Source organism: Jaculus jaculus, chromosome 23 (assembly GCF_020740685.1).
Source record: "Jaculus jaculus isolate mJacJac1 chromosome 23, mJacJac1.mat.Y.cur, whole genome shotgun sequence".
NCBI lineage: Eukaryota > Metazoa > Chordata > Mammalia > Rodentia > Dipodidae > Jaculus > Jaculus jaculus.
The window spans coordinates 10,806,959-10,879,047 of record NC_059124.1 but is presented as its reverse complement, the minus strand read 5'-3'; the positions used below and the strand labels follow the sequence as shown (position 1 = coordinate 10,879,047).

The window sequence follows — 72,089 nt, the reverse complement described above, 5'->3', positions numbered from 1 at the left end:
GGAATTTTTCTCCTTCTACTATGCCCTGAATTCTTATATTTGATCTTTTCATAGTGTCCTGAATATCTTGAAATTCCCACTCCTACTTTTCTATGTTTGTCTTTCTCTTTGTTGGCCTGTATTAGATCTGCCACCTGGTCTTCTAGCTTAGATATTCTGTCCTCTCCTTCATCCATTCTACTGGTGAGATTTTCTACAGAGTTTTTTATTTCATTAACTGTGTTCTTCATTGCTAGTAATTCTGACTGGTTTTTCTTTATTATTTCTATTTCCTTATTTATGTCTTGTATTGCCTTCTTTAGTTCATGAAATTGGTGTCCTGCATCTTCTTTGATTCCTTTGATTTCCTCTTTAAGTTCCTCTTTGACTCCTTCGATTTGTTCTCTTACTTCTTTGAACATATTTACAATCATTCTTTTGAAATCTTTCTCAGGAATTTCCTCTAATTCATTCTCACTGGAGGTCATTTCTGATGCATTAATACTTTTAGGTGGATTTATATCGTCTTGCTTTTTAGTGTTTCTTGTGTTATAATGTATATATTTTTGCATCTTGGATTAAGTTAATGCTTGGATTTTCTAGCTAGCTGGGTATTCTTAGTTGTATCAGTTGATGTTATATATTTTCAGGGTAGGAGCTTAAGGTGTTAGGTGTGGCTCTTAAGACTCTCAGAGTATCTACAAAGGTGCTCCTAGGGGTTGAGTTTCCCTGCTATGGGAGTATTCAAGTAGGCTGAGTAGAATAAAATACAGGTAGATTCTAAAAGTTAACTAAACACTGTACCCATTCAATCAAAAACAGCCCCAAGTATGTATGCCAGAGTAGTTATTATAACAACCAGATCCTCTATCAACACAGAGGTTAAGATTTCTAGTCTGTTGAGGGATCCAAGTCAGCTTGTGACCAAGTGAGACCCTTCCCTGGTGCAATCCCAGTTACCTTGGATGATTTTGGTCTCAGTCAAGTTGCTGCCTACTCGTTGGGCTGCTGTTCTGATTTCTGGAGCTGGGCACTGGCTTTTCCTGCAGGGCAAACCGAGCCTGGCAACTGTGGCCCTGCAGATCAGCACCCCTGCTGCTGGAACTGCTGCTGCTAAAGCTGCCGCAGCTGGGTCCATCAGCAGCTGAAGCTGCTGCTGCTGGGCCCACTGCTGCTGCTGCCTCTGAAGCTCCTGCTGCTGGGTCTGCCGCTGGTGCCGCTCCTGGGTCTGCTGCTGTTGGGGCCTCTGTTACCTGTGCCAGAGCCACTGGGTCCTGCTGTCAGCCCAAGTTGGTGTGGCCAGGTCCCGGGACCGCTGCTTTGTTAGCTGGAGCTGGGCTCAGGTGGTGGGGGATGGGAGGGAGCCCCAGCTGCTCTGGTTCTCTCACTGCTCCACGTGTTCTTCTACCTCGTGGTCTGCTCCTCCATTGCTTGCTGCCGCTCTCCCTTCACGTTTCCTGAGCTGCGGAGAGCGCGGTGTGAGGGGAAGCCCCCGCACCTGGCTTTTCCTGCGGCTGGAGCTGAGCCTGGTGGCTTTCTGGTGCGCTGCCACTGCCGCAGTTGGAAGAGCTGCCGGGGCCACTTTTGCCAGCCTGTGCGGGCTCCGGATGCTCTGGATCTCTTCTACTTCTCTGCTGCTGCTTCAATTTCCTATACACCTCACTTTTTAGTAAAAGTGTGTTTTTCTGGGGTCTTTTGGTCTTTTCTCCCCCCAGGTTGCTTTGGCGTGGTACCTACGCCACCATCTTAATGAAAACTCAGTAATGAGATGTTCAAGTCTGTGCTCTCTACTCTTATTGGACACATTACTGAACGTTAGAGAAAACAATTTGCTAAAATGAAGACATTAAATGAGTAAAAATAGTGTTAAGAATTAGTCATATTATACATATTTGTAGATTTTACTATCCTGTCTTGCCAGGCTCCTCCCTGGCATAGTGCTGAGGAGGAACCAGGTACGCTGGTTCTTCCCAAGGGGTTGAGGAGAAAGATGAGTGTCGGACGACTCAAAACCTCTCCTGGTCACCGGAGTAAAACCATACAGCTGGAAGTCTTGTGGAAGCAGGAACTCACAGAAACTCGCTTTACTGTTACAAGCAGTTGCCTATATAATGTTGAGGATGAAGGCGGGGATTTTAGGATGGGGGAAGAGGTAAGGGCCAATAATAAACTATGACTATTGAAATGATAATTCCAACTCCTGCGTGGAAGTGGCAGGCAAGAAGCCATTAGGCATCTTGCTGAGTCCTAGCTGGCCAGAGACAGGTTGCCAAACTTTAGCTAGGCTGAGGAAGTTCTACTAGGCCTCATGCCCAGGCCTCTTGAGCCCAACATCTCCCCCTTTTGTAAGAGCATTAGTCACCATGGCCCCTGTCTTAGATTGTCCCCCTCTGGGGATCTTACCCGTCACTGGGTACCATGTGTTTAGCTTGTTGAGAACCCATTCCATGTCCTGTCTTAGGTTGTCTCAGTCAGTCTGAGATCTTACCCATCATTGGTCACATGGAGGGCAGAGGAGGTGGCAGTGGGTCATCTGAGGAACTTAATTCCTGAGTTTCCAGCCTGTTGTAATGTATCTCAACCTGATGGAGTTTTATTGCCTCTAGCTACTGGTGAATGAATTGTGTAATTTTGTTAATTACACAAGGCCTGACAGTGAGGATAAGGAGGAGGGGAAGGAGGGGCCTAAGATAAGGGAGGAGGTAGGGTAAGAAGCCATGTAAGCCCATCCACAGTGGGCTGTCCTAGAGGTCCTGTCACCTCCTTTCCAAGTCTCCCTGGAGCCTCTTTTTTTTTTTTTTTTTTGTTTTTTGAGGTAGGGTCTCACTCTAGCCCAGGCTGACCTGGAATTCACTATGTAGTCTCAGGGTGGCCTCGAACTCACAGTGATCCTCCTACCTCTGCCTCCCAAGTGCTGGGATTAAAGGCGTGTGCCACCACGCCCGGCCCTTCCCTGGAGCCTCTTAATCTTGTCCTGGATGATTCCTGATTTATTGGCATAAAAGCAGCATTTTTCCTGTAAAAACAAGCATATGCCTCCCTTTTTGGCCGTTAGTAGGTCTAGCACCCTCCTGTTTTGTAGGACTACCTCAGCCAGGGAATCTAGCTTCCAGGAATGATATCTACATCTGGGATTAAGGTGGCTGGGGTACAAAGGCCCATCCAATTGGTGGGCAGAAAGTTATAGGCCATCTCGCCTCCACAAACATAAACCATTCCAGAAGGCGGGCAGCATTGAGCACTGGGCTCAGTTGTGTTAAAAGTACATAAGGAAGGATGAATGTACCCCACATCTATACTGGAATTATTAGGGGAAGGTGGGGCCCAAACGCCCAGAAGAAACATTGGGAAAAACTGGATGGGGCTGGGGAAGGTGGCTGAGCAATTTTTTAAGGTCATATGGGCAACTGTACTGCAAGCAGCTGGGGAGGCCCAGATATTTTAGGTCTCTCGCTGGTACCCAAATGGGTCTTTTTCTTTTTACAAAGTTTTCCCATGGACAAAAATTTTATGAGCTTCACATAAGTTTTTATCACAAAACTCCTTTTTGTTACAGAGTTTTTGCACTTCAATAACTTCTCAGTACAAAAGATTATCCCAAGGTTGAGAAACAAAACAAACCCTTTGATCCCAGCAATACAAACATAAATCTTAAGGAATGGCCAGCCCTTATTAGTAACATTGAATGTTTATAATCTTGCTTACATGTAGGTGCTAACGTCTTGCTGTCAAATGGCCCAGAGCTATGGAGACAATGCCAGCCAAATGGCTTCAGACAATTCCTTTCCTCTTATGTATGTATGTATGTATGTATGTATTTATTTATTTATGAACCAGGCCCTTCTGGGCCTTGGTGCAGAAAGACTGTGTCTGTCTTAGGTTGTCCTCTATGATATTTAGGCCTTACCCGTCATCAGTACATGAATTCCATCATTCATGCCCTGTCTTAGGTTGACCTAACTCAAGAGAATCTTACCCATCTTTGACTACCAGCCTCTGCAGGGGCTTTAATATAATGTCTCAGGAAGCCGGGACCAGGTCCGTAACTGTACCCCATGTACTTTTGCATGGATATCTATAATGGATCTCAAAAGGCATTTAATGAGTATGGGCAGCAGATACAGAATGAACAAACGACAAACACCTGTAGCAGCAAAGCTTCCTATCCAAGAAGTGAGAGAATTCCATCCAGGAAAGGCAAACTTAAAAGCAGATATTAAGTCATAAGCAGCATTAGCTGCATCAAAAGTAAGATGATTATTTTGCAAAGACAAAATCTGAATTCAACTGAATCAGATCCAAGGAAATATTATCATTATGCCAAATACCTATTAAATGCATTTTCCCAACACTGTTTTAGAAGTAACACAAATCCATTGAAAATCTACATGACACTCCAAACGAGTTCTAGCTTTCAACCTTAGTATATGGAGCATCTAACAGGTGAAACTGTATCTAAGGTAAAGCCCAAGATCTTAAAGGGAGGTACAGTTTGAACTTTCTCAGGAGTTGCTTCAAAGCTGTGAGTATGAAGGATAGTTAGACATTAAAAGTACAAGCCTAAAGCCAAATGGATCTTTTTTTTTTTTTTAATCTTGAGGGAAGACACATTTAAATCCTCTCCCTGCTATGAAGAGTGGGTCTGGTCCTCTCCAGGCCCCAGTCAATGAGTCCCTCCATCTTACCCAGATAGAACTGTAGGTAACAAATGAGGACCAATGTTTTTGAAAAGGCAATAATTGTTTATCTTCTTTAGAAAAATTTAAAATATTTAGGGTAAATAATGCCTTTTTTAGTTGGTCATGTGAAGGTAAGGATTCCTCCTTTTGTTATTGTAATTGAAACTTGAGAGTCTGATTCTATCTTTCAATGATAACTTGGCCCCAGGGGTTGTATGGGATGCCTGTGAGATTTTCCAGGTCTGGAGAAAATTGATAAAGGCCTTGCTTATGAAGCAGGGGCCATTATCTGTTTTAATTTGATTAGGCAGCCCAAGAGTGGCAAAACATTGAAGCATATGGCTAAATGCATGTTTAGATTTTTCCCCAGCATGTGTCGATGCCCAGCAGGTTCAGGAAAAGGTATTGACTGAAAGAAAAATATCAGTGAGCCCAGTCACCAGGAGAGGGCAGACTTTTTCCCTGTCCCCACCTGGGTCAGTCCAAGGGAGCCACATGGCAGTCTCCCAGGAGGTGGATTACCTGCCAACTCCCACTCTTGCTGAGTCCTAGCTGGCCAGAGACAGGTCGCCAAACTTTAGCTAGGCTCAGGAAGTTCCACTAGGGCTCATGCCTGGGCCTCTCAAGGCCCAACAGTGCCTGAAAAAAAAAAAAAAAAAAACTACACAAGAAAATCTTTAGATTGGAAAAAGTCTTCAATTAGTATAGGATGACATGAAATAAACCTACAAAAAGCAACTGTGTGCAAGTGTGTAACCACTTTCTCCACATTGTAACTTCCACATGTGTCTCAAGGCTGCTCATTCTTCTATAGCAAATTTCCCCCACATTGAAAGGTGTAAACAACTATTGCCAGCTTTATCTCAAGCAGGTGGGTCGATTCATGAGAGAAGGCCTAGGACAGTCATCTGGTCCCTCTGACCTGAATTCAAGTGCTCCCTGTGCCAGCTACATATAAGAAACGCACAAGGTCTCAAGATTTCAGCAGTCAGATCAAATTCTTAGTAAAAGATAAAGGAATAATGAGCTCTACTGAGGCAATTTCTTTAGAGTCTGCATGTTCTGTAAGTTAACCTTCACCCAAAGGCTGAGGGAGGGGTATCAGTGGAGTAATCCAGACTTAGTGAGCCCCACTGAAGTGCTGCTTTGTGTTCTCATACTCCCGGACAGTGACAAGGAGCTTCTGGAAATGGCCATTGGGAAATCCTCATTCAGGATAGGGAGAGACTTCTAGGTGGTACAGCTGCTCAGGAGTCCTCATGCTCTGTAAGTAAGCCCTCATCCCTAGACTGAGGAAGGAGCAGTAAAGGAATATTCTTCAAAAAGGAGGTCTCATAAAATGTCTGCTTTGGGGTTCCATATTTTTACAAATAATCCTTTGCCATGCTCTGTGACCCCCCCCCCCCCAGTAAAATCACTGGTTCACTGAATTGGTATCAGTGTTTCCATCAGAGCCCTATTTGGGGTGAAGACAAATTTTCTTACCTCCCCAAGGGAAAAGAAACTCAAGAATCTCATGAAATCACCATGACCCAGGCACTTCACAAGACACAGGCTCAGATTATCATGAAACTTAGGAGACAAAAATCCCTTCCTCAATTTATAAAAGTAGAAAAATAATGGAATGGAGGACATTCTTCAGAAATGTAGAGGACAGAAATTTTTTGTGTGAAACTCCATTGACACATGTACTAAGAGCCATCAACCAGTTAATACAAGTCTTTCTGTTGGTACAGAGGCTTTAATCACTCATAATACTACAAACATACCTTCACCATATAACCCCAGTAAACTCATTCAATCACAAAGATGGACCTTGAGGGGATCCATAGAAATCTGTCATTATTCCTATGTTAGGTGAATATATACTTCCAAAGAAAGCTCATGCAAAAAAAAAAAAAAAAGCCACTTGCAAAGAGGACAGAAATTTATCTTTAATATATTTGTTTGAAAGAAGTTAAGTAATGGGTGAATAAACACAACTTAGGGCTACAGAGATGGTTTAATGGTTAAAAGTATTTGCTTGTAAAGCCTTGCAGGCCAGGTTTTATTTCACAGCAGGCACATAAAGCTAAATGAACCCTGTGGCACAAGTATCTGGTGTTCATTTACAGTGGTAAGAAGTTCTGTTTTGCCCATACTATGCTTCTGTCTCACTCTCTTTCTAGCTTTCCCTTTGCCTTTCTCTCTCTCTCTCTTTTGCACACACACATGTTTTTTTAGTAAATATAAACTTTTTATTTATTGTTTTCCAAAGAGAAAGATTTAATTTTAAGGTCAATAAACAAATGATCATTTTGGTCCTATTACTTGGCAGAAACAATAAAAATTATAAGCTATTTTAGAAAAAAAACTTTTATAAGGAATCTCTTTTAAGAGTTAAAAAAATAAACTGAGGCTGAATAAAATGGTAATCAATTACTCATGGCAATATATCTTTATATAGCTTTCAATGGCATTCTTATATGGTATTGAGTGATACATTATCTTTCTGTGTTTACATTTCTATGGACAATTCTGGGGAAAATAACTCATGAATAAAGGTGACATGTCTGAGGGTAGAGTGCATTCTGGTGTGTCATAGGGTCCCTATCTTCTTCATGGGTATTTAACAAGATTTCTCATTGATTAATATATTTGCTACAAGATAAATAAGATATCCTCAAATTGTTTGATGAACTAGAGAAAATATCACAGCCCCTGAATGTACTTCTTATGGGATATGATAATGAGAAAAATATTTAGGTGTTTTCCTTGCCATGAGTGACAATACAGGTGATGAGACAGAGTTTTCTGAACTTATAGAAATTGTCCATTCAAGGGAGGAGCTATAGCCCCAAAATTCATGATTGTGATATCCTTTTCACTGTTTCCTGGTTTGTCAAGAAAATTAGAAAAAGGTAAGATGATATTGCCAGTTCCTACAGCTGTTAGGACACAATGGAAGAACACATCGAAAGAAGGATACAGTGAGAAGACACACAACAAGATATGAGTAATGAAAAGAACCTATATATTTTGACATTTATTACAAAGGAAGGCAAAAGCATGATTCAGCATGAATATAGAAGGCTTAAATGGCAAATACATAAAACTATGTTGTTCAGGATTATTGCACTAATGAATTCTGGAATTGAAATACTTTTAAACAAGAAATGAAGGAGCCTTTCACCATCCAGACCATGAGGCCTCAGGCCAGACTGGATAAAAGTTAGTATCATGGAAGTAGAGAAATAGAGCACTATACCTATGGATCACTCGTGAGACAAAGGCTTCACAAACATGTGTAATGTGGGTGATCACAGTTCCTATTGGATGAGCTCATACAAGCCATTAGTGACACTTGGTTATTTCCAACTGAGGTCTGCATGAAGATAGCAGAGGAAGGACAGAAATCACCGAAGAAAGTGGATAAGAGATGTGTTTGAGCCCCACTTCACTAGTCTGGATAGAACTGGGTTCATAGGTGTGGTGCTTTAATTTTATTGTTTCCATAACCTCAGGTATTTTTGAACACCTTTAAGCTTCCAATTAAGTTTCTGGCAGGTAGCACCCTGATGAAGAAGGTGTGTCAATGGGAACAGAGCTGGAAGTGGTATTCAACCCTGAGGAGTGCTCTGAGACAGCTTGAACTCTGGTGATCTCTCTCTCTCTCTCACTGTCGCTCTCGCTCTCGCTCTTGGTCTTGCTATTGCTCTCTCTTGGATGTGTGATAAAGCTATCCAGCTTTATCTGCTATGATGAAGCTTCCCCTGGAATGTGTAAGCTTAAAATAAACCCTTTCATCATATAAGCTTCTTTTTCTTGGGTGTTTGTCTCAGCAACAAGAAGGTAACTGCAACAGTAGGAGATTTAAGAAAAAAATAATTCATCAGCAACCTCACAACTGATATGGTATGTGAGTGTCTTTCCTAAGTGCTATGTGAGATTTGACTTTTATGAGGTAGTAAAGGGCCTAACAGGTCTGAGTTGTTTAGGCTTATATGGAAATCGGAATTTTGATGTGCCTCAAACTCAGTATAGTTAAAATTATTTTATAATGGGACATCCCAACCACACTTCTAATGTGGCAGCCAAATTTGCCCATAGATGAGTAATACTTAGATCAAATGATAGCCTCATGTTGAATTGTATATTTTTCTGCATACATACTAACAATGTGCAGAATACATGGGGTTTAGTAGATTTTTATGCCCAGATGTGTTTTGGTCCATAGCAGTCCTTAGGCACACTAGAATCAATGGACAACAATGAAATATATAATGGTCCAGGCGAAAGAGATTAAACTTAATTGGTACATTAGGAAATATCCTTCCCACAAAGCATGTTATACACATTTTTCCCAGGCAAGAAAGAATTCTTAATGGATACATTTCACTCTTCCTTCCAGTAACAAATTACAGTTAATGCAGAAGACACTGTGCTCACCTACAGTGATGAGATTATAGAAAGGAAAATGAGTTGTTGCTCTCCATTCATGCTACCATGCATAAAAACCAGAAAGAAGTGATCTTTTATTTGATAACTTGTTATTTATTTTTCATTATCTGTTTGGCGGAAATCAATTAAACCAATTGGAAACTGCTTCTAGTGGATTACAATGAACTTTAACATATCTTAACTGGTCTCTCTAAAATGTTTCATTATGGGCTGGACAACAAAAAAATGTTCAATGCACTTGCTGGGAAATCCTGATGAGTCAGGTTCAATTCATCAATATGAATGCATTTGCAGTTCTGTTCATAGTGGCTAGAGGCCCTGGTGCTCTCTTTTACTCTCTCTCCTCACAAATAAATAAATAATTTTTTAAAAAAATGTTTCAGTATAAGCTATGTTTTTTGAGTCTTTCCTAATGCATTTTGTCTCTGTGCACATTTTTATGATAAATTTTTATCAAGATCTCTTCTTGAATATGAGCGCTGTGTGAATCAACATGCAAGGCAGGGTACTATCACTACTGTTACAGGCCAAGTCTCCTTTCTTATTGTCTTCATTCCATGAATAAAACAGACATGAATACTGCAAAGGAAGTACAACTGAAGACTTTATTACATTGGCATAGGATTCAACTAGATTATTTCAGCTTTGTGATTACATGGTCTCTGAGGCCTCTGTGACACACCACTGCTGTAGTGTGAAAATAGCCACAAGTGATACATAGTGGATGGATGTGACACTTTTTGAATAAATCTCTAATGGATATAGTATATCATTTGGATTTTAGAAGCATTCACATGCTATGAATTACTTGAATTTCAGGATTTTTGGCCTATGAATGTTTAGAATGGTACAATTGTAGTTGGAGATTTTAACTCAATAACCTGTTACTTATTTTATGAATAATTAAAATTAGAACATATAGCATTCAAAATTTATACACTTTGATAACCTTAATGTATACTGAAAACAGGTTAATGCATGTACTTTGTTTCTTCCAAAGGGAAATATACTTCTATCTCTTACTTATACCCTCACTGTATCTCTGAATAAACTGCAACCTTTTTAGTCAGGCTCAAAGATTTGCTTTGTTCAGCCATATTCTACATCAGACTTCCACTGAACAATCTGAAGAATGGATCAGATACATTTCATGTGATGAAGACTGATAGGAACACAATGCCATTTTTAAAAAGTATTTATTTGTTACTATAGTGTAAGAGTTTCTTCAGGATATGTATCAAATCAAGACATATGAGTTAAAATTTAAAAATCAATTGGTTGAACCATGTTTTCTTCTTAATACTCTGAGGAGAATTCCTACTGGGTCTTAATAAAATGATGTAGCACTTGTAGAAAAAGATTCAACCTAATAACCCAGCACTGGAGGCCAAGGTAGAGAAGACCGCCACTACTACCATGCCCTCCCCCTTGGTGCTATGGTAGACAGGGAGGAAGGTGACCCACACACTGCAGAACACCAGCATGCTGAAGGTCAGGAACTTGGCTTCATTGAATGTATCAGGCAGGTTTCTGGCCAGGAAAGCCACAGTGAAGCTCCCTACAGCCAGAGATACCAGGTATCCCAGGACATAGTAGAAAGCAGTGACTGAGCCTTTCTTGCACACAATGATGATGTGCCCATGTTCTGAGTGGGCATCAGTGTCAACAAAGGGAGGGAATGTTCCCAGCCAGATCCCACAGAGAACAAGTTGGATCAAGGTACAGATGGGAATGATGAAATTAGGTGCTCCTGATACCAGCCCCCTCATCTTTCTTCCTGGAGCAGTGACCTTGAAGGCCAGAACCACAGTAATTGTTTTGGCCAAGATAGTGGACACAGCCACAGTGAACAGAACTGCAAATGTGATCTGCTGCAGGATGCATTTGGCTGTGTTGGGATGTCCAATGAAGAGAAATGAACAGAGGAAACAAAACTCGAGGGAGATGAGCAGGATGTAGCTGTTTGTTCGATTATTGGCCTTCACAATTGGTGTGTCTTGGTACTTCACAAAAACCCCAAGAACAAGAGCAGTGAGTGCAGAGAAGCACAGGGCCAAGAAAGCCAGAGCCATCCCCAAGGGGTCTTCATAAGACAGAAATGTCACAATTTTTTGAAGACAGTGTGTTTGCTCTATGTTGGCATACTTATCGATTGGACACTTCACACATTGATCCATACCTGGCAGACAAAGTAAAGTATCATCAGGATATGCCAGTATTTTCTTTAGTTAAAGCACAAACAAGTGTTTTTGAAATCAATCATGTCTGTATTCCTTGTTCATACTAACAACAATTAAGGTAGATTGCTCTGTAGCTATGATTCCCAATCCATAAAGACAATCTTATTATGGTTAAATAAACAAAGCTGTTTTAAAAAATATTTTTAAATATTTTTGTTTGTAAGCAGAGAGGACGGGCATAGAGACAGCAGAGGAATGGGGGTGCCTGAAACTTCAGCCAGCGCAAGCAAACTCGAGCTGCATGCACCATGTTGGCTTTACATCTGGCTCTACATAGGCACTGGGGAATTGAATTGGTGTGATTTGGTTTTGCAGGCATGCACCTGAATTGCTGAGCCTTCTCTCCAGCCTAACAAAGCTGTGTTTTATTCACTTAATTTACGTCATACAACCTTCTTATCCTTTATTTATCTTAAAAGAATGCATTCCTTGTAGTGTGCAATAATTATGTAATAACACAGCTTAGATGAGGTGTATCTTAACATTTCTAAGAGTGGTGAGATGGCTTAGAACTTAAGGCAGTTGCCTGTGAAGCCTAAGGATCCATATTGGACTTGCCACTTCCCACATAAACCAGATGCACAAGGTTACCCATGTGCATGAGGTGCACATGTGTCTGGAATTTGATTGCAGTCACCAGATGCCCTGGCATACTAATTAACCCTCTGTCCCTTTCTCTCTCTCTCTTGCCTTCACTCTCACTCTTGCTCTCCTTCATTAAAAAAGAAAAAGAAAAAGCCGCCGGGTGTGGTGGCGCACGCCTTTAATCCCAGCACTTGGGAGGCAGAGGTAGGAGGATTGCTGAGAGTTCTAGGCCACCCTGAGACTACATAGTGAATTCCAGGTCAGCCTGAGCTACAGCGAGACCCTGCCTCAAAAAAACAAAACAAACAAACAAACAAGCAAACAAGAAAAGGCCAGTCTGTTTGGCTTGCCTTGAAAATAAATTTATGCCTCAAAGGTATATAACAGTGCTGTTCAAGATTATTCTATATCTTTATATAAACCTATTTTTGACAATGTCCATAAATTTAGATAATAAACTGTGATTGTTCCCTCACAGTAAAGTTTCATGTCTTATGAAGTCTATCTGTCTGTATCAAGGTGATGCCCTATGGCTTTGTCCCTAGATGGCAGTAAGTATTTGTAATTGTTTCAAAACTTATTTTTAAGGAAGAGTAACAGAATTGGGGAGTCCTGGATATAATTAACACTAATATCACTATTGCTTAAATCCATTTCCTTGGTGTACCTATCAATGTACTAATTTTGAAAGGAAATAGCATTTACCTATATCTCCAAAATCTACTCAGAAGTCCTTGGTCTATATTTTAGCAGAATTTGGTCAAGAATATAGTGAGAAAGGATTATGAACAAGACAATTTGGCAACTTTGAAAAGAATGTACAGATACATAATAGTGTACTGGGGAAAAATTCATCTCACATACAAGTTGTATGTCCCATCATGGTGTTTTACAATTTTTGTTGCAATTATATTGAATCATAAAATAGGATTAAAATAATTATATGGTGTTTCATATTGAATATTTCAATCAAGGTAGATTTTCTTTCCATTTATAGCTCTAATCTTACTTTTCTTAGTCATGCTTGCTAAATTTATGTGCATACAATTTTAGTAATCATGTAGGCATGTCAGTTATTATGTATTTTATTATTTTAACTCTCTTTTATGACACTATCCAGTGGGTACACATCAAATTTTTTTTCCATCTTATTCCTTTTTTTTTTTTTAACTTCATCTATCATCACTCTTACCCCCTCCCACCACACAGTATGATTTCTGGTACACTGGAAACGTGCTCTGGGTATGAGAACATGTTGCAGGCTCTAAGATGAAAATATTGAGGTATTAATATTAATATTTATATTATTATTTAAATTCCTTTGATCATATTTATTACAGCCTTTAGGTACTACTCTAACATGCCATCTCCATATGTTGTTTTCCCTTCTCCCCTGTAAAATAGAGGGCAACACAAAATAACACACATTCATCATTCTATGTTCAACCTCTTAGTCTTGATATCCCAGAAAAACATTTATTTTTATTCTTATTTTTACCTCTAAACATTTCCCATTACCTCCTTAAGTGCTTAAATATGTATGTAAAACAACATTTGTGGCATTTTAATCAGAATATTTAGGTTTCTTGAAACAGGTTTTTAATGTTTGTGATATGCTATTGCCTATAGTCTTATTATTAACTTTTACTTCTCAATTATTTTGTATATACTCACTAGCTATTATTCTTACACTGACAGTATTTGCAAAATTACATATTTCTAAAGCTAAGAAACATGACACTTATGAGCATTTCTTGTCAGTAACCTAGTGGGTACTGGGAAGATAAGGATGTGCAAGATTCCCCCTTCTAATCTCCACTGTATGCAGATTCAAAAAAGATTATGTGTATCTGAAGAAAATATCAGGTGTGATATTCACTAAAAGTGATAATATATTCTCTGATTATTGGGATCTTAAGCAGTTTTGTTTTTTATTGTGGGAGAATTAACATCTACAGTGGATCTAGGCAGTAAACATTGGGTTATGGAGGAAAGTGAGTGTTATTTTTATGGTCAGGAGTTATTTATTATTTCAAATAAGTAATTATATTAAGCAAGGAAGACATATTATCTGTCTCTTCAGGTCCCCTTCAGGCTCATACCAGTTCCCAGTACGGGTGTAGAAAACAAACTGGAGAATTTCTACCTTAGACATCAATATACCTGTTTTATTAGATATCTCATTTTCTGGGCAAGGGGAACAATCAAAACAGCAAACTGCCTTTCCCTCCTGGCTGAACTTCCTGAAACCAGGCCTGCAAATCTCACTGCATACAGAGGAGGAAATCTGAGAAAAAACAAAAATGTGCTTTTAATAGGCAGGAATTTTATTTACTCCATTCACAAGTATATGTTAAAACAATGCATCATTAATAAACTTATTTTCCACATCTAAAAATAATTGAAGGGCCACACTCCATTTAGTACATTGAAAGTTGTCATACATACAGAGATTTTGATAAAATATTTTGTTGTTTCCAAATATTTTCCAAAAGACAGAAAGAAACTCTAGGACAATGGAAAAAGGATCCTATAAAATATGTTGCAATTGACCAAATACTGAGGGGCACACATGGCCCTACATGATTTTCGCATTTTATGTTTATAGTAAAGCATTACAATTAGGTACAACATACCTGCCTACTCCTGAAGGCCCACTCTAGTGTCTCATCAGATAAATACAATTGGTGACCAAGAGGCAAATATGAAGAAAACTGTCCTATTTTCACCTTTATTCTAAGACCTCGTGGAAAATTCCAAATGTGGAGAATATCATAGTCTGCATCAAATTTTGTTTTCTCATTAATAGTCACTAGGTCTCCAACTGGGTTAATAAATTGCATGTTCTTCAGAGAGCTGTAAAGCTAAAAGAGCTGTATCATTTTGCAATCAAGTATGTACACACATATAGAAAGAGTATGATATAGTATGTGCTGTGGGTTATACCCTTGTTTTATACAACTCATCCCTCAGTAGGAAACTTTATTGCATGTTCTCATTAGTGTGAAATCAATGAACTTCTAGAGATAAATTAAATTCTACTATATTTTTATAAGTTTCTTTATAGAGAAACTGCTAAAATGATCACCAAATATTATATAAGGCTAGTGCTATAAACTTTTAAACCCATTATATTTATGAAAATCAAAGAACATTAACTAAAATATTAAGATCTTCAGTACTTAGAGTAATGTAGAAATACTTTAACAACATATATATACTGTCAACCAAACTTATCAGGATATTTTGGCATGGGAAAAGCAAGATCACATCTATATATTGAAGCACTTTATGATAAAATATCTGTGATTACATATCAAATACTTTAAACAGTTGGGCATGGTAGCAGGATAATCTGTCACATCAAGCATAGTTCACTCAAAATTGAGATCATTAATTTCACTGTCTTCTTGTTCATACACTCAGTGATGATTTGTCATGGTTGTCTGCTTGACTTAAATAAGAATTACCATGGAGGGCTGGAGAGATGGCTTAGCGGTTAAGCGCTTGCCTGTGAAGCCTAAGGACCCCGGTTCGAGGCTCGGTTCCCCAGGTCCCACGTTAGCCAGATGCACAAGGGGGCGCACACGTCTGGAGTTCGTTTGCAGAGGCTGGAAGCCCTGGTGCGCCCATTCTCTCTCTCTCCCTCTATCTGTCTTTCTCTCTCTGTGTCTGTCACTCTCAAATAAATAAATAATAAAAAAAATTAAAAAAAAAAAAAGAATTACCATGGAAAGAAATTTATGTACATGTCTCTGAAGGAATTTCTAGGTTAGGTGATTTAACTGGAACAACTCACATTGAATATGAGTGACACTATTCCATGGGCCAAGGGTCTATAATCAAGGAAAGTTAGCTGACCTCTTATATTCATCACTTTCTGCTTACAGACTGTGTCTGCCGTGGACACAATTGATTTCAGGGCCCTGCTTCCATGTTGTCACCATCCTGATGGACGCGACTCTTGACACGCGAACTAGAATGAAACCAATCTCCACTCAATTTCTTTTGCCAGGTATTCACCCCCCAAAAAAGTAATTAATAATCTCACACCTAGATTCACTTAGTAGGAAATGATACAATATAGAAATATCCATAATTGAGAAAAATACTCCACAGCACCAGGGTTTAAGAATGTGTGCCACCACTTAGAAGGGAACACTGGTGACAGTACATACCTTTGGGCAGTCAACTAGGTGTTGAGGTGGCATTGGATGAATATCTACATGTTGAAAAAAAAAATTTTGGTGGGCATATGCCAAAGCATACACAGCATTGTATAGATTATGAGTCTCATCATTCATGGCCATGTCAAATCCTTGACCTGCATACCATTCTAAAGATGTATTGGGTGAACACTTACTCTGTGTTCTACATTTAGATTCAATATCTGAACAATTAAAGTACATCCATTCTGACCGCATCAGAGAAATGTCTATTGGATATTTTGAAGTGTTCATTGTATGAATAATTTTTTTGAAATTGGGAATCTCCTGATGTCTCTTCTTGTATGTTTGGTGACAACATCCCACTGTGAAATAGTGACCCAGATCCTCCAGATGCCTACATAGGCCCATCTTCTAAAGCTCACTTCTAGTGTGGAATTCATTTCACCATATATGATCACAGCATTTGCCAATGATGTCACAATTTGATTATAATATGTCTCAGCCCTTGTATTGTATAACTCCATGTTTAATGGGATCACATTCACAAAGGCTAAACAGATTTCACTTCCTTGCATATTTTTTCTCAAGTCTGAGAGAAACTGAATACCTTGGTCATCATCAGAGATGACCAGTCCCACCGAGGTCCAGTTGAAATGCAGCATTAAGGAGACCATGGCAAAAGCCAGCCTTGTGTCCTTGGGGGCAATCTGACACAGATAAGGATAAGGATAAAGATAAGGATACTGATAAGGGTCACTCAGAATAGGATGAAATGGGCCATAGTGAATCTAAAGGGCACAGAGCATAGAAATCAACATGAAGAAGGGAATTTGAAGAAAACTCAACCTAAGATCTGAATTGTGAATCACTTGGGAAGGATGAGTGTCACCCCATATTAGTCATATTTCACTATCCATAAGATTTTGTAAAATTACTTAGGAGTATAAATGTTGAGAATATCTGTTTGTATGTTTCCCCACTTCCTCCTATCAAATCTTAAAAATGCAGTGTTGATACCCCACCTAATCACTGATCATTACCTCTTTGAAATGCATTTGACAATACATTCATAAGTCATGTCCCCTACTTGACATACCCCTAAGCACATGAGGATGGTAATGGGGGTAGGGGGCAGGATTTATACAAAATCTCACCTGTGCAAATTCAAGGAGCTTCAGATATGTCCCTATTTTGCTACTTGCTGCCCATGATGGTCCTGTAAGTATTATATAACATGAATTTTGTCTACACCTATAATTAGGCACCCAGTAATGTATTTTTGCTATCCTACTTATATAAGAGAGAAAATCAAGTGAATCATCACACTTGAAATCAATGAAGTCAAATCTCATGGACATGTTGGGTAAAAGATTGGGATTCCTGTTGATCTCCTCAGTGGCAAAAATCAATGTTAGAATATATTGATATTTTTTGACTGGCAAACTGAAAAAAAAACACAATGATTATTATTGATGAGTTCTCAAACAGGATAATCTTTAAAGAAATAGATTGGGGGCTGGAGAGATGACTGAGCAGTTAAAGTGCTTGCCTGTGAAGCTTAAGGACCCCAGTTCCAGGCTTCATTCCCCAGGACCCAGGTTAGCCAGATGCACAAGGGGTCGCACACATCTGGAGTTTGTTTGCAGTGGCTGGAGGCCCTGGCACACCCATTCTCTCTCTCTCTCTCTCTCTCTCTCTCTCTCCCTCTTTCTCTCTGTCTGTCACTCTCAAATAAACAAATAAAAATAAAAAACAAGCAAACAACAACAAAAAAGAAATAGATTGGACATGCAATACATGTGATAAATGATGCTTTCTTCTGAATTTTTTATGCAATCATTCACCTTGATGTAAGGATATGAAACTACATAATATAAAGTTCAACTAGGTATTTTTTTTAAGTTTTGTAACGGCAGACCATTCATAAATGTATTTATGTTGTAAAAATATCTAAAGAGCTTGTTTCCTCTTCTCAACTTGAGGATCGGGTGAAACAACTATAGGTCATCCATGAACTTGAAAATAGACCTGTACCACACAGTAAATCTGCCCATATCTTCATCCTGAAATTCCTAATTGTACCAAATGAATAAAAGAAGCAGTGATCTAATTTATGTTATTTTGGTGTGTGTGTGTGGGGGTAATATGCATCTTCTTGTTTGGGAGAGACATTATATGTGTGATGTGTGGAAGGAGAGGTTCCATCTAGCAAGAGCCTCATCTTTGACTCTTATGGTTTAAGGACCTTTAAATGAAGAGCTACTGGAGAATTTGCATCTTTTTTTCTAAATTAACTAATTAATTTATTTGCAAGCAGAGTGGTGGAGAGAGAATGAGAATGAGAGAGGGAATTGATGAGTCAGGACAACTTGCTATTGCTATCAGATGCATTTTGGACACTGGGCTTTACATGGGTACTGGGGAACTAAACCCAGGTTGTTAGCCTTAGTAGTAAGTGCCTTTAACTGCTGAACCATCACTTCATACCCTAATGTTTGAATCTTAATCCAAAAACTTCTGCTAAATTGGCATCTATCTGGCTGTTAATTTTGGTGCCCCAGCAACTTTTGATTTATTAAACTGAAAAGACTCTGTCCTCTAAAATGACACTTGTCATTTTTTCCCTTACCAAAATTCTTAGGTAAATGTTTAATGTTATCTGGTATGTTGGCATGATGTAGCAAACTTTTTTTTGTTTATTTTAGAGAGAGAGAGAATTGGTGCACCAAGGCCTCAGGCACTGCACTTGAACTATAGACACTTTTGTTACCTAGTGGGTATGTGTGATCTTGTACTGTACTTGCTTCACCTTTTTTTGTCTGGCTTATGTGGGATCTGGAGTCAAACATGAGTCCTTAGGCTTTGCAGATAAGTGCCTTAACCACTAAACCATTTCTCCAGCCCAACATTCTTTAATATTCATATAACATCTTACTAAATAACTCTGAGACATATTATCAGTTTCCAATGGATGTTTCCTGGCCAACTGTAACATAACTGAATCATATGAAATGAAAGCATTTGAACAGTAGCAACAACAAAAAAAGGCCTAGTGGTTAAGATGCTTGCCCATAAAGCCTAAGGATTCGGGTTCAATCCCCAGTACCCACAGAAGCCAGATGCACAAGGTAGAACATGCATCTGGAGTTCATTTGCAGAGGCTATCGGCCCTGGTTTGCTTGTTCTCTCTCTCTAATAAATAAAATGAATTTTCTTGCCTTCTAACCATCAAGGACTCTCACTCCAATATTTCTACAGTTGCTACCTGAGAATGAATGGTTCTGGATAGGCTGCTAAGAGACTGAAAGAGAAACTTCCAGTGAATATAACAGAACAGGATCCACACCAAAGTATCTTTGGGAAAAAGGAGGCACACAACACACTCATGGTTCCATCAAAGTGCATTTACTGAACCAGTAAGAAAAGAATGGAAAGGGAGATAACAGAGAATAATGAGGGGATCCAAGTCCCATCAATATAGTGAGAAAAAATAGCCTACTGTATACCAGAAGACATGTTACTTCTACCACATCTGCAAGGTCCCAGAACACATTGCAGAGCAAGAGGTAACATGAATACTGCTCTCAGTGCTAGCCTGATAACCAGATCATTTAAAACAATCTAGAAAACAGTTAATTCTTCTTGGTTTCATTATTTTTTAATACACTTCTTGAGATGAAATAACACCAATAAATAACTCCTTCTAAGTATGCATTACCATGCCAAATACATATTTTCAGACTTACATACCATGTTTTCATCTCTCTTCTCTCCTACTAACTAGCTGAAAAATGACTATTAGAAATTATTTTCTGGATATTTTAAAACATTTAATCACAGACACTTTGCTCTCTACATTGCAGAAGTGGTAGATGATAAAATATTTTGATTCTGTGGGAGCAATACTACATTTAGAGCTGTGATCATTGTCTTTACATAGATCTGACACTGTAAAACCTCTAAGCTTTAAAATTTTTTTAAAGTATTTGAAGAATATATTTTTATGTATGGGTGTGTGTTTGGGGTGTACTGCAGTGCACATTTTGAAGTCACATGGTGATTTCAAGGTGTCTATGTTCCCTGTTGTTGGAGACAGTGTCTCTATCACAGTGTCCCAAGTTCAGAAATCATTACAGAAGGAATGGAAAGAAGATAAGAGCTGAGCCACAGGAAAGAGTGCTTTGGAATTCTGTATCCCATACAAATTGTGGAATTTTCATTAATGACATCATAGAGGTTGGTACCTTCTACATGCAAGTAGGATAATATAAAGGCAAAAGCTAGTACATCAAATAGAAGGGCTAGTTGGAAAGGAAAAGAGTTTCAGTGGACAGTGTATGGAAGGGAAGACTAAAGAGGATGTTTGAAGAGGATTATGACCAAGGTATATTGTTTATATGTATCAAAGTTGTCAATACATAGTTTAATTAAAAAGTTATTGTCGGGCTGGAGAGATGGCTTAGCGTTTAAGCGCTTGCCTGTGAAGCCTAAGTACCCCGGTTCGAGGCTCGGTTCCCCAGGTCCCATGTTAGCCAGATGCACAAGGGGTGCATGTGTCAGGAGTTTGTTTGCAGAGGCTGGAAGCCCTGGCACGCCCATTCTCTCTCTTCCTCTATCTGTCTTTCTCTCTGTGTCTGTCGCTCTCAAAAAAAAAAAAAAAGTTATTGTCACAGACTGTTGTCCACTTATAGGTATTTGTTCTGTTTTCCTTTGTCTCATAGATTAATATTTAACTGAAATTGTCAGCTTTTGAGAATTAGGAGTTATATCAGAAAAGAAAGTGATTAATTTTGTAGTTAAGTGATTGTTCTAAAGAGGAGATTTCAATTGTTAAGTACCCAAGAAATTAAACAATGTCTCAACCAATGGGATCTCATAAAGCTAAAAACATACCGTAAGTAGAGCCAATAGATTACCCATAGGACGAGAGAAAACTATTGTCAGTGATGCCACTGGCACAGACAGACTATCTAGAATCTATAAAGAAATCAAAATACTAAATAAAAAAACCACTCAAAAAATGGGGTAGGGAACTGAATAGAGTTCTCAGAAAAAGAAATAAAAATGGCTAACATATACCTAAGAATATGAACAAGATCCTAGTTTGATTCAGGTGTCCCCCATAATTTAGGTGATCTGAATGCTAGGTCCTCATCTGATGGCAATTAGGGAATTAAAATCTCCTGGAGGCAGTGTATTGTTGGAGGCATGCATATGGGAGTTACAGCCAACTTCCTCTTGCCAGTGTTTGGCACGCTCTCCTGTTGGTGTTGTTCAAATGATGCTTCTCAGGTGAGGCCCACTGTCTGCTCATGCCTTTGTTTTACCCTACCATCGTGGAACTTCGCCTTGAGTTTGTAAGCAAAATTAAACCTATTTTTTTTAACATAAGCTGCTCTGGTCAGGTGATTCCTGACAGCAATGCAAGCCTGACTGCAACAGTACAGTTGGTACCAGGAGTGGGGTCATTGCTGCTAGAAATCTGATTTTGTGGATTTGCCTTTTGGAAATGCTTTGCAGGAGGAATGTGGCCAAACTTGAAATCTTGGTCTAAAAGACACCCTGCAGTCCAGTAAGTAAAGTTTAATGGGCTATTCTGGTCAGAGTTGAAATTTCAGAATGCAGGAAGAACTATGGACTGTAAGGTTTGGCTTACAAAGGTGTGAAAGAGATTTACCTGGACTGGACTAGAAGCAGATTGCACGAGCAGTTTGCTATTATGCCTGTGTCTTGAGAACTTATGCAGGTTGCTTTGCATAGAAATGACTGTGAGCAGAGGGACATGGCATAGAGGAGAAAAAGAAAGAAATCTTTGGGACAAAATGGCTACCAATTTTGCTGCAATTGTTTGAGGGTTACACCATTGAGATTTGGGCTAGCTGACCTGCACTGGGACAAAAGGAAAAATGCAGACTCATTTGAAGGTCCTGAATACAAATGGACTGTCCAATTCTTCAAAGTCCCACATATCTTGCCTTATAATACCCTGGGAGCTGAAGCACAAAATGGAGGCTGTCATCTTGACCAGAACCCTGGAGGTTCTCTTTCCTGAAGGCATTGATCACTGAGGTGACTCAAAATAAATATATTGCTGAGGAATAACAGTTGAAATATTTCTATTACATCACAGCAGGCTCAGGGATTTGGGTTGGGGAAAATGAGGGTGGGTGGGAACTAACATGGTTTATTTTTGGAATATATTTGGAATCTGTCAATGAAAAGTTTGAATTTTTTAAGGATTTAGTGATTTGCAAGGTGTCTCTAAGAATACTTGTTCAAGTCTAAATTAGTCATATTTTATAGTTCATACAGTTAAAATTACTATTTCATACAGATATGAAAATGTAGCATCTTTTAAGTTTAAACTCTCAATATTCTCTCATTTTGATGAGTTGTCTACCCTATATTGTAACAAGAATGTTATCTAAACAAAAGTGAGAATAGGATTAATCAAAAGTTTTAAACATACACATTTTGAGGGCTGCTTAAAGTGCATAACTTCTCTTTTTAGTCAAACAACATTCATTGGAAGCCTCCCTTTGTGGTCTATAACCATCCATGCCATAAGTTTATTATGTTCTTTATTTTTTTCAAGGCGCCATCTTACTATAGCCCAGGCTAACCTAAAACTCACTCTGTAGCTACATGCTGGCCTTGGTCTACCAACAATTCTATCTCAGCCTCCCAAGTACTGGGAATAAAGTTGTGTGCCTCCACTGATGGCTATATGCCATAGGTTCAATTCTTAGTTATAGGCCTGCACTCTTACCCACTGAGCAGGGTCTCTTATTCAATAACAAAAAAGATGATTACCCATCATTTATATGCCAGTATACATTGGTGGCTACATTTTGCCTGGCTGGTTGATTTTTTTTTACCTTGAATATTGCACTGATTGTACTAAATGTAGATGGATTTTCTCCCACAGCAGAATTTATCAGTATGTTCATGATTTCACAGTGAGATGGCTTCAAATTCAGTTTCAACCTTATTTTTCAGTAGACAAGGACCACAGCCTGTGGTACATTCAGCAGAAGGGTCATACCATTTAGTTCTGGTGGGTAACCAAGCACAATTGCAGTGACCTGCACTGCGTTGTACATGATACCCCTCCTAGAACAACAATATGTTTGTCTACTACTATGAAGGATATGGGGGTATAAAATTACAGGAAGAGTAAGGAAACCGTGCAAGGACTTGAAAGTGGAATGTGCCCTAATAGTGTGAGGTAAAAAACTAGTACCAGGACTCCATGAGGAAATTTTCATGGTGTGTATAAGGTAAAGAACCTGTAAACATGTACCATAAGGGAATGTGTCTGATATGTGTGAGGCAAAGAACCTGAGCAAATGGCCCTTAAAGAAATGTGCCTACTGTGTATGAGGGATGCAAGTGAGTCTGAGAAGGGAGCATTTAATGGATAGCCTGGAGAATGCATAGTGGGAGAGGACTGAATGTTCACACTTACAAGCCTTGGTAAAGACTAGAACTCACTATCATTGAACCTTGTTGACATTAGGATTATTGTCATAAGGTTTTTTAATCATTGACCTATGGCTTAGAAACATAATCATGAAATCCTACTAAAATTTTTAATATCTGCTATGGATACAGTCATACTGTTATATGTCATAGTTATGTAAGCCACATTTGTTTTACTTAATGTTTGTGAGATTTTGGAATGTGAAAACTTCTACCAATCTTTTGTTGTTTTCTTATGTTCCCACTTACATTACTGGGAAGAGTACAAAATATTTGGTACCATTTGCTCACTTTCCTTGCTAATGACCAGCCTTGTGCCTTTTGATCAGCTGCCATTTTCATTCTCTGGTGTGCACATTAAATAATGTTTCTGGTATGTTTTATAGATACAGGAACCTGTCTTCATCAGTCCATCAATGTGTACTGAAGGTCAGTGGGTCTGGAACATAGATTGGGATGGCTGAGGTCTTCAAACCTATACCCTAAGGATATACTAGGGACTCTCTCTAGTCTGTAGGCAGCTGTTGGTGGGCTGCCAGCCCATATCCTGCAATGAATTACACAGACCCCTTTAAAAATATGTATTAATTCTATCAGCACTCATGTTCTAGAAGAAATATATATATATATATATATATATATATGAATATGATATACTTTTAGCTCTCCCATGTATAAACTGATAACATTTGCAAATAAAGACACATTGACTTCTCATTTTCCTATTTGCATCCCTTTTTTCCTACTTCATTTGCCTTAATTCTCTAGCAAAGGTTTCTAGCAGTATAATTAATAAGAACAGAGGAACCACCCTTGTCTTAAAATTTTATTGGAAATTATTTTAATGTTGTCCCCATCTAGAATAATGTCAACTAACAGTTTGTTATATATGGTCTTCAGTATGTTAAAACATATCCCTTATCTTTCAATCAGCTTTATGGTACTGGGATGAACTGCCAAAACAGGCACAATTCATAGGAGGATCATAATTTATTTGAATCTTGCAGAGAGAGGAATCATTAGCAATCAATTTCATTGCCAGTAATTTTCAATTTGAGTTTTTACAACTTAAAATTTTTTTTTTCATGAGTTCAGGATTATATATATTACAATTTACCTTATTATAATACATTTGTGGCTTTGTGATAAAAATAACTCAGGGACATACGGAATTCAAGCTAATTTGCATAACTTTCACAGAAAAAAGCATTAAATGCATTTCTGAAATAAGTATTCTCATTTGATTTCAGAATCTCAAAACAGCAATAGACCTTGGCGTTGTTTTTAAAAAAAAGTTTAGTTAAACACTAAGCTAGCTAAATAACCTTATAGAAAGGTTTCAACATAATTGATATAGAAAAACGCTTTCCCTCGAATCTCAGTCTTACCAGTGGAAGAGGTGAGGGGGGAAAAGGTAGACAATTTCTTTAGCAGCATATATGGCTAAGTCCATCAACCACCTTCAGCTAATGTCCATTATTGACTCCACTAAAAAGAATTGGGCTAATATCAAAAGTTACCCATTTCATAAGTCAAAAAAAAAAATTTTAGGGTTACAGTAAGTAAAATACTTTTGAAATACTTTAAGCATAACCTAGAGGAATCACCTCTTCATTGTAAGAAAGGAGCAACAGAAAGTAAAATACATTTAAACAAAATTCATTTTCAATTCTTTGAACAAAAGAAATGAAAAATAATGGTTGATTAGCTAAGCTCTGTGCTCTAACCAAACTAATTACAGTGATTTTAAATGGCAATAGCCCATCTGACTGGGCAGCTTGACAGTTCAGAATACTTTTGCAATAATTTTTTTAAACGCAAAGACACTAAAACGATCCGGTCATGCAATGTTCGTCTTATGCATTCTGCATTTCTTTGCCAATCTTGTAGCTAAGTATCTTGTTCCAGTCAATCTTAGCGCGTGTCACTGGCAACTGTCGGCGTAAGGCTTTGAAAATAGTGTCCGACATTGTCTGGTAATTCTCACTGATGGCAGTCTGGTATTCATTTTCTGCAGCTTCTACAATCTTTATGAATTCTCTTGCTGTCTGCACCTCATTAGACACTGTGAGGGAATCTTGTATATCTTTATGACTCACTAGCTGAACATTACCATCTTCATAATAATGAACCTGAATTTTCAAGATGCCAACCACTTGGGTGGTTGAGGGAGTGACTGTAAACTTCCATTCTGACCTCCAACGACCATTCCAAAAATTTTTTGCTTGAAATTGATGGCTTTCTATGCATGCAATAATGGTTTGCTGTCCATCTATTTTTTTGCCATACACAGTGCAGACCCCATTTGGATAATGTTCTTTTACATAGGCTCGCAGAGCAGTATCTACCGAATTTCTCCATGATTCAATTGCATTTTCTGCTTCAAAGGGTCTTGGATCAGTTGCTTCCTTTCTCAAGTGATCAAATTTGAAACACATTCTGTTTTTTGGATCCAAGAACTTTCCATTCCCCAAGTCACCATGTTCTGTTATCAACACCTGATCTTCATAACCTTCAATTTTTACTGGAGTAAACTGATCCAAGTTATACTGTGCAAATGCATGGGCTGCTCCTTCCCTGAGGAGATTATCATTATTAAGCAGTAACCGAACATCATTAAAAACTTCATTAAATTCTCCAGGAGGGGCATGGATGATGAATTTTGCTGCTATACGTACCTTCTCCTCGTCAGACAACTGCTCGTCTAGATCCGCCATCTTCCTTCTGGAGACTACAACTTTAAATTTAAAATGTCTCACCATCATATCATATCTTCTTTAAAGCAATTTCCAACCTTTCTTAAGTTTTAAAAATTTTTTTAGAGAGATGGAGTGAGAGGCAGAGGAAGAGAATTGATGTACCACAGCTAAAGCCACTGCAATCAAACTCTGGTTATTTGCAACACCTTGTGGGCATATGCAACCTTGAGTATGCCTCATTTTTGTGCATCTGGCTTACCTGGGATCTGGAGAATAGAATGTGGGTCCTTAGGTTTTAATAGCAAGTGCCTTAACTAGTAAGCCATCTCTGCAGCCCTCAGCTCCATATCTTTAGTCAAGCACACCAGTCTCTAACAAATTTAAACTTGATCAAACTGTAGTCATGTGCTGAAAAATGCAACCAGCCCTTGTGCCAGTAGCCTAGTTCTAGCACAATTCTCTGCAGTCTTTTTTTTTTTAAGTTTTTATTTATTTATTTGAGAGCGACAGACAGAGAAAGAAAGACAGATAGAGGGAGAGAGAGAGAATGGGCGCGCCAGGGCTTCCAGCCTCTCTCTGCAGTCTTTCCTTCGCCTTAGACAGTGTATAAGCAAAGCCTTGAAATACAATTCTCAATTGTATATCCAGATTCTCCACAAATTAGTCCATTAACCTTGACTTACCATTCTTGAAGACATCGTCACTTGCAAGTACCAAGTCCACTTCCATTATTCCAAAGTAAGTGTGCCAGGACACCAAAATTCACATTGTTAGATTCATCTCAGCAACTCTACTGCATTATTCAGAACCAGTTCTGTCAGTAAGCATTAGGCTGCTGAAATGAACTTCCAAACCAACCACAATTTATAAAAAGAATGTAATTTATATTAAGCCTACAGATAGAGAAGTTCCACAAAGGGGGAAGAAGCTGGCCCCCTTTCACAGGTCCATGCAGAGACAGAAGAAACCACCAGCACCATAAGCAAACACACTCCAGTAATAGAGGAAGAGCTCCAGCACACTGCATATATTTTTTGGTAGAACCAGATCTCCTCCCAAATTCACCTTAGGGTTGGACCTTAGGAATCACAAACAATAGCATCAAGTTATAAGCTCAAATAATACACCTGAATCTATTGAGGGACATTGGTTCAAACTGTCAAACCTTATGAATCATCCCTGTAACTAGAATATAGCCATCCTCCTAACATAAGTAATATTTTGGATGTTTTCTTCCATCTACTTGCAAAAATTTTGTTTAAAATTTTTACTTCTGTTAAAGAATTTGGTCTTAAAATACCAGACTAACTTGGAAGGTACTGACATAGTGTAATCTCAGTTACCTTTCAGGATGACTTTGTTCTCAATTGTGCTGTGTGCCCACTTGGGTCCCACTTTGCTGTGCTGTGGGCTCAGGTATGATGGCTGGGCCACTGGGTTGATTACCTGTGCCAGGTGCTGTGTAGGTGAGTTCCCTGCCACAAGTCTCGGATGATTGCTAGTGCTTGCACTGGTGATGGGGTAGGGGAGGCTGTGGATGGCTAAGGTTCTCCCACTGAGCCTCATGATCTTCCTCACGAGCCACTCTACTGGTCCCTGCCATCCTCCATTCACATTTCTTGAGTTTGCGAGGAGGCAGGTGTGAGTGGAGAATCCCTTCACCCGGCTTTTCTGGCAGCATACACACAGACTTGGTGCCTCTGCACCAGCGCCCGTCGTGCCTGTTTCTGTGGTCTTTAGATGCTCTGGGTCTCTCCTACTTCTCTGCCGTGGTTGACAACTTATTATACACATTTGCTTTTTAGTAGAAGAGTGTATTTTGCTGGGATTTATTTATTTATTTAGGCTTCTCTCTCCTAGGCTACTTTGACATGGTTCCCATGCTGCCATCTTTTTTTTTTTTAATTTTTTATTTATTTATTTGAGAGCAACAGACACAGAGAGAAAGAAAGATAGAGGGAGAGAGAGAGAATGGGCGCGCCAGGGCTTCCAGCCTCTGCAAACGAACTCCAGACGCATGCGCCCCCTTGTGCATCTGGCTAACGTGGGACCTGGGGAACCGAGCCTCGAACCGTGGTCCTTAGGCTTCACAGGCAAGCGCTTAACTGCTAAGCCATCTCTCCGGCCCGCCATCTTTTTTTTTGTTGTTTAACTTTTAATTATTTGAGAGAAAGAAGGAGAGAGAGACTGGACAGGTGAGGGCCTCCAGCCACTGCAAATGAACTCCAGATGCATGCACCCATTATGTATCTGGCTTACGTGGGTCTTGTGTATCTTTTACGTGGGTCCCAGAGAATAATACCAGGGTCCTTTGGCATTGCAGACAAATGCCTTAACTGCTAAGCCATCCTCCAGCCCCTATATGACCATCTTAACTGGAAGTCTCTACAAACCGGTTTAAATTATTAACAAAATCCCAGTTTGAGACATTGGAATGTTAGGTGTATCTATACCAAGTCTTTTCCTGAACACAGAGCTCATCAATTCACCTGGACAAACTGAATAGTCAAATTTGGGATTCCTTATGTCCTTCCCTTTGGTGGAGGTACACACATGACAACCACAAACAGTACTTTCAAGTATTGGGCTTACTTATTTTTTTATTTGGAGGGAGAGAGATTATGCTAGGGCCTCTACCTACTGCAAAGAAACTCTAGATGCATGTGAAACTCTGAATCTGTCTTTATGTAGATACTGAGGAATTAAACATCGATCACCAGGCATAATCAGTGCCATAATCACTGAGAAATTTTTCCAACCCCAGAAGTAGCATTTTTACATGGGTACTGGGGATCTTAATCTTGTGCACATGCTTGCATGGTATGAACTTTACCCAATTAAACATTTCCAAAGTCCTTTAAATTTTTTTAAAAAAACTTTATTTTTATTTGTTTGAGAGAGAGAAAGAGGTAGAGAAAGAGAATGGGCACAACAGGACCTCCAGATGCTGCAAACCAACTTCAGATGTAGGCACCCTTTGTGCATATGGTTTATGTGGGTCCTGGGGAATTGAAATGAGGTCCTTAGGCTTTGCAGGCAAATGCCTTAACTGCTAAGCCATCTCTCCAGCCCCCTTTAAAACATTTTTGATAATCATTTATTTTGTAATTATTTTACATTCATTAAAAATTGAATTACTAGAGCCATGCATGGTGGCACACATCTTTAATCCCAGCACTTGGGAGGCAGAGTTAGGAGGACTGCCATAAGTTCAAGGCCACCCTGAGATTACATAGTGAATTCCAGGTCAGCCTGGGCTAGTGTGAAACTCTACCTCAAAAAAAAAAAAAAAAAAAAAAAAAACTGAATTACAGCTGGTCATAGTGGCACATGCCTTTAATTATAGCACTCATGAGGCAGAGGTAGACAGATCACTGTGAGTTAGGAGCCATCCTGAGACTACATAGTGAATTCCAGGCTAGCCTGAATTGAACAAAAACATGAGGCTAGAGGAGAAACTTTATATTCAAACATCAAAATTTTACCCCTGACCCACATAAACCCATGACTACTTTATGATTACATATGTATTCAGCATGCTCTAAAAGTCTACATAGTCTTTAAAAATATAATACAACTCAAAAGGCAAAAATCCAACATCTCAACTGATGCCCGAAAGTCTATTAACTTTTGTCCTTGTTAACACAAAGTAGTTACTTATTTCCAAAATATGATGACACAGAATAAACATTCCCCTGGCAAAAAGGTGTAGCAAGGAAATAACTGAAACAAATCAGGGAAATAAGCAAGACTAATTTCAAATCCTGTAGCTTTTCCTTGGGATAAAAAAAAAAAAATCTGGTCTCCAAATTTAACCCCCACAGCCATGAATGTTAGCTTTATGGGGTAATCAAACTATGCTAGCATGAGCAACATTCCTTGGTGGCAATTCCCAAACACTGACATATTTTTCCTCATCCCAGCTCCATTTTTGACCTGATAGGGTTTCCCTTCAAGAATTTCAAAACTTCCCTTAGTTTCAAAGTGGCAATCTTAAGATTTTGTGTACATCTTGACCCCTCTTTCCTGCCTTTGTTCTAACTGCAAAAGCAATTAAGGGGATTGACCATAACAGAACAGTAACTTTTGTATTTTTATTACAGTCCTATCCTATTTTAAAACTGACCAGCATTTCTCATATACTGTTCTAATACATCTCAGGATTCCCATCTTCACAGGTAGAAATCTTTTCATGAGTTGAGTTGCAGTTGTAGCCAACAATGGTTCTATGTCTAGAAATTCAAAACTACTCAAATGTCCTCTTCCAGACAGCAAAACACGATTACTTTTACATTCACTAGTCTTCCATTTGCTAGGTAATGTTCACAACACACCAAGTGGTCAACACTCAAAATACTACTGTCAAAATTTCTTATACCACATATTTTATTCTGCTTTTAGCTTTTCAAACATCACAATTGCCATTAAGCTTTGGTTACATCCCTGCATGGGTTCTCAAGTGCAAATTCCTAAATCAATTCATATACTTTCCCAAACCAATTTAAAAAAAAAAGAAAATCTGTATGTTTTCAGAAATTCATTAAGCTATGAATAAAAGAATAAAGTTTATGGCCTTTTCAGATTCATGAATGTTATCTGCAGGATTTCAACATTCATTATATTAATATGGTTTCTAACTTATATGAATTCTCTCATATATATAGCAGGCTGTGACTGAGGATAAAAAACTGCACATTCATTACATTTATATGTTTTCTAACTTTTGTGAGTTCTCTGATGCACAGTGATCTGTGATCTATGGTTTCTCTCCCATGTTAATTTTCTAATACAGAATTTGGTTAGACTTCCACAAGAAATCTTTCTCAAATTAATTACATTAAACTCTTCACCTTTGTGAGTTCTCTTAGAATTTGTAACTTACAACTTCATAAAAAAAGCTTTTATTGCTTTTAGTACATTCACATGGCTTTCCACCTATTTAGGACTGAGTTGTGACTTCAGGCAGAAAGCTTTCTCACATTCATTACATTAATAATCACTGGGAGGTGAATATATTTCCACATTTGTTATATTCATATGGTTTCTTTCCTATGTGAATTATCCAATACATAGCGAGCTGTGACTTGAAGATGAAAGCGTTCCCACACTCAGTATATTCATATGGATTCCTACTTATGTGTTCTCTGATGTTTATTAAAATTTATTTAGCAATAGGTTTCGCACATGCATTAAATTCAAATGGCTTCACACTTGTATCAATTCTCTGATAACATTAAGATTGGACATGGCAAGACAAGCTCTCCCACATTCAGTACACTAATACGGCTTTCCACTTGTGTGAGTTGTCTTGGAGATGAAGCTTTTACCACATTTAGGACATTCATATTGCTTCTCACGATTCCTATGGTTTCTCATCTGTGTGAGTTCTCCGATGCTTAGTGAGGTTTGACTTGTACATGAAGGTTTTACCACATTCAGTACATTTATATGGTTTCTCACCTGTGTGAGTTCTCTGATGATAAGTGAGATGTGAATTGAAGATGAACCCTTTGCCACATTTAGTGCATTCATATTGCTTACTACTTGTATGAATTTTCTGATGTTTACTAAGACCTGACTTTGAAACAAATGCTTTCCCACATTTATTACATTGATATGGCTTCTCACCTGAATGAGTTCTCTGATGAATTGTGAGCTGTGATTTGGAGATGAAAGCTTTCCTGCATTCAGTACATTCATATGGTTTCTCACCTGTATGAGTTCTGTGATGTGTAGTGAGCTTTGACTTATAGATGAAGGCTTTACCACACTCAGTACATTCATATGGTTTATCACCTGTGTGAGTTCTCTGGTGATAAGTGAGATGTGACTTGAAGAAGAAGGTTTTACAACATTTAGTGCATTCATATGGCTTCTCACCTGTATGAGTTATCTGATGTTTCCTAAGATCTGACTTTGTAATGAATCTTTTTGCACATTCATTACATTGATATGGCTTCTCACCTGAATGAGTTCTTTGATGAATTATGAGATGTGATTTGAAGATGAAAGCTTTTCTACATTCAGTACATTTATATGGTTTCTCACCTTTGTGAGTTCTCTGATGCATAGTGAGCTTTGACTTATAGATGAAGGCTTTGCCACATTCAGTACATTCATATGGTCTCTCACCTGTGTGAGATCTCTGATGATAAAGGAGTTGTGACTTGAATTTGAGGACTTTTCCACATTTAGTACATTCATACAGCTTCTCACCTGTGTGAGTTCTCTGATGCATAGTGAGATATGAGTTGGACATGAAGGCTTTCCCACATTCATTACACTGATATGGCTTCTCACCTGAATGAGTTCTCTGATGGGTAGTTAGAATTGATTTGGACATGAAGGCTTTCCCACATTCTGTACATTCATATGGCTTCTCACCTGTGTGAGTTCTCTGATGGGTAGTGAGAATTGACTTGGACATGAAGGCTTTCCCACATTCAGTACATTCATATGGCTTCTCACCAGTGTGCGTTCTCTGATGGGTACTGAGCTTTGACTTGGACTTGAAGGCTTTACCACATTCAGTACATTCATATGGTTTCTCACCTGTGTGAGTTCTCTGATGATAAAGGAGTTGTGATTTGAAGGTATAAGCTTTCCCACATTCATTACATTGATATGGTTTCTCACCTGAATGAGTTCTCTGATGGGTAGTGAGAATTGACTTAGACATGAAAGTTTTCCCACATTCAGTACATTCATAGAGCTTCTCACCTGTGTGAGTTCTGTAATGCATAGTGAGATATGACTTGGACATAAAGGCTTTCCAACATTCTGTACATTCATATGGCTTATCACCTTTGTGAGATCTCTGATGCCTAGTGAGATGTGACTTGGAGATGAAGGCTTTCCCACATTCGGTGCATTCATATGGCTTCTCACCTGTGTGAATTCTCTGATGCTCAATGAGATGTGACTTGGAGATGAAGGCTTTCCCACATTCACTACATTCATATGGATTCTCACCTTTATGAATTCTCTGATGGATAGTAAGATGTGACTTGAAGAAGAAAGCTTTTCCACATTTTCTACATTCATATGGATTATCACCTGCGTGAGTATGATAATACACGGTGAGATTTGACTGAATGGTATAAGCTTTTCCACATTCACTACAGTCATAAGATTTCTGGCCTGTATGAATTCTTGGATACACAGTGAGATCTGAGTTAAAGATCAAGGTAGTGCACATTCATATAGCTTCTCACCTGTGTTTGCTCCTTGATAACAAGTGGGATATAAATTGTGGTAAACAGCATTCTGGCATTGATTAAAATCATCAGTCTTTGTCCAGGGGATTTTCTGTTGATTTTTTAATTCTGAGAAATACAAAGAAAATTGTTACATTCCAAATAGTAAACAATAATTTGACTAACAACACTTCCCTAGTATTTAATAAGGAATTATATAGCTCACAATGATTATATGAAAACCACTCTTCAATTGACTTCTTTACTATACTCTATGGTAGGTTACTTGACTTTAGGGATGTCTTACACAACAAAGTACAAAATCAAGAAATATTTTCCTATATTCATAGAATTTATTAGACAACTTTAAGTGAAACTACTTTTTGTTGTCTGGTTTTCTTGTCTCCTCAATAAGATCTTGCCTAATTTTCTGAAAACAGCAATTCTCACTTGGATTAGGCATATTCAAGAATTTACTTTTCAGTGAAATAACCTATTGGGTATGAAAAAAAGGTTTTCCTTATTTTTCCACTTCCAGGTCCCGGTCTCAGTAACACTTGTTACTACATGTTAACTGGAAACTTTGAAGTACAGATTTTTGGTTTATTAAAAAAATTAGTGCATAATTCCAGTACAGTATCACAGGACATGTTTTGTTTTTGTTTCTACTCTCTCCACCACCTTCTCCATATTCATTATAGGTGTTTTTACTTTAATTTCTTATGTATTTATACATGCATATGTGTTTATGAATTTGGTAACATGTGTTACCAAGTGCATGTTTGCTAATAATAGTTCAAATCTGGGAACCAGTCATTACCTTTAACCTAATTTGGAATTTCCTCCTGTTTTAAACAACTGTGTATGCAATGATTCTGGCCTATGATAATTGAGGGATTCTTAGTGTTATAGTTGACTTTGGGGATCTTAATTCATGATTATTGAAAAGCACATTAATCCGCTGAGTGATCTCCCCAGCCAATGTTGGGTTTTATAATAACTGTGATCATGGTGGCTTTATATTTTCCAATTGAGGATATTTAATGATAATAGTATATGTACATTGTTTTCAATCATTATTATTCTGAGTGAAGGAGAAAAAGAGAAAAAAGATGGCAAATTTTAAAAAAAGCTGCATGAGAAAGAACAAAATCAAATCATATTAGAATATGAATGGAAAATAATAGCAATTAAAATAAAGGAGATTAAACTGAATACAAAAAGCATCACAGTATAAAGTGAAAAAAAATCTATTAATACAGAAAAATAGTTGAAAAATAAAGAGAGGAGAACACCTATATTCTTTCTCCAAGTGGCTGTTGACATTAGTAATGGTGTTTCATCTGTAGGACTGATGTAGTCATTCTTTGCTCACTGTTGAAGTTGGTGGTGTATGTGCACTGATTGGTGGACCCATAAGCAAGGTCAATGTCGTCAGGTCTGCATTCAAATAAAATTGTATTTTCATGTAAAAAGTCACTAGAAACCACTGAGACTGATATAACAGGCAGAGTCCTACATTCATTGCACATTCAGGCAAAAATAGAGGGCATCTTCATTTTGTGTAATAGTCAGTGAAAAACCACAAAAGAGGATCTTAGCTCAATTCAGAGACTTAAGTACCCAAGCAAGAATCAGCTACATGTGGTAAGGTGAAAGATCCACTTAAATTATTGAACTGGGCTCATAATTACCAGATCCATGTTACATCTAAACATGTGATGCTATAATGAATGTCTAAAGTCCAAATAAAATGATCAATATAGGTTTAACATTCCGTATACTTTGAACATCAATAAATAATATGGTTGACTCTTCACCGTGAAGGACGAGACCATGAAAATTTCCCTTCTTGTGCTCCCTAATGCATACTTGATCAGCAGTTCTCCAGTTAGCCCTGTCAAATTGAGTATTTCTTACTGTTTCCATATTCCACACATAAATTTAATGTGTCAAGACTCCCTGGATTATACATGTTTTCAGGTTCCAAAAGTTTCAAATGTTTACTTCTAGCACTTCTCAAATGTGAGTCTGTTGTTACAGACTGAGTGGTAGCCATACTGATCTGAATCTCTAGAATTAACCCCTGCAAGAGACATGTTTAAAATGCCAGTACAGATACCACTCTTTTGGTACAAGAGCTTTTTGTATTGACTGCTATTATATTGTACCTGGGGCATTACATTGTATTTTCATCTACAGCACAAAAATGGACTATTTCCTACTTTTTTTGTACTACCATTCAGATTTTCTTTCCTTCAATGGCCCAAATGTTCTTTTTGAATCCCTTATACACTTCCTACAGTTTACAAATCTAATATCCTTTTGTCCCCTACATTCTTCTCATGTACATTGCACAAAGGGTTCTAACCACTTATCATGGAATCTCTGATGCTCTATTTTTTCAATTACTTCTACATTTCATAGGTGATTGTAAATACAGTTATGTTAAATAATTTCTTTGTGTAAGCACTGTAAGCACAACCACCATTATAGAATTATACACTTGAATGAATATTTTTTCTTTCATAAGGTGTTTCTTCTAAGCATTTTCTCAAAGAAGTGAAAGTGACTAAGGGCACTGTTACACTGAAACATACAGAAAGTGGTCAAGTGGGAATTCAGTACAATATCTAACACATAATATTTTCCAAGACCACCTATACAGGAGATTAAACTTTGGAACACATAAACAAACATTCTTCAATGCCAAAAACATTATAGAGCATTTTCATATCTTAACAGGTGCTGGATTCACAGTAATGCCATTTGTTTTTGACAACTGTGATGAGTTCTCACCTCACTGACCTATGTTACACAGTATGCATTTACTTGCCTGGAAGCCTCTGAATTGAGCCTTCTACTACACACCATGGTGCAAATCCATGCTCCAACTTGAAGATCAAATCTGGTTTGGTCATACAGTTCCCTGTAGTTGAAAAATAATGTACAAATTGTGTCAATATATTATGTTAGGGGGACTCCTGTGAGATAACAACTGCATTTCTACAACTAATCTCTATTATGTGAACCACAAAGTTGGCTTAGAGAACATTTATACTCCTGGTGTTCAGTAACTGGGATATTACCCTGAAGTGAAATCGAAAGTATTTCCCTCAAATGACATTGAACAGCATGATATATATAATACAATGTTTTATTTATTTATTCATTTATTTAACATTTATTGACTATTTACAAGATATGGACTCCTGCTAGCCAAGGCTGACCAGGAACAGATGCTGTAGCCGAGTCCTCCTACCTCAGCCTCACATATACTGGGACAAAAAGTTTAAAGAATGATTTTAAAAGAACAGTAAATGAATAGAACAAAACGGAAAGAGAATATAATGAAACTAAACTACAAAGACAACAACTGCTATTAGTGACAGGTCGAACAAAGAGAGAGTGGTCATAAAAAGAACAATAGAGAAAGATTGTGGGAAAAGAGTTAAACTAAAAAAAAATCAATAAAAAAGGTAAAAGGGAGGTTGGAACAACAGCCTAGTGGTTAAGGCACTTGTCTGCAAAGCCAAAAGAACTAGATTGGATTCCCCAGTACCCATGTAAGCCAGATGCCTAAGGTGGTGCATGCATCAGGAATTTGTTTGCAGTGGCTAAGGGCCTGACCACACATATTTTCTCTGTCTGCCAATTACTCTCTAAAGTAAATAAATAAAAATTTTAGAAAAGTAAAACAGAAAAGAGGACTCACAACTAAATCAATAAAGCAGATCCAAAAATTACATTACTATTTAAAAATACCTCAGGCCAATTAAAAAATTGCAAAGAATATAAGGAAATAATGGCTTCTGGATTTATAAGCATTGCCCTTGAGTAAATGTATATAATAACAAGTTCCAGAGTAAAACAAATGAAATAAAATAATGTGAAGAGAGCCACTGAGTAAGGCACATGAATGCCCTTACACACACAAAAATTAATAAATTTAAAGAAAAATGTAATTTCTCCACAAATCAACACAGGTCTACAATGTAACAAGTAATGTTATATAAAAAAGGTGGTCTCAATATTAATGACTGGGCAACAGTGAAGTTATTTTCTCTAAAAAAAAATGATGTACTTACCCATAATTCTTCTACAATACACTATTGAAGTATTAGTAATGAAAAATATATTGGTATACAGCACTTTTCTATGAGGCATGAAGTTCAATTCAAAGCATAAAGAAAAAAAGATAAATCTTAGCTTAAAACATATGATAAGGACAAAAAAGAAAGTCTATAAGTCACAAGGAAAACTAGAAAAATGTCCTTCTTTGTATGTCAAATGGCTATATTTTTATTTTTTGTTTTTTTCGAGGTAGGGTTTCACTCCTGTCCAGGCTGACCTGGAATTCACTATGGAGTCTCAGGGTGGCCTCAAACTCATGGTGATCCTCCTACCTCTGCCTCCCAAGTGCTGGGATTGAAGGCGTGCACCACCATGCCTAGCTTTCAAATGGCTATAAACAGAAAGTAAGGAGAAATGGAGCCAGGTGTGGTAGCACACTCCTTTACCAAAAACAAGTGAGTACCTGAGGTAGGAGAATCACTAAGATTTTGAGGATAGCCCTGGCTACAGAGTGCACTCCAGGATAACCTATGGTAGAGTGAGATCCAGTCTCCAAATAAAAAGAAAACTTTAAGAACAGTGAAATGAACATAATTATGGGACATTATGTGAAGTAATATAGCTATTTCCTCTGGTTTTGAAAACAACTATCATCTTAACTCAAAGCAGCTCTACTGACTTGTAAGAGACTTTCAACACAGTCATATCAATAAAATCAACAATGCTGTAATAGTTACACAGGTCATGAAAATGGAAATAGACTATTAACACTCAACAACCAGAAATGCTATATATTTCTCACTTGATATTCCACTTGGGAGTACGTAGAAGCCTCTGCTTTCTAAGTAACCCAATAAACTCATTCATCAAGGTGGAATTACGTTGGGCTATTAAATCTCTATAATTGGAGTAAACAGATGTCATTTCACTTCTCCCCAGAAAAGTGACGGGATATAAATGAATTATGACAAACACAAAAACAAAAATCCTGCATGTTCTCATTATACTTACAAGTCCAAGTTTACATAATGGAGGCAGAAAATAAAACAAGTAATTACAATATGGAAAATGAGCAGAAGAAAAGGCACAGAGTGAGCATGGTTACAATTAAACTGGGTGTATTTGGAAGAAACCACTGCTTATGTTGTATAGCACAGTATTAAGTTAGTATGCATCTGGCAACACTTATATTAGTATTTCAAAGTAGCTACAAGAATTTTAAAGTGCTTCTCATACAAGTAATGCCTGATCTGACAGACTTTTGCCATTGTATAAGTATGTACTCTAAAGCCACTCTGTTCTATATAATATGCTCCATTAAGTGTGTCAGTTTAAGAGTATAATATCAAAACAATACTAAAAATTAGTAATGATAACTATAGTTATCCACCAAAAGGAAAGTAATTGCTATTCACAGACTCAGGGAAGTTTAGCTCACCCAAGAACATGAGGCTGCTGTAGATCTCCAGCATCACATCTCTGTAGAGGTTTTGCTGAACAACATCCAGGTGCTGCCACTCTTGCCAGGTGAAGTCTACAGCAACGTCTTCAAATGACACCAACTCCTATAATGAGATATTTCTGCTCAACCCAAAACTACAAAAGAGAGACTAGCAAATTGTTCTTCTTCACTCTTCTATATATATCTTGGCAGGAACTTATTCAATAAGCACAAAGTTTTTAATGCTGTATCACGAGAGAAGACTCAAGGCAAATATAGCATCTGTATTTTGCTATAGTGGTTCAAGAAAATAAGATTCATTTTTGCTTTGTTCTTTTTATGAAAATGCAAGAGAATGAAAAGGCATGTTAGGGTTTGTGGCATAACATTGTGGTACACTACCTGGCCAGAAGATGCAAGGCCTTGGGTTCAATTCCTAACACTAAGAGTAGAATAGAAACTCTTTAAATAAAGTTTTGGATTTTGACTCTATATGGAATCTGATCAACAATGTTGGGGTCATAAGAAATATGGCAAACCCAAGAAGATTCTGAGCAAACAATAGCCAAATAATAATTCACAATCAAACATATTATAGACAGTGAATTTGAGGTGTTTTGGCAGCAATATATCATATTGGAGCAGTCAGCTTCATTGCGGCTTATGCTGGGAACCCATACAAACCCATTGTACTGTGCATGTCACTATGCCACACAACTCCAACCCAATGAACACACACAATCTGAAACATTTTGGCTCAAATGTATGTTACAAATACCAGTGGTAATAAAGTAAGATTTTTTTTCTCTTCTTCTCTTGAACCAGAAAAATGACATTTAAAATCTATTTCTTTGCTAGCTAGTAATATGTATGTTAAAATAGAGTTTGAGCAGAAATACCTTATAAACACAGATATTATTGTACCCAGAAGCAATACACTGTTATTAGAAAAATATGCCGGGCGTGGTGGTGCATACCTTTAATCCCAGCACTTGGGAGGCAGAGGTAGGAGGATCGCCGGGAGTTCGAGGCCACCCTGAGAATACAGAGTGAATTCCAGGTCAGCCTGGGCTAGAGTGAGACCCTACCTTGAAAAAACAAACAAACAAACAAAAAAAGTCAGTGCTAGGGTGGGTTTCTTCCACTGAGTGTTAGCCATAAAGTCCACTGATGGCAGGCATTGCTAATACCCTTGGTTATTCTTCAAGAACCAGATAATAAGGCCCTATTGCTAAAGAATCCACATGCATGAGATGAAGGACATGGGGAAACCAAGCTGCAGCAAAGCTGAAAGTCTCCTCACAGCTAGCTGGCCATCAATAGGCTGAAAAGAGCTATTCAACCTGTTGGGAGAGAAAAATAATCTATGGTGTTAACCTGCAGTGAACCATGCAAGTTTTACCAGTGGTCATCCAGGTCAGATGTGTTAACTGGTACAATAGTGCAACATCTATTATGGGGGAAACCAACTGCTCTCTGATTAGACTTGAGGCCTGCTCCATAAGAGAGAACTTCTGCCTGGTATTGAATACTTAATCAAAAGTCTAGGTGGGAAGGTGTTGCTGTTGTGTTTTGCAATCCTGGCAGAAAACAACTGATGGAGAGCAGTTTGTGGGGGGGGGGGGGGAATGTGTTTATTTTGGCTTACAGACTTGAGAGGAAGCTCCAAGAAGGCAGGGGGAAATGATGCCTTAAAATCACTGTGTACACATGGCTAGTCTGGAAATTGTGGTCCTCCCTCCTGTCTTAGATCCTGAGTGGCGAAATCAGAGCTGCATATCCAACTCTGGCTTGGAAGTGCAGCTGACCTTAGGTTTTGGCCCCTTAATGCAATTTTAACTTTAGAAAGCACTGAGGGTGGACATACAGAGAAGGAAGGAGAAGGGGGTGGGAGATGGCTCTGAGCCCATCTGTATCCAGTATCTTGCACCTACTGTTAACCAGGTAATGTCTCAAGGAGCAAAAGCTCCAAACAAGGGCTCCACATTGAATTTCATTATCTTGCAGATAGGCCACAGCAATACTACACAATGAATTTCAGGTCAGCCTGGACTCAACTAAGACCCTACCTCAATTAAATTAAAAAAAAAAAAAAGCAGCATCCACCTTAAACTGGTAGGTTTCATCCCAGGGTTGCAAGAATGATTCAAAATACAGAAATGATAAAGATAACTCGCCACATGAATGGAAAATTGTATGAGTATTCCAATAAATGCAATAAATGTAGAAAATGCATTTGACAAAATACAACATCTTTTTATTGTTAAAACACTGGAGGAACTAGGGGTGGAGGAAACATATCTCAATATGATAAAGGTTATTTTTTAAATTTTTTTGTTGTTTATTTAGTTGAGAGCAACAGAGAGAGAGAGAGAGAGAGAGAAAGAGAGAGAACAGGCGTGCCAGGGTCTCCAGCCACTGCAAACAAACTCCAGACGCCTGCGCCCCCTTGTGCATCTGGCTAAAGTGGGTCCTGGGGAATTGAGCCTCGAACCGGGGTCCTTAGGCTTCCCAGGCAAGCGCTTAACTGCTAAGCCATCTCTCCAGCCCAGATAACAGTTATTTATAATACACCCAAGATGCAGATCACACTAAATTTGGAAAAACTGAAAGTGTTCCCATTAATGTCTAGAATAAGACAGGGGTGCCCACATTCACTGTTGGTTTTCAACACAATACTTGAAGTCTTAGCTCAACCAATGAGACAAGAGAAAGAAACAAAAGGGACATAAAATGGTAAGGAAGAACTCAAACTACCCCTATTTTCAGATTAAATGATTTTGTATACAAGTTATCCAGAAACTCCACCAAAAACAAACAAACAAACAAAAAACAAAAAACAAAAAAAAAAAAAAACCTTTCTAGAGGCTATAAATCCTTTAAGGAAAAATGACAGAACACAGACTCTATACACAAAAATCAGTAGCCTTCCTATATGCCAAAGATGAACATATAGAGAGATGAGCAATATTACCAAATTTTCAATACCCACAAAAATTAAGTACCTTGTAATATTACTAACCAAGAATGCGAACACCTATACAAAAAACTATGAGAACTCTGAGACAGAAGTTGAAAAGGACATGAGAAGATACAAAACCCTCCCATACTCATGGATGGGAAAAGTTAGTATGGTAAAAATGGCTATCCTATCAAAAGTATTTTACAGATTCAATGCAATTTCAACAAAAATTTCAGGATTATTCTTCACAGAGATAGAAAAAAATAGTTACCAAAATTCATATGGAAGAACAGAAGGCCTTGGATATGCAAAAATATCAACAAAAGATGTACAAAGCCATAGTAACTAAAAGAGCATGGCACTAGCAAAATAACAGACACACAGATCAATAGAATAGAAGACCCATCTCTAAATTCTACATATCTGACATATATCTAATATCTAGTATATAGAAAGAGCACAAGAAAAACTATATAATAAAAAAAATCAAACAACACAATCAAAAATGGGGTAGAGAACTAAACAGAATTCTAAAAGAAAGAAATACAAATGGTCATTACCACTTAACGAGATGTTCAACATCATTAGTCAGCAAAGAAAAGAAAATCAAAACAACTCTTAAGCTTAATTGCACTACAGTTAGGAAGGCATTCATCAAAAACATCAAATGACAACAAATGCTAGTGAGGCTGCAACCTTACCCACTACTGGTAAGTTTGCAAACTTATAAAAACCACTATGAAAACAGTATGGAAACTCCTAAAAAAAAATTAGGTCTATCATATGATTGCACTATACGATTACTGTGCATATACCCTATACACACCACTCAACTGTAGAAATACATGTTGATCCATATTTGTTTCTGCTCCTGGGCAATGGAATCAGGCCAGATTCCCATGAACACATGAATGTATAATGAAAATGTGGTACATATACACAATGGGATTATACTCAACAGTAATGAAAAATGAAATGATGAATCTGTAGAAAAATGGATGAGGATACTCAACAGTAATGAAAAGTGAAATGATAAATATGTAGAAAAATGGATGAGGAAGGAAAAATTTGTCTAAGTGAGGTCTTTCATGACAGAAAGAAAAACACCACATGTACTTTCTAATCTGAAATTCATAATTGTAATCTTTTGGAGATGAGTGAAAACAGAAGCTCCAGGAAGATGGACATGAAACTAGAATGTGGGCTGGAAAGACAGCTCAGCATTTGAGGCACTTGCCTGAGAAACTGAAAGAATGGAGTTCAATTCCCCAGTACCCATGTAAAGTCACAAACACAAGGTGCAGCATGCTTCTGGAGTTCATTTGCAGTGACTAGAGGCCCTGGCATGCCCATTCTTTCTCTCTGTGTATCTGACTCTCTTGTAAATAAGTACACAAACAACTGGAATGAGACCAGGAGAATCAGAGAGAAAAGGAGTTATTTTAGAGGTTAGGGGAGGGAAAGATTATTGGGGGTGGGAAAGGCTTGTAGGGGGGTAAGGTATAGAGGGTTGAGAACATCTAATTTAAACCACCACATTTCTTTCCTGGCTCCCATAAACTAATGCACGTACATGATGTAAAATACAATACATTCAGTCCAACCTTAAAAGTCCCTATAGTTTTTAATCAATCACAACACTGTTTCTACATTCCCATAACCCAGTATCTCTTAACTGTGAGATGCAAAGTCAAAATTCATAATGGCAGAGAATAAATATTTTCCCTGTAAAAGATGGAATCACAAGAGCTTAAAACAATGCAAAATCAAAAATATATAGTATAATCTTCAAATTCTGTAACTCCAAGTCAGACATATATAAGTAATGATAAATGTTCACGGCATTCTAGTTCTGCCTATAGCTGTACTGCTCGCAATCTGGGGAATAATCTATCTCAAGCCATCAGTTTGCCTTGAAAATATTCTCACAATCCTGGGATCTCAATGAAATCCTGGGATTTCGAATGCAATCAATTGTTTATGCCATGGACTCAATGGCCTACATTTAGGACTGTATCTCTGTTCCACATTCCTTAGGGGCCATGTCAAAATAATGTTGCAAATCCAATGAAGATTTCATTCCTACAGTTGTTATGCTTCATATTACTGGATGGGCTATCAAATTTGTAAATTTGTGGGGAATAAAGATGAATTTGAAGAGCAGGACACTACTTAAGTATTCAGGTACCCAGACTTTTAAACATCAGCATTCTTTCTGATGTCCCAATGCAGAATAGTTGGCCCATTCACAATGTTGGTAATCTCTCAAACAATTGCAGATCAATAGGCCCTCTCTCTAGCCTGAACTGCTTCTTTCTGTGCCATCTCCTGCTAACAGCTGCCTACTTCAAATAGAACTTTGCACAAGTACTTAGAACACCAGAAAAAAATCAGTGAGACTTTCACATAAATTTCTTCTAGTGTAGTCCAGACAAAGCTCTTTCTTCTCATCATAACCCATATCTCAGAGTCCATACATCTTACTACATCCAGATCTCTAAAACTCTGAACAGAATAGTACATCACACACTGTTTAAAACATTGCATGGCATCTTTTAAGCCAATGTTAAAAATGCTTTTTCATTCCCTCTGCAAATCAGTTCCAAAAGACCCAAAGGCACACAGTCAGGTTTCTTGCAGCAATACCTTGCTGTTTCCAAGTGTCTGTTCTAGTTACCTTCTCAATTCTTAGACAAAGCATCAGAATTAAAGCAGATTGTGACAAAGGGGGGTGATTTTAGCTGACAGTCTAAAAGGGAATCTTCTTGATAGAGGAAAAAGGCAATAGGTCAGAGGCTGGACATCATCTCTTTGTAAACATCTGGTAGAAAACAGCACCAGGAGACTGAGGCAAGTCTCACAAGGAGGAACAGTCTATAATAACCTTAAGTCCAACACCAACAACACAACTCCTCTAGTAAGTCTCCAACACCCAAACTGCCATGATCTAAGAATAAATCATTCAAACATGATGTTAATTGCAGTTACCTTCTTATTGAATACTTACCTTCTTATTGAATTATATCAAATGACAATGCCAAAAACATGACATAATTTTTTGCCCTCTACTGAGTTCAGCATATTCCTGTACATATTCCAAAATACAGTGTTATGAATACTAGAGGTGTTTACTCAGACACAAATTGACCAACATTCAAATGAAGGGGGTTTGTCAAGGCAAACATTACTTCTTCACAAAGGAATGTGTGGACACCAAAAGGCTGGTAAGTAAGCATACCAAGCTGGAAGACCACATGTCATTTATCCACAAATGATAAAGAGCACTGGGAATCATTTCATTGGCTGATGCTTAGCCTTACAATCTATACCAGGTTGGTTAACTTAAAAGAGAGAGAAAGGACACACACACACACACACATATACATAGAAGTAAACTTTTACTGGCAATCACAATATTTATTTCAAGAAAGAAGGATATATTTTACCTATACCATAGAAATTAATCATTCATATTAGTGACTAAGAGGGTAGAAAGACTAAGGGGCAAAGGTTGGCTCAGAATGATGTAGATCACTGTTTTCTAGACAGGACATGGCCATTGCATGACCCCACAGAGACTACTGTTATCTGAACAAGACCTGCCTATCAACTTACTGTACAGAATGGTGAAGGAGGTCAAAAAAGGCATCAAAATGGTATGCAGGGGTACTGGAGAGACTTTTCTAGTACTTCAATGCACTTGTTTGCAAAGCTTCACAGATTGGGTTTGATGCCCCCAGTTCCCACATAAAGCCACATGTACAAGATGGTGAATTAGTATGAGGGTTTGTTTTTGTTTTTGCAGTGACAGGAGGCCCTGGCACACCCATTCTCTCTCTCTCCACGCCCCCCTTTCTCTCTAGTTCCTTGTCAACAAAATAGCTATTGAAAAATAATAGAGGGTCTAGTTGGAAAGTGGAAAGGGTTCAAAAGAATGGGGAGGTGAGATGAGTGAAGATAATGGGAAAGGATTAGGTTTGAAATTTATTCTGTATGTGCATCAAAACTGTCAATAAGAATCATTTGAAAGAATATAAAAAAGAGGGCTGGAGAGACGGCTTAGTGGTTAAGGTGTTTGCCTGCGAAGCTAAAGGACCTAGGTTCGATTCCCCAGGACGCACGTAAGCCAGATGCACAAGGGGTACATGCATCTGGGGTTCATTTGCAGTGGTTATAGGCCCTAGCATGCCCATTCTCTGTCCCTCTTCTTTCTCGGAATCTGCTTATAAATAAATAAATTAAAAATTATTTAAAATACATAAAAGAGCCAGGCATGGTGGCGCATGACTTTAATCCCAGCACTCAGGAGGCAGAAGTAACATACATACACACACACATACATACATACGTATGTATGTATGTATGTATGTATGTATGTATGTATTTCTTGCCTGTAAGCTAAGCATGCCCAATATGTGTCTATCATCTTCAAATATGATCCTAAATATAGTAAGGTCAGAATCATTCTCTACAACTGACTATGCATATACAAGTACCCACTGTTAAAATGATTTCCTACACGAAAATGTAAAGGCTCACTGAGAAAACCCCCTCCCATGTTTCCTTTGTTTAATAATGACATACTGGAAGGAACTCTTATGCTCACCATCTTTGCCTCACGTAAATCTTTCTCTGCTATCCAATGTCAGTGTCATTCTAGTTTTGTCTTTGGCTCACCAAAATACATTTTATTACAAATTAATGACCCCAAAACAGGACTTTTCCTTGAAGGCACTTTAGCTTTTCTGACTGATGGACCAGGAGAAACATTGAAGAAAGGCAAACTGGGTAGATACTGGGAAAGGGCTCAGCAGGTAAGAGTGTTGGATATACAAACAAGAGGATATGAGTTCAGTACTAAGCCTCCACATAAAATCTGGGCATAGTCAGTCACACATTCCTGTGACCCCAGTACTGAGTGGCCTAACAATGTGACTAGAAAAGAGCATCTTCAGGTTCACTGAGAGATTCCATCTCAAGAGAAAAAAAAAAATGTGAGACAGTTGTAGGAGGACACTTAATTTTCCTTCTCTAGCCACAAGGTATACACATCTGTTTACAGAAATGCATAAACATACACACACACACACACTCTTACACATTTACCTCAGAATGCATCTGAGTAGGCAGAAAACTTCTCTGTAGAGGATATGTACAGCAGAGCTTGTAAGGGGACAAGCTTTTGACTAAATATTTCCTTGAATGGAACAATTACAATATATCACAGTCAAGTAATGAAAAGAAGGTAAAAGAACTGCAAAGATTAGGAAAGCAGGGAAGTCTCAGCCATTAACTTGAGATTACATCTTGGCCCTTATGTTTAGAAGACTGGAGAGTTATAAGTATTCATGCTGATCACATACATCTAGGAGATTAATAGTAGTCTACAAGTAAAAGCAGAAGCTAATCAGTGTACCTGACCCCCCCCAAAAAAAATCCTTGAAGGAATTTTGAGAAATTGGAAATAATTGTTCTAATGGCCAGAAATTTTTAATTTGCAAGAACTAAAAATGTTTTCTATCTGTAGATCTGCAAAAGGGCAAGACCTCCAGAAGAAAATGCAGGGCCACTGTTTGATAGGTTAATTTTGTTTTATATACTTCCATAGGAAGCATATAATATTATAATATGATATGATATTACATTCTATATTCATATAGGAAAGTATAAAAGTCAAACTCTTATCTAGATATCTATAGAAATTTTTTATTTTGAATAACAAATTTTCTAATCTCTTTACTAGTTTCTGATGTCTTACTTGTGGGAGGTTCGAAAAAAACCTCCACTGTAAGTCTGGGGGTTCATACAAAAAATTACAGGCATGTGGACTTTCAGGGACCGTCGGAAGGTTTCTGGCACTAGAATCTGCTTTATGTAACAGAGAGGTCCAGTTATCATAAACACTCTCCCTTCATGTCTTAACATCAATGTGTTTTATCAAAGAAATTTTATCAGTTTCTTTTTAGCTTTTTATGAATCAGGTCTCACTTGAGCCCAAGCTGAATTGTAACACACTCTGCATCACAAAATCATAACAATCTTTCTACTTCACTCTCTAAAGTGCAGTGGGGCATGTGCCACACCATTCCATGCTAAAAGTTGGGTTTTTTTGTATGTTTCCTCCCTTTCCCTCTGAGCAGTCAGTTCTCAGATCCAAGATTGTTTTTCTTTGTGCTTTTCTGATGATGGAAAGGGAGAGACAAATTTTTGGAATCTGTATTGTAAAAGCCTCTATGAGATATTCTAACTATAGAAATACTTTTGTGCCATATAATAAAAAGCTTTTCCGTTTTCTTCACTTATTTGAAACAGACAGTACAAGCATGCCAAGGGCCTGTTAGCACTGCATACAAATCCACACACAATCACTACTTTGGGCAGCTGCATATACTCGGTTAATGGGGAAACTGAACCCAGGCCTTCAGGCTTTGCAAGCGAGTCCCTTTAACCACTGAGCAATCTCTCCAGCCAGCCTCTGTGATTTCCCAGTAACACTCAACATTTTAAATCCCCCCATATTTTGTAGACCTGCTATCTCTTATCTGTTAAAACACAAAAAGAAAACTTCAGAATGTCAAGAAATATTACTTTTCCACTCAAATCACTGTATAGCTGCAGTTAGTTTAAAATGAGTTATATTAAAAGGATGTGTGTAGGCAGCTCTCCAAAGTGTGACAAAGATTTTTACCTATTTCAAAACTCATTGAAAAAGGAATTTCCATTTGTAAGGGCACCTATTCTCTGCAAGCTAGCTCTTACATAGGGAGAGACATTTACCTAAGTCTGCATTACAAGACTCACCTTTTGAGATATTATATTTTTAATATTTTATTTTTACTTATTTGACAGAGAAAGAATTGAGATTTGAGAGAGAAAGAATGTGCATACCAGGGCCTCCAGCCATTGCAGACGAACTCTAGACGTGTGCGCCCCCTTGTGAATCTGGTTAACATGGGCACTGGGAAATCAAACCTGGGTCCTTTGGCTTTGCAGGCAAATGCCTTAACCACTAAACCATCCCTTTACCCCCTTGATATATTATCTTAATGAAACTTCATAGTAGCTCATTTCAATGATGTATTAGTTCACTGTTGAATCTTTGATATATAAATGTTTTATGTTTCAACTGGTTAGACCTTTCAAAAAACATATTGAAGACTAAGGGAAACGGGATGAGTATGGTACTTCATGAAAAGTTCACACTGCATGAGCATGAAGACCTAAATTTAAATGATGAGGCTTTGTCACATATACCTGCTACAGATAGAAGGACCACAGTGCTCACTGATCAGCCAGTTTAACTAAAAACTCACAAGCTCCCGGTTAAATGAAAGACATCAAGAGAAGAAAAACAATAGAGGTGGACGCCTTATGTCTTCCTAAGGCCTCCAACTATGTGTGCATGGGGAATGCACAGATACACACACATGAACGTAAACTATACATATTACACACTCATAAAAGAAAAATCCTTATAAATAATAATAAAGTAATTATATCAATTATTTAACTTTAAAATCTGTGAAAATATGCTAACTTTAAAAGTTTATAAATTAATTAATCTATATGCATATGCATCTGTATAGATGGGAACAGCAGGGAATCTTGCCACTGCAAGTGAATACCAAATGCATTGGCAACTTCTGTTTCATGCTTTACATCTATGGGATGGAGCTGAGAATGGCAAGTGTGACAAGCAAGTACTTTTTGTTATTTTTATTTACTTATGTGAGAGCAACAGACAGAAAGAGAGAGAAAAGAGCCAGAGAGAGAGAGAATGGGCACACCAGGGCCTCCAGCCATTGCAAATGAACTCCAGATGCATGTGCTCCCTTGTGTATCTAGCTTATGTGGGTGGGTCCTGGGGAATAGAGCCTGGAACCAGGGTCTCAGGCTTCACAAGCAAACACTTAACTGCTAAGCCATCTCTCCAGCCTGACAAGCAAGCACTTTTAACTATTGAGCCATCTCTTGAACCTCCTAAACTGTTGAGGAAGTTTGAATGGATATCCCCCAATAAGGTGATTTTTTTTTTAAAGTTTCTTGGATTTAAAGATACCTGGCTGGAAGAAGTGTCACTGTGGACAGATCCTGGGGTCCAGCCCTAAGGTACATTTGGGAGCAGATCTGAATTACAGTGTAAAGACGTGTAGAGTGCTTAAGCTCTGCCTGGGGTTCCTGGAGTGTGCTTGCTTATGGTGCTGCTGGCGGAATTTCTCTCTGCATATAACTATGAAAGGGGGCCAGGTTCTTCCTCCATTATGGAAATTCCTCTGGATCTGTAAGCTTCAATAAATCCAGTACCTCTTATAAAGTGTGTCTAGTTTGGAGATTCATCCCAGCAGTATGGAGCTCACTGTGACAGATGCAAATTTAAATTTGTTGTTAAGATCAAGGTGAATATATACATTATGCTGTTAATATTTTGATGAACAACATCAGATGATTAACATTGAGAGCATGATTGTGTGGTAGACTTCATTTAAAAACAGATGCTAAGCCAGGCGTGGTGGCGCACACCTTTAATCCCAGCACTTGGGAGGTACAGACAGGAGGATTTCTGTGAGTTTGAGGCCACCCTGACTACATAGTGAATTCCAGGTCCGCTTGGGCTAGAGACACTACCACGAAAAAAAACAAAACAAAAAGAAACAGATGCTGCAACTTCAGTACATGGACATAATTAAGGACTAGGGCTGATTTGCCCCTGAGGCCAACCACTCATGCAAATTTAACAATTAGCCAAGCCACCAGACTATTAACTAACAAAATCACAAGTGGCAACATCTTCTCAATAATAACCTTAAATATGAACAGCAGGAAATAATCAAGTTTTTAATTTCCCACAAGGAATGTGCTAATTATGTGAGAACAGACATAACTACTAGTGAAGGATAAATGTCAAGAGACATAGAAATGTTAAAGACATTTATACAGCAAAGCAAACTCCTATCAGAGTTCACAGACAGCCTACAGCATAGAATATCTTTGCAAACTTTGGTTTTTTAAAATTTTTTGTTTTTATTTTTATTTATTTATTTGAGAGCAACAGAAAGAGAAAGAGGGAGGGAGGGAGAAAAAGAGAGAATGGGCGTGCCAGGGCCTCCAGCCACTGCAAACGAACTCCAGATGCATGCACCCCCTTGTGCATCTGGCTAATGTGGATCCTAGGGAATCAAGCCTCGGACCAGGGTCCTTAGGCTTCACAGGTAAGTGCTTAACCCACAAACTTTGTTTTATACAGGGAGTTAATACTTAAAATTGGTAAGAACTGCAAATATTAAGCAGTAAAAACATAATTGATAATTGTGCTATTTAAGTTCTGTTGTCAACTTAACTGGATTAGGAATCCAAACATCTTCCTCCTGGCTGGGTCTCAAAAGTAGTTTAAGGAAGGATCACCTAAAGAAGGAAGTCCTTCTTCCAAAGGGAAATCTTCCAGAATAAGCATCCCCCCAAGTTGTGGGATATATGTAAGAAAGGAGATGGTACTGTTCAGTTGGGCTATCAAATGATTGACACAATGAGTCCCCAGGGACTGGAATTACCTCAAAAATCTCATGCTGAGTGAGAAAAGAGCTAGAATCCTTCTGCTTAACACTCATAAAGAGATTACATAAGTTTCACAAATTTTCAGATCGCCTTTCACAGGTTGACTGAGTTAATACAAGAATGGATAAATGAACAGAACCATATTGATTATGACTGAGTAGTTATGCATAACTTTCATTATTTAACCCCAATTATTACCTCCATTATCCCTACCCACCAAATGTGTGCAGCTTCTTCCAGCTATGAATTCACAAGTAGACTTTACCCATATGCCTCATGGTAAACGATGCAAATATCATTTAGTTATTGTGGATACCTTTTCTGGATGGGTAGGAGACTTCCCCACCACAAACAAGAGAGCTAACACAGTAGCTCAGATATTGACTACAGAAACAGTCCCCCAATTTGTCTTTAATATGGTAAGACAATGTCCCAGAATTTATCTCCTCCATCTCCCGAACATTGCCAGTTACCTGCAGATCTCCTGTAAGTTTCACATTCCCTACCATCCCCAATCCTCCAACTAGGTTGAGAGAACTAACTGTACCATCAAAGAAACCCTCACAAAGCTAACTCTGGAACTAAAAATGGGATTGGATTAAATTTTTACCTCTAGCATAACTTAAACTTAGAGTCCAAACTAAAATGTTTTCCATGACCAGACCCTTTGACTCATATTGGAGGCCTATGATTCCCCCTGGACTCTCTTCTGATACTCCACTACTCACTACCTCATTATCTATTAGTGTCCTCCCATTCCTCAGAACACAACTGTGGAGTGATGGCTTAGCAGTTAAGGTGCATGTCTGTAAAGCCTAAGAACCCAAGTTCAATTCTCCAGTTCCTACTTAAGCCAGATCCACATGGTGGTACATTAATCTGGAGTCATTTGCAGTGGCAAGAGGCTCTGGTGTGCCCATCATCACTCTCTTTCTCTCCCCAACCCCTCTCTATCCATAATAAATAAATAAAAATAAATCTTTTTCAAAAAAAGAACAGAACTGTGGAGACACACTAACACCACCTTCCCCTCCTTGTATCCAGAGGTTCCTCTTTCTAAGTTAGAGATAGGAAACATGGTTCATATCACCCACCAATTTGTCTAAAAACGAGCAAAGACTAGACACGGTCATCTCATTAACCGCCTTGCAGCCAAACTCCATCTCTCCTGCTTGAAAAGACCCCTATTACCCTTTCCCCTCCTCCCTCTTTCCGGGTGACATTCACTAGCCCCACCTCTTAAAAGGATTATTACGCTTCCCCCTATACCTGAACAGGATCGTGTTGAAACGGATCTGCCAGATGGCACTCGCTTTCCAACAATTTCATCTGTTCCTGACTCATATACAGGAATACCTATGGTCGATTTCCCAGTCAATCTCCACGTTTGTGGATGTCATAGAAGAACTCTGGTTACAAGGACATGTCATTCCCTTCATACCAGAACAGATACAGTCCTTTACCATTGCCCTGTACTTCCTCCTCTTCCCCTGAGTCTAGGGGATGCCCTGCTACCCTTTCTTCTTACAGTAGTATTCTCTTATCGACAAAACTAATAATTGATAATTGTTCTCACACCAAAAAGCCTTCTTTATTTTGGCAACTTCCATAATTGTAAACAATATCCCATGGTAATGCCCTCCTTCCCCCGACTTTCCCCTTTGAAACTCCATTCTCCATCATATCCCCTTCCCCTCTCAATCTTTTATTTTGATGTCATCATCTTTTCCTTCTATTATGATGGTCTTGTGTAGGTAGTGTCAGGTACTGTGAGTCATGGATATCCAACCCATTTTGTGTCTGGAGGAGCACATTGTAAGGAATCCTACCCTTCCTTTGGCTCAGACTTTCTTTTTGCCATCTCTTCCACAATGGACCCTGAGCCATGGAAGGTATGATTGAGATATTTCAGTGCTGAGCACTCCTCTGTCACTTCTTCTCAGCACCATGGTGCCTTCTGAGTCATCCCAACATCACTGCTATCTGAAAAGAGAGGATTCTCTAACCAAAAGTGAGAGTAGCACTAATATATGGGTATGAACATTAAGAGAAGTGCTTACAGGGCAATTAGGTGAGCATAGTAAATACATTTAGCCAGACAGCAGCAGATGTTACACCCCTAGGGCTCATGACTACTCCTGTTGTAGGTTTTCATTATCGGGGATGTATTCCCTCCCACGGAGCAGGCCTCCAGTCCAATTAGAGAGTGGCTGGTTTCCCCCATACCAGATGTGCCACTATTGCACCCCTTGGCTCATTTGGCCCCACTGGCCAAATATAAGGCTTGCAGTTTCCACTGTTGGGTATCTTCACTGGTGATTTCTCTCTCTCCCACTGAACTGCATGTAGGGTGGCTTTTTCCAGTTTTCTGTCAGCTGATCTATATGGAGGAGGTTTTCAGCTCAACTCCAGCAGGATTTCTCTGTGACCTTGTAGCCCAAGTACACTCCTCCTCTGGGTACACTTCCTTATGGTAACTTTTCTAGGTGTCATCTATTCCTTACCTCCTCTTACAGATAAAACATAACAGGCTTATAGACCCTCTTCCCATTGCTATACCCAAGAACACTTAGGATCACTCATGTTTCTGCTACACCAGACATTTGTGTCACCACTGTGGCACAAACAGGACCTGCCATCGAGTCTCTCCTAATACTAAACTATACCTACTTATGCCCTGACATTATAATTGGACCTATTTGATAGTATAAAAGTAATCAAGAAATATTCCATCAGGGAATCACACAGAGACCATGCATGGAAAAATCTCACAGAGCAGTCTAAAAGAGATAGCATAAATTTTGGTATCTATAAGACTCCAGCCTACCATCAAGACTCAGGACAATTCTCTTGTACCAAACTTAAAAAATGATCCCCTATGGATACCGTCTATCCAAAGGTATCTTGAACATAAGCATCTCTTCCAGCTATTTGGAATATTTAAACACTCAAAACATCTAGGTTCAATTAGCTGGTGATACCATAAACAAGCATTGTTTTGTATAAAAGAGGGAAACTCAGTCCACCAATTATTAGCTAATAATCTCATGGGCCTATCTGTTAAGTATAATGAATATGTTAATGTCACTGGAAATAGAATTATCAAACAAGTCCATTCCGTGCTCCATACAGAAACAGCACTTCCAGTCACCACAGTTCTCTAACAACATTGCATATGCATCAATTGTAACCCTCTTTGACCACATCATAAACCATATCCTAATTTTTCTGTTAAACAAAACATTTCCCTGCCCACTGCCAAATGGTTGCCATGGTATGGGCCTTCCTCTGCAATATAATGGCCCTTCAAGCCCCACCAGCTAACTTCTCTAGAATCTGCTCCACTGGACAGATCCTCCCCTTACTGCCATTCCTAAGCCCCTCCTCGCCAGAATACATGGAGTCTGCTCTCCAACTGTGATGATAATTTAATCCTCCAAGATCCCAAACAGTCAGTGGTCACAACAGCCGTAATTCTGCCTATTCCATACATTTTGGTAGGTATACAAAATGAAGTATCTAAGCCTGCATCTTTACCAAAGCTGCTAATATCACCACACAAGTTCTTGTAGAAATTGACCAAGAAATGAAAGAACTTCAAACCTCAGTATTACAAAACAGAGACACTGATTTTGTATTAGTGAAGCACCATACCAGCTGTCAGTAACCCCTGGAATGTGTTGTTTCAATATTACAGACAATTCCAATATTATTCAACAACAGATAGACAAACTAAAATAAGTTGTTAAAATCCACAAGAGCAACCTTTGGTCAGGTTTAGGAAAATGGTTTCCATGGTTAAGCTCTCTACAGAGCTAACCCTTTGATTAGTATTCTTCTCATCGAAATCATAGCTCATGGTGTGCTCAACTGTCTATTGTGACTCATCAAACCAAGAAATCAATTCTATAAAAATGATGTACTTCAACACTCTGTACAGGCCATAGCCACAACCAATCACCCATAGTAATCTGCTTCTTCCCTCTAGTAATTCTCAAGGGTTCACAATGAAAAAGAAAGAAGGGGAGGAGGGATAAGAACCAGACACCAGACAGCCAGAGCATCCCAAGCTCAAAGGAGAACTCCACCTAAATCCAGAACCAGGAGTTAAATTGCCAGACCTAACTTTAACCCACTGGGCAACAGGACAAATTCAGAGACTTATATTGACCCTGCTCCCTTTTTCTTGTCTTCAGGGTCTGGAATGAAAGATTTATGAATCACTGACCTGACTGAAAATCATTTTGGACTATAAAACTAACAAGTTTAAAGATAGCTAGACCCTGGAGTTACCAGGCCACTTAAGAAACAGCCCTAATCCTCTCTCAGTGCATGATTAGTAAACAGAAGAAGGGCTTCTGTCTTCCCATTATTCACTCCCAAAGAAAAGTAAACAGCAGATGCAGACAACCTAAACTTTGTTTAACCCCACCCCCACTGCCTCCATCTCAGACTGTCCTGAAGCCTAACTCCTTAAAATCCCCAATGCACAATGGGGCCACCATTGTCACTGAATGACAATGAGAACACATCATACCAAAACTTATAGGACACAATGAAGACAGTCCTTAGGGAAAAATTCATAGCACTAAATGCCTTGATAACAAAGATAGAGAGATCCCAAATCAATCATTTAATCATCCAACTAGAGACATTGGAAAAACAAGAAGAATCCAACCCATAAAGCTCTTGGAAGAAATGGATAAATTCTTGAACACATACCATCTACCTAAACTAAACTCAGAGAAGATTAATCTCCTAAACAAACCTATCACACCCATCAATATGGAAAGGGTAATCAAAATCCTCCCCAAAAAGAAGAGTCCTGGACCAGATGGCTTCTCAGCAGAATGCTATCAAACCTTCATGGAAGAACTGAAACCAATTTTTTTCAAACTGTGCCACACAGTGAGAGAACAGGGAAAGCCCTCCAACTCCTGTCATGAAGCTAGTATCACCCTAATACCAAAACCAGACAGAGATACAAGAAGAAAATTATAGGCCTATGTCCCTGATGAACTTAGATGCAAAGATCATGAAACAAAATCCACACAAATGGAATTCAACAACACATAAAAAGCATTCTCCACCTTGATCAAATAGGCTTTATAACAGGAATGTAGGGCTGGTTCAACATACAGAAACCTTGCAATGCAATACACCACAAAAATAAGCTTAATTATAAAATCCACATGATCATCTCAATAGATACAGAAAGAGCCTTTGACAAAGTACTACATCATATCACGACCAAAACCTTGGCAAGAATAGACCTGGATGGTTTATACTTCAACATAATAAAGTCCATATATAAAGCACCTGAAGCCCAAATAATACTTAGTGGGGAAATATGTAAGGAATTCCCATTGAGATAGGAACAAGACAGAGAAGCCCAAGCTCTCCTATTCTCTTCAACATAATAGTAGACGTGTCCCCTACCACAGAGATTAAAGAAAACACTTATGGGCTGGAGAGATGGCTTAGCGGTTAAGCGCTTGCCTGTGAAGCCTAAGGACCGCGGTTTGAGGCTAGGTTCCCCAGGTCCCACATTAGCCAGATGCACAAGGGGGCGCACGCGTCTGGAGTTCGTTTGCAGAGGCTGGAAGCCCTGGCACGCCCATTCTCTCTCTCTCCCTCTATCTGTCTTTCTCTCTGTGTCTGTCACTCTCAAATAAATAAATTAATTAAAAAAAAAAAAGAAAGAAAACACTTACATTGGCTCCAGGATCATGAATCCATTCAGTCTAAGGGGAGTGGACAGGACCAAGACACTAGTGTTCTGTTGATGCCCCAAGGCTAAGTAGAAACATCAGCTGGGGGATGCTAGGGATTAGGTGTAACTAAGACCCAGGCCTAGTCCCTGAACAACTTACAGAAAAAGCAAACTTCACATAACTACACTACACTCCAACTTGCCTGCAAGAAATAGGAGAGGAGGAGGATGTGCTCTGCTAGGGGCCACTTTCGCCCAGGGGAAGCTTCAGAGGTGTCAGCTAGGCTGGGCCTTAAGAATATTACAACTAGTGAAGGAGATAAGGAACACAGAAGAGGGAGCACCTGCCTAGGGCAGAGGCAGGGAAATGTGAACCACATCATCAGAGCTAGGGCTTGTAAGGAAGAGAAGGACAAAGCTATGCCAGCACAGGACGAATCTTCCCTAAACCCAGTTCACAGTAACCAGAGGCCAGAGCAATGGTGAATTCCACCAGCCACCAGCCACTGCTGGGAGCACCCGCATTCAAAAACAGAGGATGGTTACTCAATCACTCCCGGTAAGCTCTCTCCAAGAAATAAAGGGTACTGGCAGGTGCAAGCATGACCTATGAAGAGCACAAGTGAGAGGTTACCAGGGATCAGGTACAGCAGGTATGAAGCAGCTCAGGAGATCCAGCCTACAATTTCATCACCTAATATGCAGACTCAGCAGGCTGAAGTAAACACTGGCAATCTTAAAATGGAAACAAATGCCATTTCCTTATTGTTGGGCAAGTAAATGATTTCCAGGGTAGAATATCACAAAGGCATTAACAACAATGTAGCCAATTTTTAATTAGTGAGGAACAGTTTTGTCTAAATAAAGAGGCAGACTACAGAGCTGAAGGACAGTCTATGACATTTGTGGTGGTGACTTGGTTTTTATTTTTGTAGTGGAAGATACTGAACCCAGGTCCTCACACTTCCTAAGCACATGTACAGCAAAGTGTGGTGGTACATGCCTTTAATCCTAGCACTCAAGAGGCTAAGGAAGGAGAACTGCTGCACCTTAGCTGCTGAGCCATCTCTCCATCCCTACCCTTACTTTTGATTAAAGAAGTTTCTCTTTTCAGATTGTGCTGACCATTGAGGGAATTCAAAACACATGAAAGTGCTGAGAAGTGATTGTGGAATGTTCAGTGCTGAGAGACCCTGTCATATCCTCCAAGGATCAGGGCCCATTGTGAACGAGATGGTAGAAAGACCATAAACGCTAAAGGGAAGGGAGGAAAACTTTGAGTACTGTCTCCCAGACAGAAAATGGCCATTGCATTCATGGCCTCACAGAAACTGATGCTACAAACAAAATACCTGCAGAATATGAGAGCAAATAGACCATGATGACATTAAAATAGATAAAATTCCTTGGAAAGAAGAGTTTCAGTGAAGTGGGGCTACTGGAGGGGGAACAAACAAAGGTAACAGGAGGGAATTATGAACAGGATATCCATTGTGAATGTGTATGCAGGTTGTCAGTATACAGTTAGAAAAACAAAAGAAGCAGAAAAAAATGATCACACGTCACCATTAAAATGCACTGTTATAGAACAGGAAATATGGAAAATGTCCAGTACAAATTAGTGAATTTAAAAATTTAACAAAGGGCTAGAGAGATGGCTTAGTGGTTAAGGCACCTGCCTGCAAAGCCAAGACCCAGGTTTAATTCCCCAGAACCCATGTAATCCAGATGCTCAAGATGGCACATGTATCTGGAGTTCATTTGAAGTGGCTGGAGGCCTTGGCATGCCCATTCTCTTTCTCTCTCTTTCATAAATATTTAAAAATAAAACATAAAAGAAAAATAGTCAGATATGGAGCTCTATAGCAAGATAGAAATGTCTGACATTGGGGCTGCAAGCTTGGCTTCCTATAAAGAAAATAGCTTCCCACTGTCCCAGCATCCTCTGGGCTGGTCCTGCACAGGGTGTGGGAAGCCATCTCTAACTCCCTCTGAGGGAACAGTTCCTCTTCCATGGTCATCACAGCTACTAATTACCCCCACACAACCTGGATGACACCCTTATTTAAAGGCCCCTCCTATCTGGGCAACCATGATGGAGAACTCACAGGTTGCCCTTTCCTGAGCTGCCATTCACACCCATATTTTGAAACACCACCCTACATCTGTCCCTGATTATATTGGGACTAGAGTACTTATCTACATATGATGAAAATCAATGTTTTTCTCAAACAGAGATGGGCAAAGCAAAAGGCAAATGCCATACTCAGACAGACCCCTGAGCATTCAAAGTGGCATGGCAACTTTTCTCTGAGGTCTGAGCAGGAAGCTGGTAATCGTCTGCATTTTATTCAGGGATGCTCTTAAGACTCATATGCTTCATGTTTCAAGGATGGCAAACACAGCAGCACTAATGTCCAGGCCTTCTCTCCTGACTCATTTTATACACTGGCGTGAGGCTCTCCTAGTCTAGAGACCCACAGAATCCTAAAGCTAAAAGCAAGATTTCCCAGCCTGATCATACATTGCTTAGAACTCATTGTTTTCTAGGAGCTCCCCAAAGGTGCTGGGGGATACTGAGCTGGCTCCATCCTGTTTCTCTGGGGAAGGGCCTGCTTCCAGGAGAGCCACTGTATGCTACAAAGGAGCGCTCCAGAGATGCCTAATGGTCACGGCATGCTGCACACACTGCACCTGCATGTACCTCAGGCTTTGTGCAGGTCTTCTGCATGCTCTGGTGAACTGTTTGGGCAGTCTAGAGAAACTGGTATACATTCCAGACAAAAAGAGGTGGTTGGCTCTGGAAGCTACCTGAGCTCCTGAAGGGCCCACCTGGGGCAGTCTGTGGTGTAGCTTCTTTGAAATTGAATCATTCCTTCCTGGAAGGAGGAGCTGGGCTCCACAGAGTCAGGAAGTAAATGAAACTAACTAGCATTCCACAAGGAGGAGGAGGGATGTACTAAGTTAGGCCAACCCTACTGGACTACAGAGCCCTTCAGAGAACTCCAAGAGAGGTACCCTGGCCTAGGTGGGAACCATGTAATACTCAAATCGGAACTTCCACACTGCACTCACTGTGGACAGAGGAGAGAATGGACGGGCTCAGGGAAGCAGTAGACAGCTGGGGATGATAAAAACCAAGAGTAGCTCCTGGGAATGAGTGGACATGTGGGGATAGGCAGCAGGAGGGCTTGGCAGGACTGAGCAAGCTGAGACAGCAGAACAGTGCCATTGCTTGCCAATTTTGGCTGTCTCGGTTTAGGCTACAGCCTCCTCCTCTTTAACGATAGACCTGTAACAGGGAAAAAAAGAAAAACATTGAGAGCAGAGAGAGATTTTTTACAGCCCCCTTATCCCTTTGGCAGGACAAGAGTCCTGGATAACAAAGCCTTACAAGCCCCTTTCTTTGTCATGATGGATCCACTTACTTTGGGACAAGTCTTAGCTGGCGATTCCATCTTTTGGATGTGGACATTTAAGTGGAGTGATTCTGATGTCCTAGGAGTATTCAATGAGGGATCGATGGGGTATGCAGCTTTACCTATGCTTAGATAAAACAGGGACCCTTTGGCATCCCATCTTGTTTAAGCATCCACTGTAGAATTTCCAGAGTGTCCCTGTAATGTACACTAATTTTCTGAGCCAACTGGTAAATAAGAAATATTTTCTCCGTCAGTGACATCTTCTAGACCTGCTCCCTATCTGAGTGTTTTTTCTATTCTTCTAAAGGGGTATTTGTTATTCAGATATTACTTATCTGTCCCAAAACCATGGGCATGTATTCCAAGGACCTGTGCTTCTGGATCAATAATATCACAGCCTCCACTGCCATGCTGCTGCCCTGAGGCTTCATAGACCTCTGCCTATTGCGAAAACATACAATTGGACTGTGACAACCTGGGGTCACCTAAGATCACCAGAGCCAGCAGACAAAAGTTCAGGACACAAAGAAATGGGTTTCTGGGTAGCTGGAAGGCAGAATGGAACCTGATGGCCAATGAACAGATATCAGACAATCTAGGTGTTCAGTTACACAGGCACCAGGTTGCAATAGCCTAGACATCAGGTAAGAGGGTTTCTCGAAGTCATGCAGGACAAACTTCAGGAGCCAGTGGGCAGTTTACATGGTAATAAGGGGCTACCACTTATTACCAATGACAAAGGGAGTCAATCTCACTCCAAACCCCAGCGCCTGGTCTTGAGCTCCAACTGTGGTCTCCTAAGCTGTCTTATTGAGACTTGATGTCTCTGTGAATCTCCACGCCTTTCGCCAATGCTCTTTCCCTCTTGGAATGTCTGATTTCACAGGAGCAGTGGGATAGACAGAATTAGCATGTCACCACTACCTGGCCAGGTCAAAGTGAGCCCTATGGTAACATACACATACAAGGACTTGGCTGAGAGGGGATGTGCTTAAATAAAGCCTCCCAGTAAGGAATTGCATGGTATCTGGATTCCAATTCATGTCTTACTGGCCCTAGGGCCACAAGAAAATGCATGCTGAATGGAATTGGAGGTGCAAAACCCAAATCTACTAGAGAAAGATCAAACAATGACTGCAGAGACCAAGGGAAGTGCCACTCACATGTGGTCTATGCCTAGAGTTGCACAGTGAGATAGTCACAGAGATCCAAAGAGAAATCAGTCATTCATAGACAAATAAGAGATAGAAAACAAGAGGCTCAGGAAGAACTCCTGAGGTATGGTTGTACCAGGAGCCTTTGTGCTGAATCCCTGTGTATATCCCAAAGTGCATATGGGAGACATGCACAGGAGAGGTGAGGAGTGAAGAATCATTTAATCAACTGGGCTGAGATAAGTTCCTTCAACTCATCCAGAAGCAGGGTACCTGGTATAACCTTCCTGAACCTCAGGTCAGGACCAATGTCCAGCAGGATTCATGGATGTGGTCTGGTGGCCCTTTACAAGAGGTCCAACAACTCCATAGCCCTGATGCCTTCCTGGACCCAGCCAGCCAAGGACTCCTGCATGGAGACAATGTCATGACAGTGGTCAGCAGGCCCCATCACACGCCTGGGCACGTAATGGTGAAGACATGGGCATCACAGCTTCTGTCCATTAGCTCAAAGATGCACATACTCCATGAAAGAGCCTCCCAGAGAGCACTGAAGCCCAGGTTGGGGTCCCTGAGCAGGGTGAAACAGGATGTCCAGTTTCTTACAACCATCTGACCCTGCCCCACAGATGGAGGAAAGAGGACATAGTGGGCCAAAGAAGCACTAGTACCTGGGACTCTTCAGTCAACGATGGGGAGCCACCATCCCATGGTGATCTACAGCTCATAGATTCTTTGCCCTGAGTCAGAATACCACCACACTAAGTATTTCTGGTTTAAGAAACACTGAAAAAGGTGATTGCTGACTCTCCCTTGTTTCATGGACAGCAAGCTTAATAAACATACATACGTCTCAAATCTTTCACAAGGCATAATTGAATTGGCATATAACTATATACTGAGCGACTGAGAAAACAACCTAGCTAGTAAGTTAGAAATGTTCTAATACACTCAGGCATGTACTCAACTATAGGGAATGTTCTATCTAATAGAGAGATTGATTCTAAATCCCTAACAGCATACTGAGAGGAAGACAGGGACAATACGCGTGGCACAGCACCACTGTTGCTCATGTGGATGCATCCATGGCTATACAAAACACAAAACAAACTTGTGGTGGTATGTGCTCATACAAATATTTTCATAGGCTTCATGACCAATGATCTGGTAAGAGATGGGTGAAAAGGCCAAGTTCAAGTTCCACTTTATCATTCACAGGAAATTTCTATCATAGCTTCCTAGGAGCTAAATTTTACCTAGTTTGCCTCAAGGGGTTAATAGGGGAAAAAAAACAAAAACTCAGTAAACCCCTAGGAGACTATCTCTGAACACAGACTTACAGGCTTACTCCCCTACACACCACAATAATATCTCCAGGTCTACCAGTTCCAACTGAAGCCAGTTTGTCCATAAACTGGGTGGTTCAGCTTTGACACAGTCCATGATAAGCCTCTAAATTGTGGGAACAAAGGGGTTTGTAGATGCCCATCTCCTTAGAGCCTTCAAAAACCTTTTTTTAAAATTTTATTTATTTATTTATTTGAGAGCGACAGACACAGAGAGAAAGACAGATAGAGGGAGAGAGAGAGAATGGGCGCGCCAGGGATTCCAGCCTCTGCAAACGAACTCCAGACGCGTGCGCCCCCTTGTACATCTGGCTAACGTGGGACCTGGGGAACCGAGCCTCGAACAGGGGTCCTTAGGCTTCACAGGCAAGTGCTTAACCGCTAAGCCATCTCTCCAGCCCCAAAAACATTTTTAACTTATTTATTTGCAAGCAGACGGAGGTAGGGAGAAGAGAGGCAGAAAGAGAGTGAGAACTCCAGGGTCTAGCCAATGCAAACGAGCTCCCGGGTACACGTGCCACACTGTGTACTAGCTTTACATGGGCACTAGGGACTCAAACCCAGGTTACTAGACTTTGCAGACAAGCGACTTAAATGCTAAGCCATCTCTCCAGTCCTGAACGGAGTTTTGTTTTGTTAAGGTAGGATCATGCTCTAGCACAGGCTGACCTGGAATAAACCATGTAGTCTCACGCTGACCTCAAGCACACAGCAGTCTTCCTACCTCTGCCTCCCATGCACAGATATTTTACAAAACAATATTCCAGGGGCTGGAAAGATGGCTTAGCAGTTAAGGTGTCTGCCTGCTAAGCCAAAGAATCCCGGTTCAATTCCCCAAGACCCAAGTAAGCCAGATGTACAAGGTGGCGCAGGCATCTGGAGTTTGTTTGCAGTGGCTGGAGGCCCTGGCACACCCATCCTCTCACTATCTATCTGCCTCTTTCTCTCTATGTCAATCTCAAATTTAAAAAAAGTTTAAGATGTCTTAGTGGTTAAGCGCTTGCCCGTGAAGCCTAAACACCTCAGTTCGAGGCTGGATTCCCCAGGACCCACATTAGCCAAATGGACAAGGGGGCATACACATCTGGAGTTTATTTGCAGTGGCTGGAGGCCCTGGTGCACCCATTCTCTCTCACTATCTGCCTCTCTCTCTCTCTCTCTCTCTGTCACTCTCAAATAAACAAAAATTAACAAAAAAAATTTTATAAAGCAATATTCCAGGAAGCCACTATATGAAACACAGAACTACAGTGATTCAGAATCATTACTGCTGAAATATATATATCAAAAGGAACAGAAACTCAAAGGTCAAAAATTAGTGCATTCCTGTGTAACATATTCAGTCACAAACCATATATGGAGACAATTGAGGGGCTAATTAGATGAGGGAACAGGACATTCCTCCCAACTACAAGGCTACTTGCTGCTCCCCTGAGAGGCAATACTCCACATGAGGCTACTATTGAGGTGATAACCCAGGGGCGACATTCGTTATACACTCCAGGAAACCAGAGACACGCGTGCTATGGACATATGGTACTAAACACTCCTGAAACCAAGGCCACGAAGATAGAAATTGAGGTGACAAGACACCATGGAAAGTTTGGAAAGAAGAGTCGCAACTCAAAGACATTCATTCCAATTAGGTGCCTGTACCTAAGGAGAACAGGAGTGGCAAGTGACTGCTTAAATGGAATTAAGACAACCTTCATAGTTTTCCTGTCATGTGTCGTTATGTTCAGAGTTAAAAACTTCAGGGCTGAAGAGATGGTGGTTAAGGCACTTGCCTGAAAAGCCTAAGGACCCAGGTTCAATTCTCCAGGTCCCACATAAGCCAGATATACAAGGTGGCATATGAGTCTGGAGTTCGTTTGCAATGGCTAGAGGCCCTGGCATACCCATTCTCTCTCCTTCTTGCTCTGTCTCCCTTTCTTTCTCAAAGAAATAAATAAACTTTAAAAAGAACTTCTTCAGGGCTGGGGAGATGGTTTAGTGGTTAAGGCATTTGCCTGCAAAGCCAAAGGAACTCAGTTTGATTCCCCAGGACCCACATAAACCAAATGCACAAGATGGTACATGCATCTGGAGTTTGCAGGGGCTGGATACCCATATTCATTCATATTCTCTCTCTCTCTCCTTCTCTCTCCCTCTGTCTGACTCTGTCTCTCTCAAATAAATAAATAAAAATAAAACGTTAAGGGCTGGAGAGATGGCTTAGTGGTTAAGCGCTTGCCTGTGAAGCCTAAGGACCCTGGTTCAAGGCTCGATTCCCCAGTACCCACATAAGCCAGATGCACAAGGTGGCGCACGCGTCTGGAGTTTGTTTGCAGTGGCTGGAAGCCCTGGTGCACCCATTCTCTCCCTCCCTCCCTCTTTCTCTCTCTGTCAATCTCAAATAAATCAATAAAAATAAACAAAAAATTAAAAAAAAAAACATTAAAAAAAGGACTTCTTCAAAAAGCCCTTTGTTCCAATCCCAAGAGAAAAAATGAACAAGACCCTGCCTATTTGAAATATGTTATGTGAGACAAATGCTTTATCATAAAGAAATACTTGCAGGGATGTGGAATATTAGGAACATGATGCTAGACCTAAATGGAGCTGGGGCTGCTGCTCAGGGTTCTGGATTTGAAACCCCACTTGCCATACACTTGAAAATCTCAGGGGGAAAATGGTGGCCCACTGTAAGGAAAGGCAGCATAGAAAGTCAGGGAGAATTAAAAGTTATTGAGAGAAAAAAAATCCTTACTTTATAATCTACCTGGGAGACCCAAACACAACTGATAAAGTTGTCCAAGGAATTAATACTTCCTTTCCTAAAGACAGAATGTTTAAAAATAATGTAAATGACTTCCAGGTAAGATGGCAGCATATGACCTGTGCCAAACCAGCCTAGGGAGGGATTTAAGTAAAAGCCCAGCAAACTACATTCTTCTGAAAAGTGAAGGAGTATAGGTTATTCTTAGACACAGCAGAGAAGCTGGAGAGACCAAGATCCAACAGAAAGGAGGAAAATGGCCAGAACACCACTGAGGTGTACCACCCCACAGGCACGCCAAGTGGTGGCAGCAGCAGAGACCAAACAAGACTTTTCAACTTCATCAGCTTTCTTGCAAACTTAAGAAATCTGAAGATCAACTAAGGAGCTACTGAAAGGGACACAGGCAGAAATGCATGAGCAACTCTAGAAGTCTGAATTCTCCTATCCCCTACCATCAGAACCTTGAACCTCTAGCATTCAGCCTCCAGTGGCAGGCAGTTCAGCCAGTATAGCTGATCAGAATTCCAGCTCCACTAAACAATGGAGGGATTGAGGTAGGTGAGACTGGAAGCCACCCCAAAAGGTGATGAGGCTGACTGAAAAACAACAACAACAACAACAAAAAAAACCAGGTACATAGGCCTGCATTGGAAGAGCTAATCTCCCTTTCCTTGTCAGGGCAGGATAAAGGTTATATTTTCTTCGTTGGCTTTACCATTTTCAAATAACCTGTATTTGGGGGTCTGAATATTGTTGCCTTTGATGCTTTCATATTTATAGGGCCTTTGTCTTTTCCTTCTGTCATTATCAGGGGCAGGGTCTGATCCAGATCCAGGCTGACCTGTAACCCAATTCAGAACAGAAATCTTGACCTCCACAGCTGACAAGATTAAGCATGTAGAACAACACATACCCTTAGGGATTTGGGCTTTATAAGACTGTTTGTTTTAATTCCTACAATTGCATACTGTGTGCTGGTCTTTACTGAATGTATGTATTGCTTAGTTGAAGATTAGAATTTGCCAGTAAATTGTTCCACCCAGTGCACTAGAAAACTTGCTTAGCAAGCAAAATCAACACCTAGGATTACTTCTGCGACTGGATTGGGGGACAAGATCATATCCTGAAAGTATATAAAGGTAGATTGCAGCATCTAACAACACTACAGATAAGTAGAAAAACCAAGCATCAAATCGATTCAGGATGCAGAAGGTGCTACAATATAATACAAGAAATTCAAAGAATCAAGACAATACAGTACCACCAAAAATTATAAATCCATCAGAAATGATCACCAATGAGACTGTTTCAGATGAAATGCCTGACTCAAAGAAATCAAAGAAGAAATGAAAGGAATCAAAGAAGAAAACAAACTTCTGAAAGAGAACACAGGAAGCCTGCTTAATGAAATGAGGTAAATGAATAAAGAAATAGAAATACTGAAGAAAAACCAAGCTGATATCCTAGCTCTGAAGAATAGAGTCAGTTAAAAAAAAAAACTCTGTGGAGTCTCACCAGTAGAATGGATGAAGGAGAGGACAGAATAGTTAAACTAGAAGACCAGGTAGCAGACCTAATACAGTCCAATAAAGAGAAAAACAGCCTAACAGGAAGGTTGAATGGGGATTTCAAGATATCTGGGACACTGAGAAGATCAAACATAAGAATTCAGGGTTTATGGGCTGGAGAGATGGCTTAGCGGTTAAGTGCTTGCCTGTGAAGCCTAAGGACCCTGGTTCGAGGCTCGGTTCCCCAGGACCCGCGTTAGCCAGATGTACAAGGGGGCGTACACATCTGGAGTTTGTTTGCAGAGGCTGGAAGCCCTGGCGCGCCCATTCTCTCTCTCTCCCTCTATCTGTCTTTCTCTCTGTGTCTGTCGCTCTCAAATAAATAAATAAATAATTTAAAAAAAATTTTTTTTAAAGAATTCAGGGTTTAATAGAAGGAGAAGAACTTGAACCCACAGGCTTAGTAGGTGTTTTCAACAAAATCATAGAAGAAAAATTTCCCCAACATGGGAAAGAAATGCCAATGCCAATAGAGGAAGCTTTTAGAACACCAAACAGACAAAACCTGGAAAGAACCTCTCCTCACCATGTTATAATTAAACTACTAAACACACAAACCAAAGAAAATACATTGAAAGCAGTTAGAGAGAAAAAGCAAGTCACCTACAATGGCAAGCATATCAGAATCACTACAGATTACTCAACACAAACTTTAAAAGCCAGAAGGGCTTGGAATGGTGTATTCCAAGTTCTGAAAGATAATAACTGTCAGCCAAGATTACTTTATTGTGCAAAGCTATCTATCCAAATTGATGGAGAAATAAAGACATTCCACAACAAAATCAGGCTAAAAGAATTTATGACAACTGAACCAGCTCTACAGAAAATACCTGAAGGTATTCATGCTGAAGAAAAAGCAAAACACACAGGAGGAAATAAGAAAAAATAAGCCACACTCAAATAACAGTTAAAACAAATGAGTAAAAGGAAAACAGGAAACACTGCAAAATAAGAATGGCAAGAATAAATGCACATCTTTCAATAATAACTCTTAATATCAATGACCTCAACGCACCAACTGAAAGACACAGGCTTTCAGACTGGAGTAAATGTCAGGATCCTGCCATTGGTTGCCTCCAGGAAACTCATCTCTCAATAAAAGATAGATACCGTCTTAGGGAGAAAGGATGGAAAATGGTATTTCAAGCAAATAGGGAAACAAGCAGGGGTTGATATCCTAATATCTGACAGGACAGACTTCAAACCAACATTAATGAGGAAAAGTAAAGAAGGTCATTTTATACTGATTAAAGGAACACTCCAACAGAAGGACATTGCAATCCTAAACATATATGCACCTAACATGGGCTCCCAGTTTCATCACACAAAACACTATTAGACTTAAGGCCACAGATAACATCAAACACAATTGTAGTGGATAACTTGAATACCCACTCTCATCAATTAACAGGTTATCCTGGCAAAAATATACAGAGAGACATCTGAATTAAATGATGTCATGGAACAAATGGACCTAACAGATTATCTAGAGAACATTCCATCCAAATACTGCAGAGTATCCTTGACACACACAGGGAATTGGTGAGAAAGACAAGTGTCTGTGAAGGTGTGAACAAGAGTTCCCAGAAAAGCACTGACTCTGCTATACCTAACTCCAGCAAGGTTGAATGGACTGATCAAACTTTTGCAATCACAGAAAGATGAAATGTCAGAGGTAAATTACCTGGGGCTACCTTTATTTAGCCCCACCTTATTGCCCACCTCTGTGTCTGAACTAACATCTTGGTGACTATCAGTTGATCAGGTGTAATCCTTTTGGAAATGCAAGAAAAGATGCCAGCTTCCATCAACCCAAGGGCTAAGAATGTCATCAGATAGCAGCTGAGACCTATGGTGGAGACATCCCCCTTTACTATAACCCATCTACCTGATGGTCAGCCAATGTGCTTTTTTTGTGTAATAGTAGAGGCATAGACCTATCTGCTAATAGGTTGACTTCCAGGAGAGCATATAAAATGTACAAAAGAGGTCCAGACTACCAGGGAGTTGTTCACCTGGCTGGCCAAAGTCCCTTTAACTCAGCCAGGGGTACAGCACTGGCTAAATCACCCTTTCTGACAGTTCCATGGCCCCAATGGCCTCCAGGACCTATGGGCATGGTCCTGTGACCCTGAGCACACCAAACAACAACACAGCAGTGCTGGCATCAGGCAGCCCCTCCACAAGCACCCCAGGAGGCCTCCTCTGGAGCTTGGCAGCTCAGTGACACTGTGAAGCTGCCAGCCTCCAGGGTTCCCACATGAAGCTGGCTGCACCTCCAGGGACCGCAGGACTGGGAACAAATGTGCAGACACAGGGTGAAAGCTTCCCTCGCTTGGCTCAAAGACCCACATACCACTGCTGGACAAAGACCCCCGAGGGTGCTGCAGCTAGGACTGGGGTCCCCCGCACAGGACACCAAGGTTGTTGGCCCATCCAGCCCCTGTGCCACAGCCAGAGAGACAAGGCCAGGGTGGCCCTAACTGAACACTTGAGTCTGGGAACTCACAAGTCAAAGATGGGATCTGAGGTCACCCACCCTGATCAGACACTCAGATTCCCTGCCCCAGATCATGATGTTACACTCACCACTTCTGGCTAGTTAAACATCCTTCTGATATCCCTGCAGCCGGGTGGCACACGTCACAGAATCAGCAAAGTCATTGAACTCTAGGGAAGTGAATGATCCCAGAGGCAGAGGCAACATAGCAGACAGGTAGTATGCTCAGACACAAAGGTCCTGGACTGCAGAAGCCTGCCTCCTGCTTTGTCAGAGTGCCTGATTAGACAGTGCATGCCACTGAACAGTGCTTTAAGCCCCACCTACTCAGGCCCTGGCTGACAGTCTGGTAGGAAATGATGAGTGAAACCACAACAAGTTCCTTAGCTACAGGGACAGGCTTGCTGCTAAAATTTCAGCATTCGTGAGGCTAAGGCAGAACAATCAGCAGTTCAAAGCCAGCCTGCACTGTATGAGACCCTAGCTAAAAACTAAAACAAATATAAATATGAACATTTTTAAAATAACACATTTTCCTGGACATGATGGCTCTCATGACTTTAATCCCAGCACACTGTGAGTCAGAGGCCAACCTGAGACTATATGGTGAAGTCAGAGTCAGCCTGAGGTAGAGCAAGACCCTGCCATATAGAAACAAAAACGAAACAAAAAAATAAACCCATATTTTTCAATGCTATTGTGTTAAAGCAAAGCTTTCTGTGGGAGATTCTGTCCCTCATGCATAATTTGCACTTAACCTTGTATCATCATTGGAATTTTATAGATAGATAGATAGATAGATAGATAGATAGATAGATAGATAGATATCTTATTTACAAATAAGACAGCTATGAAAATCTTCCTTGAAATTTTTTTAAAATTTTATTTCTTATCAAAGTAAGGTCTCACTGTAGCCCATGCTGATCAGGCACTCGGTCTGTGGTCCGAGTCTGGCCCTGAACTCACACGGCTCCTACCTCTGCCTCCCAAGAGCTGAAATGAAAGGCATGTACCACCATGCTTGGTTTTCCAGCTACTGTTTTGAGCAAACAGTCTCAGCTTTGAAATGGAAAGAAATTCCCCCCAAACAACTGAAATTGTAATCATAACTTTCAAATACTTTTAAAGGTAACAGAGCCTCTCTATTAGATTTAAAACTGTTGACCTAAGTATATTTATTTTTATATTTAATCAATATATAAACATAAAACAGCATCTTTTATTCAAATCATGCAGATGCTTCTTATAAGACAATATTCCATTTTCTAAACTATCCTGGTGCTACATAACAGGCATGAAATTATGCAGTTGCTTCTTAGAAGGGGAAAGCCACAGTTAAGACACTCCCACGTTGTTCTATAGTGGTCATGGAATGGTCAGCACTCACTGAGGGCCATCTGCACGTATTACATTTCTAGAAAGAGCTTCCTTTAGAATCCCTGTGTTCAAATATTGGTAACTGTACCTGCTGGGCTGTGGGGAGTCTTCCTATGCTTCACTGTTCTGCATGAAGAATCGGGTCAGAACTGGTTATTATTTCATAGGCTTGCTCTGCGAGGTAAAGCAGAAGGAGCAGCACAGATACTGAAACTGGAATAAGACAGGAAAGGTCAGAAAGGCCCTTGCGCAAGAATGACAGAAAATATTGTGAAATATTCCATATTTCCATCTCACAATACATACATACAAACAATTCTTCAATAACACTTTACAGTCAAGGGTCGTCTCTCTCCTATCTATAAGAATATTATTTCCTTATGGAAGCAACACCTAATCTTGTATGAACATAATAATATTGACTCAAAATGTCATGCTTAACTAGGAAAATACAATCTGAAAACTCATAATTACAATGGAGAAATTGAGTATGTACTTATTTTTATTTATCCTCATTTCATCATAAACAAATTCATTATCTATCTATGACACCCACTAAGGTTACCTTCAAATTACTGGGACAAAGCACCTAAAAGCTGCTTGTGGGAGGTAAATATTTACTTTGGCTTGCAGATTGGAGGGGAAGCTCCGTAACGGCAAAGGAAAGAAAGCACGAGCAGAGGCTGGGCATCGCCTCTGCCACAGCGGGTGCAATCCCACAGCATGGCTATGGGCTGAACCCGGCAAGGC

At 39.5% G+C, this 72,089-nt stretch overlaps 3 protein-coding genes and 1 pseudogene across 3 annotated transcripts; 1 reads left to right on the top strand and 3 right to left on the bottom strand.

Annotated features, from left to right (window-relative positions):
* Positions 1-10,354: 10,354 nt before the first annotated feature.
* Positions 10,355-23,042, bottom strand: LOC101594515 (vomeronasal type-2 receptor 116-like). The gene is given in 6 exon segments (XM_045139809.1): positions 10,355-11,277; positions 14,087-14,210; positions 14,560-14,787; positions 16,102-16,436; positions 16,439-16,880; positions 22,971-23,042. Coding segments are annotated over 6 exon segments (2,124 nt in total).
* A 2,120-nt stretch (positions 23,043-25,162) lies between these two features.
* LOC101595887 (F-actin-capping protein subunit alpha-2) lies at positions 25,163-26,306 on the bottom strand. Its single transcript, XM_012951235.2, has one exon. It carries the CDS (start codon positions 26,289-26,291, stop codon positions 25,431-25,433), a length of 861 nt encoding a protein of 286 aa, XP_012806689.2. The 5' UTR covers positions 26,292-26,306; the 3' UTR covers positions 25,163-25,430.
* Positions 26,307-29,591: 3,285 nt separating this feature from the next.
* LOC101594800 (zinc finger protein 268-like) lies at positions 29,592-71,513 on the bottom strand. The gene is made up of 5 exons (XM_045139645.1): positions 71,428-71,513; positions 38,982-39,108; positions 36,306-36,398; positions 33,488-33,598; positions 29,592-33,329 (listed from the first exon to the last, which is right to left on the bottom strand). The coding sequence occupies exons 2-5, from the start codon at positions 39,013-39,015 to the stop codon at positions 31,636-31,638; spliced, it is 1,932 nt and encodes a 643-aa protein (XP_044995580.1). The 5' UTR covers positions 39,016-39,108; positions 71,428-71,513; the 3' UTR covers positions 29,592-31,635.
* Positions 71,514-71,532: 19 nt separating this feature from the next.
* On the top strand, positions 71,533-71,629 carry LOC123456491 (annotated as a pseudogene).
* Positions 71,630-72,089: the final 460 nt, after the last annotated feature.

Coding starts and splice junctions, on each gene's coding strand:
- LOC101595887 (XM_012951235.2), bottom strand. CDS start 26,291: ATGGCGGATCTAGACGAGCAGTTGTCTGACGAGGAGAAGGTACGTATA.
- LOC101594800 (XM_045139645.1), bottom strand. CDS start 39,015: ATGCTGGAGATCTACAGCAGCCTCATGTTCTTGG. Junction 33,599..36,305: donor CTCAATTCAGAGGCTTCCAG/GCAAGTAAATGC, acceptor TGTATTTCTCAG/AATTAAAAAATCAACAGAAA. Junction 33,330..33,487: donor TTATCAAGGAGCAAACACAG/GTGAGAAGCTAT, acceptor ATACTCACGCAG/GTGATAATCCATATGAATGT.